Consider the following 72089-nt stretch of genomic DNA (forward strand, 5'->3'; position numbering starts at 1 on the left):
GGACTGTGGCCATTGAGAATAGAAAATGTCCCTGCGTCAATGGTAATAAACAATGCCTTTGGTTTGGTGGTCAATGGGAGCAATAAAATGACATAGCACCTGTGTTCAGTAGGAAAAAGAATAGCGCCCCAACATGGGTACGAGTTGGAGGAATTGTTGTCAGTGCAAAAAATTGGTATCAGTGGGAGGATGAATGCCCTATTGTTGGTGTCAGTGGGAGGAATGGTATCCCATCTCTGATTTCAGTAGATGTAAGATTGCTCCATTGTTGGTGTCAGTGGGAGGAATAGTGCCTCACCATTGATGTCTGTGGTAGGAATAGTAGTGCCTCCTATCAGTGGAAGGAATAGTTCCCCATTGTTGGTGTCAGTGGAAGGAATGGTACCCTATTGTTGATGTCAGTAGAAGGAACGGTGCCCATCGTTGGTGTCTGTGGGAGGAATGGTGCACCATCTCGGGTATCCGTGGAAAGAATCGTACCCCGTCATTGGTGTCAGTGGAAAGCCTAGTACCCCATTGTTGGTGTCAGTGGAAAGAATATTGCCCCAATGCTCCATTGTTGGTGTCAGCAGAAGGAATGGTGCCCCATCTCTGGTGTCAATGGAAGGAATAATGCTCCATCGTTGGTGTCAGTGGGAAGGATAGTGCCACACCATTGGTGTCAGTGGTAAGAATAGTAGTGCTTCTTATCAGTGGGAGGAAAAGTATTGTGTCCCATCAGTGCGAGGAATAATGCCCCATTGTTGGTGTTAGTGAAAGGAATGGTGCCGCATCGTTGGTGTCAGTGGGAGGAATAATGCCTCATCATTGTCTCAGTGGAAGGAATAGTGACCCATTCTCAGTGTTAGTGGAAGGAATAGCGCCCCATCATTGGTGTCAGTGGAAAGAATCGTGTCCCTTTGTTGGTGTCATTGGGAGGAATAATGCCCCATCATTGTCTCAGTGGAAGAAATAGTGCCCCGTTGTCAGTGGAAGGAATAGCGCCCCATCATTGGTGTCAGTGGAAAGAATCGTGCCCCCTTGTTGGTGTCAGTGGGAGGAATAATGCCCCATCATTGTCTCAGTGGAAGAATTAGTGCCCCGTTGTCAGTGGAAGGAATAGCGCCCCATCATTGGTGTCAGTGGAAAGAATCGTGCCCCCTTGTTGGTGTCAGTGGGATGAATAATGCCCCATCGTTGGTGTCGGTGGAAGGAATGGTACCTCATCCTTGGTGTCAGTGGGAGGAATAGTAGTGACTCCTATCAGTGAGAGGAATTGTCCCCTAAGGCCAGATGAAAGAAAAGGCAAAGGGCCTTATTTGGCCTGCTGGCTGTAGTTTGGAGACCACTGTACTGGACTAACAATGTTACAAAAAGGACATACACTGATCAGCCATAACATTATGACCACTCACTAAAACCCAAGCTGTCAGCAGCAGATCCTTTAAGTCCTGTAAGTTGCAAGGTGGGGCCTCCATGGATTGGACTTGTTTTTCCAGCATATTCCACAGATGCTCGATTGAAATTAGATCTGGAGAATTTGTCAACACCTCAAACACATTGTTGTGTTCCTTAAGCATTCTTGAATTTATCAGGCCAGGCTACCTTCTTCCATTGCTCCCTGGTCCAGTTCTGATGTTCAGGTGCCCATTGTAGACTCTATTGGCTGTGGACATGGGTCAACATGGGTGTCCAGCTACACAGCCCCATGTGCAACAAACTGCTATTCACTGTGTGTTCCGATACCTTTCTATGGGAATCAGCATTAACTCTTTCACCAATTTGAGCTACAATAGCTCTTCTGTTGGATCAGACTACAGGGGCCAGCCTTTGCTATCCACTTGTGTCAGTAAACCTTGACACTGGCGCAAGTTCCCCCGGGATTGCTTTTTTTGGTAGGTCCTGATCACTGCAGATAGGGAACATCCCACAAGAGCGGCAGTTTTGGAGTTGCTCTGGGCCAGTCATGTAGCCATTACAATTTGGTCCTTTTCAAAGTCTCTCAAACCCTTAAAGTGTTACTAAACCCAGGACCCTGCATTTACTATATCTGGTCTCCCACAGTACACAGAACATTGAAATTAATTTATTTTAGTAAATTTAAACTGCTAGATACCTTTTCTCATCAGCAGTATATAACAGTCTTGTGACTTCTATCAGTGCCTGGTTAACCAATTAAAGTGGAGTTCCACCCATTTATTCAAGTTCCTTGAAAGACAATGCCCACCAGTAGAACAGTCTGTGATGGGAATTATATTTGTTTTCTAAATACCTTTTTTTTCTTTATATAGTCTGCACTTCCGGGCCCGGCTGCCTAGGCGGTTTCGTCATTAGGCGATTTGCTAGGACTCCTGGGATGTCTGCGTCATCTATCCCAGGAGACTTTGAACCGCACCTGACTTTCTTCCAGGTTCTGTCTTGATTGACAGGTTGCCATAGCACCAGGGTGGGAACTTCCGCCGCCGCCGCTATTGTTATGGCAACCTGTAAACAACACAGTGTGCCAAGGTACATCCTTACTGCACAGGCGCGAGTTCTGGAGGTGCATGCTGGGTAGCCAGCTACACGGAGTCCCGGAAGCAAGTGGGAGTGGGATTCAGATGCCCATACTTATAATGACCGCTGGCTGTCTGCCGGGATCCTGTGATAAACATCATAATTGTAAGTAAGAAGAAGAAATACATTTATACCAGTATCCTGTTTATATTGTGAAAATAAAGAGAATCACAGGGGTGCTTTTTGGAGAAAACTGACAAGAGAGAGAGACTGGAGCTCGTTTTTAAGGACCGGAAGGTTTTACCCCCTTAATGACCAGACCATTTTTTGGGATATGTCACTGCATTACTTTACCTGACAATTGCACGGTGGTGCGACGCTGTACCCAAATAAAATTGATGTTCTTTTTTTCCCACTAATAGAGCTTTCTTTTGGTGGTATTTGATCACCTCTGCAGTTTTTATTTTTTGCGCTATAAACAAAAAGAGCGACAATTCTAAAAAAAAAAAACAATATTTTTTACATTCTGCTCTAAAACATTCCCAATAAAAAAAAATTAAAAAATCTAATTTAGGCCAATATGTATTCTACTTATTTTTGGTAAAAAAAATCCCAATAAGTGTATATTGATTGGTTTGCACAAAAGTGATTGCATATACAAAGTAGGGGATAGATTTACATAATTTTTATTCATTTATTTTTTTACTAGTAATGGCGGCGATCAGTGATTTTTAGTGGGACTGCGACATTGCGGAGGACAGAACGGACACCTAACTGACACTTTTGAGGGGACCAGTGACATTACTACAGTAATCAGTGCTAAAAATATGCACTGTTACTGTACTAATGACACTGGCAGGGAAGGGGTTAACACCAGGGGCGATCAAAGGGTTAAATGTGTGCCTATGGGATGCTTTCTAACTGTGGGGGGGATTTGCTCACTGGATGAACACAGAAACCTGTGTTCCGAAATAGGAGGAACATAGGATCCCTGTGTTCATCACTGACAGAACAGAGTGATTGCAGGTGCCCTGCGGACATCGATTCCACCGGACCCACTGATTGGCTCCCCCTCTAGCCAATCGGCGCATGTGCGCGCCTCTGGCAGCGCGCCCCCGCTATCTGCTACACGAAGCTACGTATAGGTACTTTGCTTCGCGTAACAGAGCCAACCTGCCGCAGTAAAACTATGGCGACCGGTCAGCAAGTGGTTAAAACTTGTAGGAGGAGTTTTCATTCTCCCCTGATTGTTCTATGAGGCTGCAGGACCGCTGACCCACTGTCTGGACAGTACTGATTGGTCCTGTGCCCATCACATGATCTCTCACAAGAAAAAAAAAAACTCTCTAGCAATACACACCAAACTGACAGTGTGCAGAGTGACTCTTAAGGCTCTGTCTTATCAGGAGATGGATTGGGGACAGTGGAAGAAGGGGAGGATCAGAGAAGACAGGATCAAACAGCCTTTTTACATGATACAGAGGATTACCCCTTAGGTTCCGCAGTAAGTATAACAAGCATGCTTTACATTTTTTGATCCCCTGAAGATTTTGTAAGTTTGCCCACTTACAAGGAAATGAAGGGTCTATAATTTTTTATCATAGGTGTATTTTAACTGATAGAGACAGAATATCAACCAAAAAAAGGATTTGATCCCCTACCAACCAACAAGTATTTTGGCTACCACGGACTGGCTACAGTATGTGCTCATGTGGTACACAGATTAGTCCTGTCAATTTAAGAAGGTGCTCCTAACGACACCTCCTTATGTGTATAAAAGACAACTGTCCACATAATTTCTTTCTTGCATTCAAACCCCACTATCATGGGCAAGACCAAAGAGCTGTCCAAGGTCATCAAGGACAATATTGTAGACCTGTGCAAGACTGGAAAAGACTACAAGACCATCAGCAAGAAGCTTGATGAGAAGGAGACAACTGTTGAATGAAAGAAATATAAAATAAGCATCAATCGCCCTCAGTCTGGAGCTCCATGCAAGGTTTGGCCTCATGGGGTAAGGATGATCATAAGAAAAGTGATCAGCCCAGAACTACACAGGAGTAGTGATGGACGAACATTGGTCGGGGTGGTTCGTGAACGTCAGCCGCAAATTTTCTCAAATGTCCGCAAACCGCAATTTTTCGGCGGGCCCCATTGACTTTAATGGGAGGCAAACTTTAAAAACCTTTAGGTCATATTTGCAGCCACAAAAGATTTACTAGCTGTGCACAAATAGTTCCACCACATGGACAATTTCATAACAGACGTATTGCAATTGGAAAAGTTGCCCTAAAAATGTTTTTTTTTTTTACAGCAAAAAATTTTTATTTTTTTCTCTAAATCAGCCAGAACAGACAGCAGCCAGAAAATACATGTCAAATACATATAGGGTCCATTCACACGTCTGTAAAATGGGTCCGCGTCCATTCCACAATTTGGCGGAACGTTTACAGACCCATTGATTTTCAATTCCAGTCTGAAAAATTAGGCATTTACAGGATAAAGAAGTAAGTGTCGGCCATTCCAGGCCCCAAAAATTAGTCCACATGGGTTTACCTGACAGCTAAGAACGTTGTATTCTGTGGCTGAAGGTACATTCGGCATTCACAGGATAAAGAAGTAAGTGTCGGCCATAAAAGGCCCAAAAAATTAGCCCACATGGGTTTACCTGACAGCTAAGAACGTTGTATTCTGTGGCTGAAGGTACATTAGGCATTCACAGGATAAAGAAGTAAGTGTCGGCCATAAAAGGCCCCAAAAATTAGCCCACATGGGTTTACCTGACAGCTAAGATTGTTGTATTCTGTAGCTGAAGATACATTAGGCATTCACAGGATACAGAAGTAAGTGTCGGCCAGTACAGGCCCCAAAAATTAGTCCACATGGGTTTACCTGACAGTTAAGAACGTTGTATTCTGTGGCTGAAAGGTACATTAGGCATTGACAGGATACAGAAGTAAGTGTCGGCCAGTATAGGCATCAAAAATTTGCCCACATGGGTTTACCTGACAGCTAAGAACGTTGTATTCTGTGGCTGAAGGTACATTAGGCATTCACAGGATAAAGAAGTAAGTGTCGGCCACAAAAGGCCCCACAAATTAGCCCACATGGGTTTACCTGACAGCTAAGAATGTTGTATTCTGTGGCTGAAGGTACATTAGGCATTCACAGGATAAAGAAGTAAGTGTCGGCCATAAAAGGCCCCAAAAATTAGCCCACATGGGTTTACCTGACAGCTAAGAACGTTGTATTCTGTGGCTGAAGGTACATTAGGCATTCACAGGATACAGAAGTAAGTGTCAGACTGTATAGGCCCCAAAAATTAGCCCACATGGGTTTACCTGACAGCTAAGAACATTGTATTCTGTGGCTGAAGGTATATTATGCATTCACAGGATAAAGAAGTAAGCGTCGGCCACTATAGGCCCCAAAAATTAGCCGACATGGGTTTACCTGACAGCTAAGAACGTTGTATTCTGTGGCTGAAGGTACATTAGGCATTCACAGGATAAAGAAGTGTCGGCCATAAAAGGCCCAAAAAATTAGCCCACATGGGTTTACCTGACAGCTAAGAATGTTGTATTCTGTGGCTGAAGGTACATTAGGCATTCACAGGATAAAGAAGTAAGTGTCGGCCATAAAAGGCCCCAAAAATTAGACCACATGGGTATACCTGACAGCTAAGAACGTTGTATTCTGTTGCTGAAGGTACATTAGGCATCACAGGATAAAGAAGTAAGTGTCGGCCATTCCAGGCCCCAAAAATTAGCCTACATGCGTTTACCTGACAGCTAAGATTGTTGTATTCTGTGGCTGAAGGTACATTAGGCATTCACAGGATACAGAAGTAAGTTTCGGCCAGTACAGGCCCCAAAAATTAGTCCACATGGGTTTACCTGACAGCTAAGAACGTAGTATTTTGTGCCTGAAGGTACATTGGCCATTCACATGATAAATAAGTGTCAGCCAGTATGGGCCCCAAAAATCAGCCCACATGGGTTTACCTGACAGCTAAGAACGTTGTATTCTGTGGCTGAAGGTACATTAGGCATTCACAGGATAAAAAAGTAAGTGTCGGCCATAAAAGGCCCCAAAAATTAGCCCACATGGGTTTACCTGACAGCTAAGAACGTTGTATTCTGTGGCTGGAGGTACAATAGGCATTGACAGGATACAGAAGTAAGTGTCAGACTGTATAGGCCCCAAAAATTAGCCCACATGGGTTTACCTGACAGCTAAGAACGTTGTATTCTGTGGCTGAAGGTATATTAGGCATTCACAGGATAAAGAAGTAAGTGTCGGGCACTATAGGCCCCAAAAATTAGCCCAAATGCGTTTACCTGACAGCTAAGAACGTAGTATTCTGTGGCTGAAGGTACATTAGGCATTGACGGGATAAAGAAAGAAGTGGCGGCCAGTATAGGCCCCATAAATTAGCCCACATGGGTTTACCTGACAGCTAAGAACGTAGTATTCTGTGGCTGAAGGTACATTAGGCATTCACAGGATACAGAAGTAAGTGTCGGCCAGTATAGGCCCCAAAAATTAACCCACATGGGTTTACCTGACAGCTAAGAATGTAGTATTCTGTGGCTGAAGGTACATTAGGCATTGACAGAAAAAATAATTGTCGGCCCTGAAAGGCCCCAAAAATTAGGATTTCAATGGACATGAAATGCCTTTTATGCCGCTGTATTTAGCGAAGACAAGGACCATGAATTGTTGTGGGTGGATGGCGGTCTGGCGGATATTTGTGGCCTGTCATGAGGAATTTAAATAAAACATGGTCTACTGGTCACATGCGTTGAATTCCTCAGAGATCCATGCCTCATTCATTTTTATAAATGTGAGGTAGTCTACACTGTCATGAGCTAGGCGAGTGCGCTTATTGGTCACGATCCCCCTTGCTGCGCTGAATGTCCTTTTCGGACAGGACACTGGACAGGGGGGCAAGCCAACAGTTCCATTGCAAATTGTGCAAGCTCTGGCCAGAGGTCAAGCCTGCCCACCCAGTAGTCCAGGGGTTCATCGCTCCTCAGAGCATCCACAACGGCCGTTAACCCGATGTAGTCGGACACCTGTCAGTCTAGGCGTTCCCTGATGCTGGATCCGGAGTACAGCTGTCGATGGGTCGGCTGAAAGAAGGATCTCATATCTGAAGTGACCCACATATCTTAAAACCGCCCTCTTCTTTCAGGCGCTGTTGGATTGCTACCCATAACTGTCTCTCTGTGACTGGAAATTCCTCTGCCAATGCACGCAAAAGCAGAATGCAGCATTTCTCGCAGTAAGGCCTGGGAGTGCTGCATTCTGACCTCCCTCTGTGATTGTGGTAACATTTCCGCCATTTTGTGTTTGTACCGGAGGTCTAAGTACGTTGCCACCCAGTACTGGTCCTTACCCTTTATGCTTTTTATACGGGGGTCCCCCTTAAAACACTGGAGCATGAAGGCCCCCATTCGCACTAAACTGGAAGCGGTGTAGTGGCCTGGCTCCAGCTCATCATCCAGGATAATGTCGTCCTTGTTCTCCTCCCCCCATCCATGGATAACACCAGGGATCCCAGAAAAGTTGAAAGCATGCTCTTCTTGCTCCTCCTCATCCTCCCCAGCACCATCCTCCTTTGACTCCTCTTCAGACTCCTTTTGTTGACTTGTCTCAGATGGAATAGCACCCCCTGGGAATTCATCCAACATTGCGACCTTCTCATTTTACTGTACAATTGGTGTGCTCATGGGAGATCACTCCAAACAGTGCCACATCCCAAATGTATACATCAAAATGGAAATTCCCCTTGGGGTGGGACTTTTAAGGCACGAAAATGGATACAAAGAAATATAATAATGATAGTTTTATTGAAAAATAATGATGAACGTATACAAATACAAATATAAATGGTTAAAAACAATTGGCAAGCTTGGTATAATTCATACAGTCAAATGGACAGAAGGGTACCGCTCTATTGAGGTATGTGCCCAACGCGTTTCAAAGATATAAGTCACAACTCCTTCTTCAGGGGCAACCTTAAAGCAGAGGTCTGTAAATGATCAACCATATGGGTAATTAATATATTTGAAAAATATTTGCAAATATGTGGTTTATACAGAAAATCATGTAATACTGTATTGGACATTAAATGCAGATTAAGGTCATCCAGATGAAATGTCCATATATCAAAAAAGATACAAAGGCCAAAGAACACTTACAGAGTCTGCCGTGTAACTGTTTAGAATATATGCCTGCCAATGAAGTTAAAAACAGATGGCTGGGTGGGTCTCATCGCTGCATTTGAGTGCTTCTTTAGGGAGAGTCGATAATTTGAGAAATAGAAGTATTTATAAAAGCATCCTCCAGTTAAGTGCGCCCATCAGCTGTAAGGCTGACTGGGGGCAGCTGAAATCCACAAAGCAAGGGAAATCTGCCAGGTGAGGAGAAAGAGAATGAGTTTTGTGGGGTTTTATAGGTAGAGTTGTTTTTATAGAACATCAGCTGATTGCCCTGCTAAAAATCAACTCTGCCGCAATCTGCTGCACATGCCTTTTCAACTGTGAAAGAGATCATATAAAGGATAGCTGGTCCTTAATCATAATTATCTCTAGTGTTAATGATGTTAGATAACGATAAAAAGAAAAAGAAAAAAGTAGATTCACGTAAAAAAATCCTAATTTTGAAAAAGATTAGAGCGGTACTGGTGCACACAGCAGACCGCTCCCTACACTGACAAAAGAGACTGGACATCTATACCAAATACCAGCCCTTAAAATGACTTTTGTGGACCTTAACAGTGCGATTTGTGTCACTAACAATCTGTCCCTGGTGCACAGCAAACCTCTCCCTACACTGACAAAAGAGACTGTAGACCTATACCAAATACCAGCCCTTAAAAGGACTTTTTTGGATCTTAACAGAGCGATTTGTGTCACTGACGATCTGACCCTGGTGCACACAGCAAACCTCTCCCCACACTGACAAAAGAGACTGTAGACCTATACCAAATACCAGCCCTTAAAAGGACTTTTTTGGATCTTAACAAAGCCATTTTTGTCACTGACAGTCTGTCCCTGGTGCACACAGCAGACCTCTCCCTACGCTGACAAAAATCAGAATGTGAAATGGCCGCCAGCTCAGGTCTATTTATAGGGTAGGGGGTATGTCCATGTTCTGCAATGTTTCTATTGGCTGTACCGTTCCACCTGATGGCTGTGTCATGGGTCAAAGTTCTCCCCAATGTAAACTAACATGGCCGCTGCGAACAACGCCATGTGTTCGCTAAATCGGCGGGCTGCAAACAAGCAAAGTTCGCTGCGAACCAACCCCTGGGAGAACCGCAAGGTCATCCCTACACGGGAGGAGCTTGTGAATGATCTCAAGGCAGTTGGGACCACAGTCACCAAGCAAACCATTGGTAACACAATATGCCACCATGTATTGAAATCCTGCAGCATCCACAAAGTCCCTCTCCTCAAGGAAGAATTGGTAAGTATCAGCGCTGCTCAATATATATGTGCTAAATACAGTGCTATAAATAAATACTCCAATTATAATATGTAACAAATAAAGTGCTATATTGTGCTACAAAATAAAGTGTTATCACATCGAATAAATGCAAGTACATATACAATGTAAATTTATATCATCTCCTAAATATAATTATGCATATTGTAATGTGTCCAGTGTTCTTTGTGATAAATGAATGATTAATCCTTTTGATACAAAGTGCTCAGTGCTTGTCTTGTAAAAATAAATAAATCAATCTTCTTCACATATAAGTGCTCAATGCTTGTACATAAACACAAAAAATCCAAAGTGCTGGTGCTTAATAGTGCGTCCGGGTGCTCCCCTCTTGGTCCCCTACTCACCAGACAATCAATGGAAAAGTGCCTTAACCACTTTACCACCGGAGGATTTTGCTGTCTTCCGTCCAGGCCACTTTTTGCGATTCGGCGCTGTGCGACTTCAACTGACAATTGCGCGGTCGTGCGACGCCGTACCCAAACGAAATTTACGTCCTTTTTTTCCCACAAACAGAGCTTTCTTTTGGTGGTATTTGATCACCTTTGCGATTTTTACTTTTTGCGCTATAAACAAAAAAAGAGCGTTTATTTTGAAAAAATAACAATATTTTTAACATTTTTTTATATGAAATTCCCCCCAAAAAAGATGTAAAAACCAATTTTTTTAAAAATTTTTGGCCAATTTGTTTTATGCTACATATGTTTGGTAAAAAAAATCGCAATAAGCGTATTTTGATTGGTTTGCGCAAAAGTTATTGCGTTTACTAACAAAGGGAAAGATTTCTGTCATTTTTGGTGTTTTTTTTTTAATGCGTAATGGCGGCGATCTGCGATTTTTTTGCGGGACTGCGACATTGCGGCGGACAGATCGGACCCTTGACTGACATTTTTGACACTTTTGGGGGTACCAGTGACATTACTGCAGTAATCAGTGCTATAAATATGCACTGTTACTGTAAAAATGACACTGGCAGGGAAGGGGTTAATTTTATTGGAGAGGGAGGGGTTAATGTATGCCTGGTGCTTACTGACGTGTAGGGGGGGAGGTGACTGTGTGAGTCATGGACAGATCGGATGTCCAGCTATGCTGAACAGTCCGATCTGTCACTCCCTGTCACTATGGAGATCCGCCCGCTGTGTTTACACACAGCGGGCGGATCTCCAGACTCGATCCCCGACGATCGTGTAAGAGCAGCGGCGATCGCCGCTGCTCCTCCCCTGGCCCGACTCCCGCTGTGAATGAAAACAGCGGGAGCGAGCCTCCGGCGGCGCGCAAGCGCCGCCCAGAAGGGGGAGTGTCCAACGACGTTAATACTACGTCGCTGGACGATAACGAACCACTCTGCCGCAGTAGTATTACTGTGAGCGGTTGTAGAGTGGTTAATGTTATCCCCACTGATCTGGATAATAGGTATACACCAGGTCGCAGCACCATACACCACTGTTTCCTCCTAATCACTGCGCGTTACAGCAGTCTCCAGCTACGAGCATCCAAGAGCGATCTCCACATGCGGGATTAATAGACAGAGAGAATCCTCATCGTGCAGTATATAAAGACTTTATTTCAAATCTATTAAAATTGCACTTACAGTATTCACATGAAATCAAGCGGTAAAATTTCCTGGACCGGGACAGCAAACATTCCTGTGCGTTCCACCCGTGTAATCTGGAAATGACCTGGTGCGTAAGGTAGACGGCTGTTCTAAAAGGTCATCTGCTGTTCCCGGTATTAGCTCAATCACTATATAAACCAGACTTCTTATCAGAGAAGTGTGAGTGTGTGTATTCAGAGAGCAGGGTGACATATCGCCGCAAACGACGGAGTGAGAACCATTCTAGCAAAAGAGCTCCTAGTTAAAGTACAACTAAAGGCAAAACTTTTTTTTCATTTTGGATAGAGTTAAGAGGGATTAGGATACCTGTCAGGCTTTTATTGCCCCCCCCCCCCCCCCCCGTTAGGAAGATTCCCCCTCTTTATTTGTCCTGTTCACCATTATCATTAAAAATAAAAGAAAATCCCAAATTTTGGGTTGTCCCCAGAAAAGTAATAGAGGGGAAATCTTCCAATGATGACACAGATTGCAAAAAATAAACTGACAGGGGTTTTGACCCTCCCTTACTCTACCCCAAAATTTTAAAATAAACGTTTTGCCTATAGTTCTACTTTAAATCTAAACTGATGAGCTGTAAAGGCTTTTAAAGCTATGGTGATTTTTGGGCACCATAGTGTTGGCGATATTGTGGGCGTATTAGAGCTGCACTATTAATCGTTAAAAAAATCACAATCTCGATTCAACCCCTCTCACAATCCTAATCTGGCATTTCCATTGATTCATGTTAAACAAGTGCAGAGCCGTTCTCTGCTCACAGCTGTCAAAAAAAAAAACCCAAAAAGGCAGCCGGCAAAGTTTATCACAACATTGCTCAGCACTGAGGTGAAAAGAAACAATGTATTATTTGGTTCTTTTGGATTAAAGTGATGAGCTTCAGTCTGTAAGCGCCGGTTCACATTACCGCGACGCTACTTCCAGGGGCGACCTCCGAGATCGCGGTGCGAGCAGCGCGCCGCGACCTCGGGGCGGCCGCCACGGACTTCATAACATTGAAGTCTATGGCGGTCGCCTCCTGGGCGCCCCAAAGAAGCTCCGGACCCTTTTTCTAGGTCGGAGCGACTTGTGTCGTTCCTATTAGAACGGGTCCGCAGCTTCCCTATGGGAGGCGACCTGCGGCGACCTGTGAGGCGACCAGGTCGCCTCACAGGTCGCCCTAGTGTGAACCGAGCCTCAATGAGGTCAGTTTACCCACTTAAAGGGATTGTAAAGTCTCAAGGTTTTTCACCTTAATGAATCCTATGCATTAAGGTTAAAAACCTTTGTTGCAGCTGCCCCTCTTTTTATTACCTGAGCCCATCTTTTCCAGTGATGTGCACAAACCCAGCGGCTCCAGCTGCTGTCTCTGTCCTTATTGGATAGAATGATAGGGGCAGGAGTCATTGGCTCCCGCTGCTGTCAATCAAATCCAGTGACACTGGAGCGAGGGGGCGGGGCCGAGTCCCACTGTCTGTGTTGATGGACGCAGCAGCAGGACTCGGGAGCAAGCCCCCATGGAAAGAGGCTCTCCATGGGGGCACTCTAAGAAGGGGAGGACCCAGGAGTGCCGACGGGGCACCCCAGAAGAGTAGGATCAGGGCTGCTCTGGACAAAAACCCTTACACAGAGCAGCTAAGTATAACATGTTTGTTATCTTTATGAAAAGAAAAAATCTGAACCTTTACAACCTCTTTAACAGGTTCCGGACCACCCAACACACATTTACTGTGGTACGCTGACCCTCCTGCGCGAACCGATGTAGCCCTACATCGGTTGCGCGCTTGGTGCTGGAGGGGGCGAGTGCGCTGACCATTGTTCTCTCTGAAAAGATCACAGAGCGCCTGTGATCCTTCTATATAGGATCACAGGTCTCTATGGTCATTTCACAAGTCCCTCCCCCCACTGTTAGTAAACACTCCCCTAGGCTCACATTTAACCCTTTGATCACCCCTAGGTTAACCCCTTCCCTGCCAGTGTCATTATTATAGTAACAGTGCATATTTTTAGCACTGATTACTGTAGTAATGTCACTGGCCCCCGAAAAGTGTCAAAAATGTCAGTTAGGGGTCCGATCTGTCCACCGCAATGTAACAGTTTGCTAAAAATCACAGATCACCGCCATTACTAGTAAAATGAAAAATATATATATTTTTTTTTTCAGAATTGTTGCTATTTTTTGGTTAGCAGCGCAAAAAATAAAAATTGCACAGGTGATCAAATACCTCCAAAAGAAAGCTCTATTTGTGGGGAAAAAAGGACATCAATTTTATTTAGGTACAGTGTTGCACGCCCGCACAATCTTGTGTTAAATTAACGCAATGCCGAATCGCAAAAAACGGCCTGTTAAAGGGGGCAAACCCTTCCAGTCCAGAACTAGTTAAAGAGGAAGTAAACCCTCCTCTGACACTTTTACCTATAGGTAAGCCTATGATAAGGCTTTCCTATAGGTACTGTAAATATCTCCTAAACATGTACCGTTTAGGAGATATTTACCTTACATGTAGCCATTGACGTCACTGGCGCATGCGCTCTGAAGGAACGGCCGTTGGCGCCGTTTCTTCAGAGCTCCGTGCCGTGACTGTCGGCTCCCGCGCGCGTGCGCGGGAGTGACGTCACCGCGGCTCCGGCCAATCAGATGGCCGGATGCCACGATCCCGGAAAACGGGCGACTGGATATGTCGCCCGTCATACAGCTGAGCGGGCGGCACGGGGGCTCGTTCTAAGGTAAGTATTTCATAATGAGCTAGTATGCGATGCATATATGCTCATTATGTGTTTCTCTTACAGGTTGCAAGAAAAAAAAAAAAAGGTTGTATGGGTTTACAACCTCTTTAAAGACCAGGCCTTTTTCTGACACTTGTTTCTTACAAGTTAAAATCAGTATTGTTTGCTGGAAAATTACTTAGAACCCCCAAAAAATATATATATTTTTTTTAGCCCCCAGAGAATAAAATGGAGATTGTTGCAATATTTTATGTCACAATGTCACACTGTATTTGCGCAACGTTCTTTCATGAACCTTTTATTTTGGAAAAATACACTTTAATGAATTAAAAAAAAACAAACTAAGCAGTAAAGTTAGCGCAATTTTTTTAGTATCGTGTGAAAGATGATGTTATGCCGAGAATCGTGATCTTTATTCTAAGCAAAAAAATCGTGATTCTAATTTTTGCTTTTTATCCAGAATTGTGCAGCTCTAGGGCGCACGCAATTTTTAAGACATGGAATGCTTGGTATCTATTTACTCGACGCAACCACATCTTTTATATTTTAACCAAAACATTTGGTATTGTATGGTGCGGTTTTGCACTAAAATAAATTTTACTATATTTTTCCCGGGAAACTCGCCTTTAACCTCCTTCTGCCCGTGCTATAGCCGATAGACAGCTACAGCGCAGGCTCTAATTTTCGGGAGGCCATCTTTAAACGGCCTCCCAGTGACAGGCTCCCCGCGCGCTCCCGCGAGCGCGCATCGGGGAAAATCTGTGTCGGCCGCGTCCCTTGGACACAGCCAATCACAGATCGTGGTGAATGGCCAATCACAGCGGCCGTTTACCACGTGATCGGACCATGCAATGAGAGATGATCTTATATGTAAACATATGAGATCATCTCTCAGCGCCAGCGCTCCTTCCTCACACAGAGACTGCAGTGTGAGGAAGAGGAGAGCCAATCAGCCGCCGGGGACACAGAAGAATGTGATCACCAGTGCCCTGATTAAACAAGAGGGGAAAAAAATGTGATAAGTGCCCACAGTGCCCGCCATCAGTGCCCACAATCAGTGCCCATAGTGCTGCCAGTCAGTGCCCATCAGTGCCTGCTCATCTAGGCATTGATGGGCACTGACTAGCAGCACTATGGTCACTGAGTGTGGGCACTGATGGTGCTGCCCATCAGTGCCACCCGTCAGTGTCCATCAGTGCCGCCTCTCAGTGCCCATCAGTGCTGCCTCTCAGTGCCCATCAGTGCCGCCTCTCAGTGCCCAGCAGTGCCACCTATCAGTGCTCATCAGTGCCGCCTATCAGTGCTCATCAGTGCCACCTCATCAGTGTCCATAAGTGCCACCTCATCAGTGCCCATCAGTGCAGCCTATCAGTGCCCATCAGTGCGCGCTCATCAGCGCACATCAGTGAAGGAGAAAAATTTATTTATTTTCAAAATTTACTCACAGAAAATAAGAAAAAACATTTTTTTTCAAAATTTTCTGTCTTTTTTTTTTTAAGAAATAAAAAACCCAGAGGTTATTTAATACCACCAAAAGAAAGCTCTATTTGTGTGAAAAAAAATGATAAAAATGTCATATGGGTGCAGTGTAGCATGACCGCGCAATTGTCATTCAAAGCGTGACAGCGCTGAAAGCTGAAAATTGGCCTGGATTGGAAGGGGGTGAAAGTGCCCGGTAGGCAAGTGGTTAATAAACAGTTGCGCAAATATCACGTGAAACAAAAATTTGCAACAATCACCTTTTTATCCTACAGGGCCTCTTCTTTCAGAAAATATATAATGTTCTGGGGGTTCAAGTCATTTTATTGGCAAAAGTTTAGATATTTATATGTTTGCGACAGATAAAAAAAAAAAAATTGCTCTGAAGCTGAACAGGACACAGAGTATCTTCTAGAAGCAGGGGTCTTAAAGCTAGCTGCCTTTCAGCTGTTGCGGAACTACAAGTCCCATCATGCCTCTGCCTATGGAAATATTGCTTGCTAACAGTCAGCTTTGCAATGCTTCATGGGAATTGTAGTTCTTCAAAAACTTAAGACCCCTGTTCTAAAGGGAAAAGATGAGAACAGACAGGGCTCGTTGGCACACCCTTTATTAAAGTATTTAGGTCAGTTTGGCCTCTGGCTGTTTGTATCGTGGGAGGGGAAGGGACAGGAAGCCTGTGGTCAGACACTAGGGATTTACAAACCGGTTTCACAAGTCTTTCCAACGCTGGACCCGGAGAGAACGACAGTCATTTCCCCTCATAGACACACCCACAAGCTATCATGCGATGCTAGTACTGGGCAGACAGCCCGGGTGGGCGGGGATGTGTGAGTGGCGTTCTAGGGATGGGTTGTCTCCGCCCACATACCTCATGTGTATATGTGGAGGGTAGGCCAGAGTCCGTTCATCAGTTGAACTCGTAGACTAGAAGTGGGCAATCATGGTGAAGCAAATAGAGAGCGCGGTAAGTACTATACAGGGCTATTTGTTCCAATATAGAGGAGAGGGGAGGGGGAGCTGGTGTACTGGTTCACATGTAGTGTGGGGAGGGGGGGCTGCTCACATTGCTTTATACTGTAACTTCCACATTTGTGCAAACCTGATTGGCTGGGACATTCCTGTGTTTGAGTGCATGCAATGCTTGTGTATGGTATAGTTGTGTTTTATGTGAATATAGAATTTGGATTTGAATAGAATATTGGGGGCAGAATTTTTCTCTGAACACGCCTCATGCTGTACTGCACAAAAAAGCTCACCGCAAAACATGGAGAACGCGTGTGCGCTGATGTGTTCCATATACGTCATTGCGGGACGCTTTCTGTGTGTACAGCAGACCATTCATTTTAATAGAACAAACTGCAGGTAAAGAAGTCCTGGGGTTTTTTTTTTTTTTTTTTAAATGTTGCCGCATGGAATCGCAGCGCCATGCGGTTTCATGAGCATGACAACACTGGTGTTTTCCTAATGTGTTAGGGTTGCCACCTCATCCCTTTAACCACTTGCCGACCGCCCATCGTAGATACACTAGGGCAGGCTGGCTAGATTGCGTGAACCGCCGTGCGCTCCTGGGGGCGCTCCCACCCCCATTAGGCAGCAGGGAAACCGATCCATGGGACCGGCGGCCGCAACTGCCACTGGCTTCCAGTTGTGTGTGTTGCGTTACACCGCAGACAGCTTTCATTTTAGCATTTTTCTACACAACATTGTGATGTGAATAAGACCTAGAGATCCATTACTTTCTATGTGACCTGCATTGATACAATGCAGGTCGCTGCATGTGGTGCAGTTCACACGGACACAGATGCATATCATTTTCTGCAGTAGTAAATACAGCTATAGGCCCATTCACATAGCTTTGTTCAGGACCATGATGTATCTAGGGCCACATATTTCAGCATTCTGTACATGTGTATACATTTTACAAAAATAGTGCGCAACATGAATGCAGCTTATTAGCTGACATGTAAAAATCAACAATGTGTAGTCAGCGGTACTAGGAACCAAAGATGCTAAGCAGCAGGGGCCACCTGTTTTCTTGCAACCCGGGGCAATAAGTGCATGTAAAATCTGACAGGCTGGTTGTACCCAAGTTGATGGATCATCTAACTTGGGTACCTTCAGCCTGCCCATACACAGTTCAAATCTCAGCCGGTTCCTGCATAACCAGCGGAGAGTCGAACCATCTATGGCCGGCTTAAGTGGCAAGGGCTGCCTGTTTCCCTGCATCCATTGACACCAGGTGACAGGGGCTGCCTGTTTCCTAGCAACCAAGGACGACAGGTGATGGGGGCTGCCTGTTTCCCTGCATCCATTGACACCAGGTGACAGGGGCTGTCTGTTTCCTAGCAACCAAGGAAGACGGGTGACAGGGGCTGCCTGTTTCCCTGCATCCATTGACACCAGGTGACAGGGGCTGTCTGTTTCCTAGCAACCAAGGAAGACAGGTGACGGGGGCTGCCTGTTTCCCTGCATCCATTGACACCAGGTGACAGGGGCTATCTGTTTCCTAGCAACCAAGGAAGACGGGTGACAGGGGCTGCCTGTTTCCCTGCATCCATTGACCCCAGGTGACAGGGGCTGTCTGTTTCCTAGCAACCAAGGAAGACAGGTGACGGGGGCTGCCTGTTTCCCTGCATCCATTGACACCAGGTGACAGGGGCTATCTGTTTCCTAGCAACCAAGGAAGACAGGTGACAGGGGCTGCCTGTTTCCCTGCATCCATTGACCCCAGGTGACAGGGGCTGTCTGTTTCCTAGCAACCAAGGACGACAGGTGACAGGGGCTGCCTGTTTCCCTGCATCCATTGACACCAGGTGAAGGGGCTGTCTGTTTCCTAGCAACCAAGGACGACAGGTGACAGGGGCTGCCTGTTTCCTAGCAGCCAAGGATGCCAGTTGGCTGGGCCTGCCTGTTTCCTAGCAGCCAAAGATGCTATACAACAGGGTCCACCTGTTTCCTTGCAAACAAGGACACTATGCAGCAAAGGCCTCTTAACAGTTTTTGGACAGTGGCAGCCAATTCGTCCCGTGTATACTGTACTGCGGGACGCATGTAAGCATTAAACAAGTGTTACATGCTTACAGACCGCTAAAAACGCAAGATTTTGGTGCCAGCTTCTGTCACACAGATTCTGTGTTTTACATTGTGGAATAGTTATGCTCATCTGAATGAGCCCTAATGGCTTTCTTTACATTAGCTTTAGCCCTCTGAAGATTGATCCACAGTGAACTGTCTTTCAGAGGGCTTTTGACAAGCAATGAGGAGGCATGTCATCACCTGTTTTAACCCCTAGAAGACTGCAATGCCTCTCTGCAACCATGTGCAGTTAATTCTTATCGCAAATCGTTGTGACTGCGGCATGTGTACACTCCAACCTGCTGCATTTAAAGCTTAAGGGGGGGGGGGGGGGAGACAGGTAAAAGTGTGACTTAACCACTAGCCACCCCCCCACCCCCCTGCATGTGTAAAGAAGTCCTTAAACACACACTTGATCTGGAAAGCAAAGTTTGGTTATACTTTCCAGATAATTTCTCCTTTATTTACATAAACCAAATGCAGGAAGCTAGTGTGAATGTAGCTTACAATGTAAATTACAACAGGAGATGTATAGGGAAAGGCTGTCTGGTAGCGAGCCGTATCTTTGCTCCATAGTAGGTGGGATAATAATAAACCACACTTATCTTTTGCACGGATCTTTTTATTGTTGTATATGCTATTGGTCATTTAAAATGAACCTTTCATCTCACTGGAATGCCTCCCATGTCTTGGCATTGCTTTTGGGGAATAGTGGTAATATGCACCTGCCATCTCCCTACGTGGCAGTGCTTTGTGCCTAGAGGGGTGAGAATCAGCCTAAGCTAATGAGTACTAGTATCTTGAAAACGTTAGTAGGTACACTTTGCCACCATGACTATCACCACCACCACATGACACCACCACTATCCATGACTGGGGACAGCCTAATAACTAAGCTCACTAACTTATTTCCCTTAAGGGTTTTCTGTTGGAGTAACCAAATGTATCTTCTTGCCAAATGCATAGCTTCAGCCAGGCCTTTTGAATGTTCTAGGACCCTGCAACATAAATGTAGTGTTGACTGATTGCTAACATGCAATCTGCTGCACAGATCAAATTCTTATCAGCAGATCCTTAGCTTTATGTGAACAGGTAATGGAGTCCTTTGAACTCCTTACTATGTCATGTTCTTACATCCTGTCCATTCCTACTGATGTGAAAGTGTAGATAAGATAAGCAAATGTGTCTTCTACAGATGACATTGCAGTAGCTTTATGGATGTGCTGTGTCATCATGATGCAGCTGGCCTTATTCTAGCCCTACTAAGTAAAGTCCAACTAAAGGTATTTATATTGTGACTATGCTGTGCACCCAGATTCCTATGTACTGTATTCTCATTACAAGAGAAGTTCACCGATTGACTAATAACTAATTCACACACTGACTACAGGTCAGAAAGGATGGACGGGTGAGCTCTGCAATAAGGGAGGGAACTGGAAAAGGCCACTTTACCAGTTTGAGTGGATTGGTTCACCCTGTGGGGCGAACATCCTAATATATATATTGTGTGTGTGTATGTATATATATATATGTGTGTGTGTGTGTGTATGTATGTATATATAGTATCTCACAAAAGTGAGTATATCCTTCAGATTTTTGTAAATTTATCTTAAGTGACAACACTGAAGAAATTACACTTTGCTACAATGTAAAGTAGTGAGTGTACAGCTTGTATAACAGTGTAAATTTGCTGTCCCCTCAAAATAAATTCAACACAGCCTTTAATATCTAAACCGCTGGCAGCAAAAGTGAGTACACCTCTTTGTTAAAATGTCCAAATTGGGCCCAAAGTGTCAATATTTTGTGCGGCCACCATTATTTTCCAGCACTGACTTAACCCTCTTGGGCATGGAGTTCACCAGAGCTTCACAGGTTGCCACTGGAGTCCTCTTCCACTCCTCCATGACATCACGGAGTTGGTGGATATTGGAGACCTTGTACTCCTCCACCTTCCATTTTAAGGATGCCCCACAGATTCTCAATGGGGTTTAGGCCTGGAGACCTGCTTGGCCAGTCAATCACCTTTACCCTAAGCTTCTTTAGCAAGGCAGTGGTCATCTTGGAGTCGTTATCATGTTTGAATACTGCCCGGTGGCCCAGTCCCTGAAGGGATCATGCCCTGCTTCAGTATGTCACAGTACATGTTGGCATTCATGGTTCCCTCAATGAACTGTGGCTCCCCAGTGCTGACAGTTGTCGCTGACATGCAGCCCCAGACCATGACACTCCTACCACCATGCTTGACTGTAGGCAAGACACACTTGTCTTTGTACTCCTCACCTGGTTGCCGCCACAGACACTGAACACCATCTGAACCAAATAAGTTTATCTTGGTCTCGTCAGACCACAGGACATGGTAACAGTAATCCATGTCCTTATGCCCCGTACACACGTACCGATTGTCGGCCGTAAATATTTGGCCAACGACCGATCGGCCGATTGTAGGCTTGTTAGTATGATGCTGCCGACAGCGCATTTTCGGCCGAACAGAATCTGTCGTGCAAGCATTAAAATTTTTGTTGGCCAACACCAGAACAGCCGATTGTTCGCCAGTCAGTACAGATTTCGGCCGACAGACAGCAGATTTGCAAGACTGGGCATGCTCAGAAAAGAAAAAAGACAAGGAAAGTTAACCATCACATGACATCACTTCTGCAGTCGGCTGTTGTTGGCCGACAAAATTCGTGTGCAGTCTTTTGCAGTTTTCAACAGACACGACAGCCCTGGACAAAAAACGGCTGATCGTTCGGCCGACGATCGGTACGTGTGTACGGGGCTTTAGTCTACGTATCTTCAGCAAACTGTTTGCGGGCTTTCTTGTGCATCATCTTTACAAGAGGCTTCTTTCTGGGACTACAACCTTGCTGACCAATTTGATGCAGTGTGTGGCATATTGTCTGAGCACTGACAGGCTGACCCCCCCCCCCCCCTTCAACCTCTGCAGCAATGCTGACAGCACTCATACGTCTATTTCCCAAAGACAACCTCTGGATTTGACGCTGAGCATGTGCACTCAACTTCTTTGGTCCACCATGGTGAGGCCTTTTCTGAGTGGAACCTGTCCTGTTATACCGCTGTATGGTCTTGGCCACCATGCTGCAGCTCCGTTTCAGGGCCTTGGCAATCTTAATTTAGCCTAGGCCATTTTTGTGTAGAGCAACAATTCTTTTTTTCAGATCCTCAGAGAGTTCTTTGCCATGAGGTGCCATGTTGAACTTCCAGTGACCAGTAGAAGAGCGTGAGAGCGATAACACCAAATTTAACACACCTGCTCCCCATTCACACCTAGACCTTGTAACACTAATGAGTCACATGACACTGGGGGGGGGGTGGCTAATTGGGCCCAATTTGGACCTTTTCACTTAGGGGTGTACTCACTTTTGTTGCCAGTGGTTTAGACCTTAATGGCTGTGTGAGTTATTTTGAGGGGACAGCAAACTTACACTCGCTACTTTACATTGTAGCAAAGTGTAATTTCTTCAGTGTTGTCAGATGAAAAGATATAATGAAATAATTACAAAAATGTAAGGGATGTACTTTTGTGAGATACTATATTCTTTATCATTAAAACTGTATATAGTGAGCAACTGTATAATGATGAATGTGGATGAAAGCGAATACAGGGGGACTTCGTAAGTGTGAAGACTATATACATGATGCCCTTAACCACTTGCCAACCGCTCACGTTGCTGCTACTGCAGCAGAGCGGCTTGGCTGGGTCTGGCGATGTAGACCTACGGCGCCAGATACCTCGCTCTCTCGCAGATCACCGCCATTACTAGTAAAAAATAAATAAATAAACAATAAAAATGACAAATCTTTCCCGTAGTTAGTAAACGTGATCACTTTTGTGCAAACCAATAAAAATAAGCTTATTGTGATATTTTTGGTGTAAAAAAAAAAAAAAAAAAATGTAGCAGAAAACAAATTGGCCTAAAATGTTAAATTTGATTTGTAAATTTTTTGGGGGGGAATGTTGTATATCAGAATGTGGAGGAAGAAAAAAAAAAAAAAAATATAGAATATAAATTTTTTTTTTTTTCAAAAATAAAAATCGCACAGGTGATCAAAAGAAAGCTCTATTTGTGGGGGGGGGGGGGAAGACATACATTTAATTTGGGTACAGCGTCGCACGACCGCACAATTGTCCATTTTTAAAGTAACGCAGTGCCGAATCGCAAAATATAGACTGGTCAGGAATGGGGTAAAATCTTCTTGTCTTAAAGTGGTTAAAAAACACGCTCATTGAGAATTTTTTTTTGTCAGACATGTAGCTAAATACATTTTGGCCTAAATATATGACAAAAATTTAATATATTGGATATTTTTTAACTGTCAAGTAGAAAATGTCAATTTTTTGCAAAATTTTCGCTCTTCTTTTATTAATATCGCAAAAAAATGAAAAGCGCAGAGGTGTTCAAATACCACCAAAAGAAAGCTCTGTTTGTGGGAAAAAAAGGACGTAAATTTCGTTTGGGTACAGCGTTGCATGACCGCGCAATTGTCAGTTAAAGTTGCACAGTGCCAAGTTAAAAAAAAGTGGCCTGGACGTTAAACAGGAAAATCCTCAGGTCTTAAAGTTAAAATACTCATGCTACATGGTCAGAAGGGGAAGGAAAAAGAGGAATGACACGCTCAAAATGATGGAGGGAGAGAGCGATTCCTTTGCCTAAAACCCATGTGAAACATGCGTTAAGGCTAAATGAATAATACAGTTAACAAAAAAAGGGGGGTGGGGTTGTCGTGTTAGTGCAGTAAGAAAATATGATCACTATGACGAGACAAAAAAGCGGAGGGGGTAATGGGGACCATTGGCAGCAGATAATTAAAATAAAAGCTTAACAGAGAAGTCCAGCTTTTGAACTACCAGTGCTGCCAGTCTGCTGCATGTGTGGTAAAATAGTATTTAGTTGCGGCTACATACAGTATACTGCACTGTTCCGAGTGCGAGCTTAGGCTTCCGGAACACAGATGAGTCTAGTCTACAGCAGCTGCCCTCAGCCAATCACAGCGAGTGATGTATTCTATTATTGAATACAAAGCCTGTTCTGATTGGGTCAGAGGAGATGGGACTGATGTCACAAGTCTGTGTTTCTGGAAGTCTGAGCTCATACCGGGAACAGCTACATACAGTTTTTTGTTTTGTTTTGTTTTTTTTTTTTTTAAGGGAGAGACCTAGTTAGTTTAGGCCAGCTTGTAAACTTTGTAAATGAGTTAAGCTAGACTTTTAAATTATTTTAAAAACCTTTTTAGAAAAAGGTATAAAAAAAAATGACAGAATGGCCCACACCTGGACTGTTTTTTATTTTTTGCCTAGGCCGGTATGAATAATAAGGTAATATACTTGCCTATGTACCTTACTACTTACTGCAGGCTTGTCTCTTTAATGCCTTGTCATGCAGGTTTTCTTTTTGAAGCTTCTTTTCTTCACTGCTCAACTGTCACCGCTCTAGGACCGTTATCCCTTACATTGCAAGACCAGTAGGCTTGCACTGTATATGAGGGCACTTGGTGCCCACCCAACACCTAGGAGTGTTGGACAGCAGAATTGATGGCTGGCTGCTGGAGGAACAAAGAAGGTATGTATATAACCTTGTTCATCATCCTCTAGGCAGAACAACCAATTCAAGTTCACATTGGGGAAGAGGGTAAAGGGTTTTTTCTTCTCAGTAATTCAGTTTAAAGCTACAGGGTCAGCATAAAAACCTGGCAGCTAGCAGTATCAGGACAGAAGCGGTGGCAATTTAAATATTTCTCATACAATTATTCTCATTAAGAAAATCCTTGTTTGGCCAAACATAAATCTAATATTGCCTACAGAGAGAGGGTGGTTCATGTAGAGATTACTCTTGTGTGATTGCATACATACGCCTAAAATGAAATTCTAAATCCTATAATTAGAGATTAAAACTTGCTGATGTAGCTAAACCCCAAGAAGAGTTTATATTATAAAGATAAATCCAATATATTGTAAATATAAATCCATTTAAATCAACTACTCTTTTGTAATTGTGCATGGTTGGGTTTGTGGCATCGGTGTCCCATTAGAGAAAGTTTCCTTCACTTCCTGTCCTGTACACTCAACAGGAGGTGTGTAACAAGCATCCCCATTGGAGCACTTCACCTTTTTTGTTCCTGTTCTGGTGGCAATTTAAAATTTTGGATTTACCCTCCCCTTTTATTCCCAGTGACTTTGGTGATCAGGACAGTGACAGAGAGTAAATAGGACACAGAGTAAATTGCATTTAGTTATACTTGATGGCCTTAGAAGGTCCAGTTTTTTAAAAAAAAAAAATTTCCATGATTTTATTATTGAACATAAATTGTAATTTATCATATTTTATTAAATGGGAAATTTGGGAGTGAAAAAAAAAAATGCACACCTCTGTCTTCAGCATAGCTGTGATGGTGTAGCTGTACCCTGTCAGCCATAAAACTGAGAACAAAACAATCGCCTGATTGCTGCATTCTCAGTCTGCTCTGAGCAAAGAGCGGTGACTGTTGTGGGGTACACACTAGTAGAAAATTGGCCGAAAAATCTTCGAGGAAAGATCGTATGATTTTCGGCTAGTGTTTACACAACTTTCAGCAGCTGATTCCGACATTCTCCACTTAAAAAAAAAAAAAAAAAAAAAATGGAGAGACAAACTCCAAAATTTTCATCGTTCGTCCTCAGCACTACCAATTTTCGTTTAATGTGTGTGCAATATGTCAGCGAAAAATCGGATACGAAAGACCGTGCATGAGCGGAAATTGCTGACGACCCGGAAGTTTATCAATAAAAAAACAAATGGATAATTCGTATCTATATTCGTGGCACTAATATGAACTGAGCTCTCCATCTAATCAATGTGGCCTCAGGGGTCACGCGTATACATACTTGCATCACACTCTACGATCAAACGTCTCAAGGGAAAAAAATCGGACGAAATTTTGTGTAACATTATGCACTGTCAAATTAAAAACTGTTCTGACCGCTGAGCAAGAGCTAGAAAATCGGACGATATTGCGTCCAGTGTGAACGAGCCTTTAGTCAACACCCTCTGCCCCTCCAGCGCTCCCTAGAGTGCTGAACTGGTAAGAGGGCGGGAGTGGCTGGCTCAGGCTCCCAGGTGCAAGCTGAGAGGCTGAGCCAGTTTCCAATTGGGCATCTGGGTGGATCCCAACATTAATGTTGGGGTCCTTACAAAGCCTGGTGTGGTTTTGTGACCTCAGCAGACAATGGGATTTATCCTGCTGTTGGCTGGTTCAGGGTCACAAGGGTGCAAAAGTGTGTGCGCTCCTGTGACCCAAAAGAGAAGTACATTAAGTCCCCTACTTACGTTTCGGATCTTGTTTGTAAGTCCATTGCTTGCATACATAGGCTGCACAAGCTCTGATCAGTGTGTGTGTGGGGGGGATGTGTGTTCTCCCTTGTCGGAACACATTAACATTGCTTGTGTTGGTACAGCGATCTGTCAGGTGTGGTGTGTTTTGTTTATTTGCCCTCTGGGTTTGCATTTCCTAGTGATGAAATGTGGGCGAATAAAGCCCTCTCGTACAGTGTCTTAAGAAGGCACAAGTCCATAGATATGTGATAAAGTCTTGGTGTTCACTTCTAAACTCCAACCACCAAAAAAGCATCAGGTTAATACCGCCGCTCCCATTTGACACCACACTTACCGGAGTTGATTGTCAAAACAGCAGATTGTCTCATTTACAATTGCTACTCCATCTATGGCTGCTAGTCCCCACCACAAGCTCCTCATTCACTAAAGCTCAAACGGGGAAAAAGCAAATCCACACAGCATAATCCTGTTCAAGTATTTTTATTAAATAATCCTTCCCTCAAAACTGCACTTGCAAAACTACATAAAATATTGAATTTACACTGCAAAAGTTAGGTTGTCACCAAGGTACAGTATCTCACAAAAATGCACAGTATCTCACGTTTTTGTAAATATTTTATTATATCTTTTCATGTGACAACACTGAAGAATCCGAATAGGCCTTACCATGGTCGACTAAAGAAGTTGGGTGCACGTGCTCAGTGTCCTATCCAGAGGTTGTCTTCTGGAAAATAGACATATGAGTGCTGCTAGCATTACTGCAGAGGTTGAAGGGGTGGGGGGTCAGCCTGTCAGTGCTCAGACCATACGCCGCACACTGCATCAAATTGGCCATCTCAGAAGGAAGCCTCTTCTAAAGATGTTGCACAAGGAAGTCTGCGAGCAGTTTGCTGAAGACAAGCAGGCTAAGGACATGGATTACTAGAACCATGCCCTGTGATCTGACAAGACCAAGATAAATTTGGTTCAGATGATGTCAAGCATGTGTGGCGGCAACCATGTGAGGAGTACAAAGACAAGTGTGTCTTGCCTACAGCCAAGCGTGGTGATGGGAGTGTCATGGTCTGGGGCAGCATGAGTGCTGCCGACACTGGGGAGTCGCAGTTCATTGAGGGAACCATGAATGCCAACATGTACTGTGACATACTGAAGCAGAGCATGATTCCCTCCCTCCCTCCGGAGACTGGGCTGAAGAGCTGTATTCCAACATGATAATGACCCCAAACACACCTCCAAGACTTCCACTGCCTTGCTAAAGAAGCTGAGGGTAAAGGTGATGGACTGGCCAAGCATGTCTCCAGACCTAAAGCCTATTGAGCATCTGTGGGGCATCAAACAGAAGGTGGAGGAGCGCAAGGTCTCTAACATCCACCAGCTCCTTGATGCCGTCACGGAGGAGTGGAAGAGGACTCCAGTGGCAACCTGTGATGCTCTGGTGAATTCCATGCCCAAGGCAGTACTGGAAAATGTGGCCACACAAAGGATTTACACTTTGGACCCAATTTGGACATTTCCACTTAGGGGTGTACTTCCTTTTTGTTGCCAGCGGTTTAGACATTAATGGCTGTGTGTTGAGTTTATTTTGAGGGGACAGCAAATTTACACAATCTGTACACTCACTACTTCACATTGTAGAAAAATGTCATTTCTTCAGTGTTCACTACACTCGTGGCCCACTGATGCGGCCGTGCACGTCACATCTGGTAGTATGCTTATGTCGCTTCTGGTCACTGTATGGTCCCGCACTGATATGTTTCATCATTACTACTTTGTCTGATGGTGTGGCCATATGGCGCAGCTGTCTGAAATTTGTAAGACACCATCGCTGGCGCTTAAAGCGGAAGTCCAGCCTTATGCCCTAAATTCTCCCCTGCAATCAATGTGAGTGGAGTTCAGCCTTCTGTGCCAAAATGGAAAAAATCCCAGTTTTTCTCCCTTATTTTACAGTTTTTAGTGCTGTCACATGACTTCAATTCCTCTTCCTGCTGAGTCCAAGAGCAGCAAGTGGGTGTGGTTACTGAAAGATAGTGACATCCCTTCCAGGGAGGGGCACTGTACCGGTGTAGCCAGTGGGCATATACAGAATGGGAGGAGCTGATCGTAGGTTCCCACCCAGTGTTCATCAGTAAGGATGCATTGTACATACTAATTCATGAGAAAATTAAGAAATAAAAAAAAAAGACCCATTCACACAGGACAGGGGACTGTCAGTGTAGCTGGAAGTGCTTGGGGGGGGGTCTCAGCTCAGTCTACAATGGTCATAGTACAGGCCATCTACAATGGTCATAGTACAGGCAACCACATTAAGTCTATGTTTCCACCAGTGTGACTTGTCATGCGACTTTGGACACACAAGGTCACAGCCCTTTGATGCGACTTTGATCCAGAGAGTGTAAAGTTGAATCAAAGTTGCATTCTAAATCAAAGATAAAGATATTTTAACATACTATAATTAGGAAAATGTTCATTTTTGACTGGAGTTTCCCTTTAACTCTTTTATGGACTAATACACTGAAGATTGCTCACCACAACCCACAAAGCTGTACCCTAGAGCCTTCTAGAGTGCATTTTGGGTATTACAACTTTATAGCGTAGTTTACACAACTTTCTTCACATAACTAGATAAAGGTTGCCAAGCAAAATGGCCACAAAGGACATGGGAGAGGCAAAGTTCCCCTTCCACGTGTTTCCTAACACAACACTATATCTCGTATTACGGCGACCGGAAGTGACGGCACGCTAGCGGATGTGACATGCACCTCCACATCAGCATGCCATGAGTGTGGGGAGATGCTAGCCAAATATACCTTGGTGGCAACCTGACTTTTGAAGTATGAATTGAATATAAGTAAGTATTTTATGTAGTTTTATAAGTGCAGTTTTAATGGGGGAATGGTTATTTTAATCAAATACTTGGAACAGGCTTACGCTATGTGGATTTGTGTTTTCCCTGTTTGAACATTAGTGAATGATGACCATTTCGGTGGGTACTAACAGCCATTGAAGGAGTAACAATTGTGATTGAACAGTCTGCTTTTTTTTTTTTTTTTTTTTTTTGACCATCCATTCTGGTGAGTGTGATGTCAAAGGGGAGCGATATTCACATGATGTTCTTTTGGTGGTTGGAGTCCTGGGTTTTGAAGTGAACAAAGTCTTCATTACATATATCTATGGACTTGTGCTTCCTGTACTCGCTTTGAGTGGACTTGGCCACGTTTTATCACTGGGTGGTTTAATGTGATGTGAATGAAAAGGGGTGGAATGCTACTAGAGTGGTTGAGATGTTTTAGAATTCACTTAGAGCCCATTCACATTGAGGCGACACGACTTCGGGGGGCGACCTGTGAAGTCGCGTGCACCGTGACTTGCAGAGACTTCACATAATGGAAGTCTATGCAAGTCGCTCCGAGGTCGCCCCAAAGTAATACAGGACCCTTTTTCTAAGTCGGAGCGACTTGTGTCGCTCCTATTAGAACGGGTCCTGTACTACTCAATGGACCGTGACTTGTCAGGCTGACAAGTTGCCTGACAAGCTGCGCTAATGTGAATGGGCTCTTATGGTTTGGTTGTTTATATGTAAAAGTAGCAGCCCACCAAAAGTGGGGACGTTTTTAGTTCACTTTATCCTCCATGAGCACGTAGTATTGCCGTTCAAATATTTTGGGCATAGATGTTTGTTATTACAAATAACATGCAGAGAGACCATAAAAAAAAAGTGGAACTGTACAAGGCCAACACTTTAGCAACTAATAAGCAGTTAAAGTGGAACTAAACTCCACAATACTTTAACCTTGCTTCAAGGGCCGGACTCCCCGGAGCTTCCTCACAGGCACTGGCAGGCATCTTTTCCCAACTTCTGGGTGCTGGGCTTCAGCCATCTTGATTAGGGCAGACTGACACTCCTGCACAGGCGTACAACCATTCCAGCACACAGGCACTGATCGGTGTATATTCTACAGGCAGGTAGGTTTATTTTATTGCAGAAGGGGTATTTCATTTCATGTCTCTTCTACAATAAAGTGCCAGCCTGCTCCAGGGTTTTGGGGGGTGTTTTTTTTTGTTTTAATAAACTTTAGTTCCGCTTTTAACATTAAACTAAGCAGAGCAACTTTTAACTTTAACCCCCGTGCACCTGGTGCACAGGGGAGCGGGGTACAAGACCAATGAAATTGGCCCAGTGCCAGGTAATGGACAGCAATCGGTTGTATGCTTTCCTTTCCCAGCCATTGGCTGTATGTGTTGGATGACTAAGAAATGGTCATTCAAAGTTGACAGTACTGAAAACAATGGCCTAGGTAGGGAAGGGGGTGAAATAATCCGAGCTTGAAGTGCCTAAAGCTGAAGTAAACCCCATCTATTTAAAAGTTTCAAAAAATGTTTTCTGGCATGTGCCAGGATTGTAACTGTCACAGTGGTTGTGCTCTTAACGAAACTGTCAAACCATCCAATAGCTGGCTGGTGACATAAATGATCACATGTGCAGCATAATGGCAGTTGAAGATTAAACAGAGGCCAAGATGGCCGCTCCTTCCCTGAAAATGATACAAGGGTTTACTTCCACTTTAATGATCTATCTGCTGTGTGTGTGTACAAGCAATACTACAGCTTGCTCTTGCTCCACAACTACCAAGTTTTGAGAAGTAACTAAATGGTGGTTTTCATGTAATAGCGTTTAGGTTCAGATTTTTTAGTAAAACATTTTTAGTCAAAATCTCATATGAAATGTTTCATTTATGATGTCTTAATTTGAACAGAAAGAGTTTGAGGAGTTCTTGGCATCTGCGGGTGATAAACTGGTCGTCGTCGATTTCACTGCAACATGGTGTGGACCGTGCAGAAGGATTGCTCCCATATATGAGGTAAGAGGTTATACACTGTAGAAAGGAATTTTTTGTTCTAGTGAGGTGTAAATTTTGTGAAAAGTAACCTTGTTTTATGGTAATTAAAAAGCGTATTGAGACTAGTATACTAGGAAAATTTTGTTTTTCTTCTTTGGCAGAGGGTTATATACAAGTTATATAAAGCTCATTCTCTTATGAACTGCCTATCATTTCCCATTCACTTATAGGTGTCTTGGATCGCTGGCAGAATCACAGATTCTGCCCGCAATCCCGAATCATTGCAAATCGCAGGATGCCTGTGCGATTCCTGTGACTTGCAATGGCACTCCAAATGCCAAAAACAAGTACACAAACTTCTTTAGGGCGACAGGCGTCCCGTGATTATTTTTGCGTTATTTTGGCGAACATTTGCGGCAAACAGAATTGCGGGACGCCTGTCGCCCTAAAGAAGTTCTTGTACTTTTTTGGGGCGATGGGGGGGGGGGGGGATGCAATTGTGGAAAAATCACACTGTTTGGGGTGCCATTGCAAATCATGGGAATCGCACAGGTGTCCCGCGATTTGCAATGATTCGGGATCGCAGCGATTCTGCCCGCGATCCAAGACGCCTATAAATGAATGGAGCCTACATCTTGGCTTGCTTTAGAAACTACAGTTGGAGACCTTGCTACTAAGATTAATGAAGAATTTGAACCAAGGTGGCTACTCGCATTCAAAATCTATAAAATATTTAAAAATGTGTTTTGCCTTTTTAGTTCTTAATTTGGCAAAATAAAACCTTAATATTGAGGTTTCATGGGGATACCAAATGACACTGTAGAATATATATTTTTTTTTTTTTCTTCATACCCTAAATTCAGCAATCTTCTAAATGGTCAGGGCCAGGGGTCCTCTTCTTCCTGCGGTGGGCGGTCTTCAACACTGCAATTATGATGTTAGTACGGCTCACTGCAGTATAGCATTATGATCCCAGGCCAGTTTAATTTTACGGTTGTGGGTTATATTTTTTTTTTCTTTTGGAATTCCACTCTCCAAACCTCAATCTACAGGTGGCATGAAATGTTATGCTTCCTACAGTATAGCTGCTGATTATTTTGAATCCCACCCTCTTTTTATTTCATTTGTAAACTTTTCTTTTTTTTTTTTTTTTTTGCTTTTGTAGCAAAAACCTATTTGTATCATTATCAGTGGCCTAACTTATAGAACAAAATTTTTCACTTTTTATCCACACTAGCTAGAGATGGAAAGACCTGTGGGAAAAAAATTGTTTGGGGGTTTTTTTTTTTTTTTTTTTTTTTTACAATGATCCATAATATAAATCTATATCCTGGTATTTAAATGTTATAACCTGAAGACCTTAATGAGACTTTATGTGAAGTCTAAAATTATTGAACGATCTGAAGACAAACAGATCCTGGAATACTGCAACACTGTACTTCTCACACGTTTTCCAACAAGAGAAATGTGCATTTCTGCCACTAGGAGACACTGCAGGAGAGGCTCCAGTTTAGTTTGCTTGTAGGCTCCATCTTGTACCTCCTGCAGTTGGGTGATTGATTGGGATACAGTAGGTCATGGTTTCTGTCGTCTCAGGCCTTAATTGACAGGTAAAATTCCTATTCAGGTTTTCCACCATCACAGCATAGTGTTTCCCTATTGTCTGGTCAGTAAATTGGTTTTGCTTTTCCTCCGATCAGTGAAGTTGTGAGACCAACATCTAGAGTGAAAATATTTTCATAGTGCAATTTCTGCTCAGAGTAAAGCTGCAATTTGCAAATATTGTTAGAGGAAATATTTCTCTCTTTCGTTTATTGATGGACACAGCTTATGGTATTCTTAACCATTGGGTTAAACTGCCCCTACAGGAGTAGGACACTAGGCAGAAAAAAAAATCTCGCTACACCCTTGGGCAGTCCCAGGGGGGTATACTCCCTCTCTCTGCTATAGCTGCTTTTTTTTTTTTTTTTTTTTTTTTTTTTTTTTCTACCTAGTCAGGAGTAGGGACCTAGTTACTTGCTGAGATCTGAGATAGAAAATGTTTTTTTCCTCCTGAATTTTTCCTGTGAGATCTACAATCAACAGCCGGACTGGGTGACGGGCTGAATAATCTAGATCCAGTGGTCACCCCAGTCTGGCCAGCGTGCGTGCAGGCCTCAGCTCCTAGCTAGGTCGGCTGCGACATAGCCCCACTGGACAAGGGCTGGCCCTGCGAGTTAAACGTCTCGCAAGGTTGCATATGACCTGGCCTCGGCCTGAGTTGCAGCGTTCCTCCTGGCCGACAGCCACCTCATTTCGATGGAGCGGAGGATCTGTCTAGGGGGGACCTGGGCCCCTTCTTTGGGAGTTTGGACCCCCAAGTTCTCCTTCCTGGCACCCCCCCTTAGCAGTCCTCATCCCCATCCTACCCCCCCTCCACTATTGCAGGGTTTGTATAGGTGGTCTGTACACCCATCTTGCCTTGTTCCTGTCCTGTGGCTAGGGATATCTCCTAGGTCCCTGAGAGCCTTGTGGTGCCGCCATTTTCTTGTAGCCTACAGGCTACAATGCCCAGGGGCCATTTTGCGGTGGTTTGCCATTGAAAACAGCGGCGGCCATGACAGTGGAGCCCAAGGGCGGCGTTTTCGGAAGTGGGAGCCCCCCCTCCTTCCCTAGTGAGACTCCTGGATACTTTTCACTTCCTGATCGCATACATGCAGTGCAGAATCTCCTGGTGGCTAGCGGTTCTTGGTTGTGCAGGTGGTGAGTCTGGTGGGGTCCTCTCCCTCTCCGCTGAGGGTCCATGGGTGCTTGTAGCTGGCGACAAGGTGGGGGTGTCCCTTAGCGTTTTTACACTTATTCTGTGGGTCCCCCTGGTGGCTAATGGTGTCTTTGGAGCTCATCTCCCCTCTCTGAGGCTGTGGTGCCTCCTGGGTCTCGACCATCCATTTACAGACGGCTGTCCTGGAGTCCCTTGTGTCCCGGATGGAGGTGGCTTTCATGGCGACGGGCTAGCAAAAAGCGCACCCCGCCTTCCCCCTGGCTCATTTGATCCTGAATCTTGATTCGGCCACTGCGGATGTGGGTCGCCCTGATGGGTCTGCAACCACGCGCCCTGAATACTCCTAGTGAGGCTGATTCCTCCACGGCTGCAACGGCGCATGAAAAGGCGCTGGTGGACGCACTGATTGTATTTATTTGTGAGTGAGCCCCTGAAAAGGAGGGACGCAGGTGCCCTTGGCACTCCCAAACCACCTAGAGCGTCAAAGTTGCCCCCCCTCCCCCCCCCCCCCTGGCTATTTTGACAGAATTGTCGTGAGTGAGAACGACCTATGAAGAGTCCCTTTTCAAAAAGTGGTCTGTTCCACCGGTGGTGGACCCTCCGGTTTCCAGGTTAAACAAAGCAACCATGATTCCGGTTGAAGAGCCTGTCGTTTAAGGACCTGGCTGACAAAGGCGGAGGCTGTGGCCCACAATATGTTCACCCTGGCTGGCTCTGCATTGAGGCTGGTGTTCACCATTGCCCTGGAGCTGCAAGCTCTGACTGAGTGGGCTAAGCTTTTGTGTCGTGACCTGGAGGAAGAAAAGCTCCCACCTGCCTTTGCTAAACTGGCAGACCAGCTGGTCCAGGGGCTGCAGTTTATCTGTTCTGCATCTTTGGATGCGGCTCCCCTAGTGGCTCAAGTCTGTTTCAGGAGTGATCCTTGGCTAAAATGCTGGTTTGCGGACCAGAATGCTAACAAAGCCCTGGCTGTTCCTCCTTTTCAAGGCGATCGCCTATTTGGAGCTACCCTGGATGACATCATTAAGGGTCTCACGGGGGGGATGAATACCTTTCTTCCACAGGCTACTAAGGGCAAGGGGGCAAGGACCCTCGTCGCAGATGTGGGCCTCCTTTTCGGATCATAAGAAGTCGTGTGTGTGGTTTTTTTCATCCCTCAGGATCGACTGGCAAGGGATCGAAGCCTTTTGGGGCCTCCTCTGATTGATCCAAGCGAACTTGGTCTGGCAAGTCGAGCGGGCTTCTCCAGACCCGCAGACAAGGCTCCTTCAGCAGAAAGGTGCGCCCTTACTTGTATTTGGGATAGGAGGATGTCTTCGCTGGTTCCCGGACCCGTGTATTTCCCTGGTACATGACGAGTGGGTCCACTAAGCCATACGATCCAGATACAAGATCGAGTTTTGTGGCTGGAGATCACCATACGAACTCTGAAGGAATTTGGCTGCATTCTGAATCTTCAGAAGTCAGCCTTGGTCCCTTCTATGAAATTAGACTATCTGGGGCTGACTCTGGACTCAGCCTTAGCCAGAGTAATTCTTCCTCCCGACAAACTTCAGACACTGCAGGTTGCCGTTCGTCTCTTGCTGACCAGCAGATGTTCTTCTTTCTGGACTTGTATGCGGGTACTGGGCCTGATGGTGTCAACCTTCGAGGCGGTCCGGTTTGCGTAGTTCCTTATGAAGTCACTGCAGCAGGAGATTCTTATCATGTGGGACAAGAATACGCAGTCTCTGGACAATGAAATCCAGCTGAGCTGGGGTACGGGAGTCCCTGATTTGGTGGCTTCATTCCCCGGCACTCCGGGAGAGCAAAATCCTTCTTACGCTTGTATTGGACAGTGGTCACCATGGATGCCAGCCTGTCCGGGTGGGGAGGCGTCCTCGGCCGCAGTTCTGCTCAGGGGGTGTGGACCGTGGAGGAATCCAGACTACCAATCAACATCCTTAGTTGCGTGCGATCAGGCTGTGCTTGGAACATTGGATGGATAGTCTACAAGGCTGTCCAGTGCACATTTAATCAGACAATGCCACGGCCGTGGCTTGGGTCAATCTCTAAGGGGGCACAAGAAGTGTCCTGGAAGCTTTGGAGGTAGCCAGTGTTCTCAGGTGGGCAGAACGTTTCGTTCCAGCCCTCCCCGCCGTTCACTTTATCGGAGTGGAACATTGGCAGGAGGCTTACCTCTCTTGGCAGGCATTTAGAACAGGGGGAATGGTCTCTTCCTTCGGAAGTGTTTCATCAGTTGTCTTTGGGGGGGGGGGGGGGCATCCCCGAGGTGGATCTGTTGGCGTCTCGGCTCAACAGAAAGGTACATAGGTTCATGGAATGATGAGGACCAGAATGAAAGTGCAAGTAGCTTTTCCCTCCAGAGCTCTCTTTTCAGAAACTTTCTGCTGCTTCTGGATCCCAAAGTGTTTTCTTCACCAGCAGCATCTTCAAGTACTGAAGTGCTACAAACCATGGCCTCCCAAAAATACACGATCCTTTTTGTTTTATAGATAAAATGATACCAATAAAATCAGGAGAACATTGATCGAACTCTTGCAAGAGCAACATATACTTTTGGATCAGCATGGTCAACAACTGAAAATGCATATTGGCAGGAAACTTTTCCCTTATGAGGGAAAAGGGGGGCGGTTACCTGTTCTCATGTATAGTTGAAATGTTCTTAACATATACGGTCCTTATTATTCCACTTGTAAGAAAAATACATTTTTTAAAAGCCTATTTATGCTTGAAATAAAGTATAGCTTAGTCAGTAAAACTATTTATGTATTTATTTATTTATTTTTTTTTTACTGTAGAATGAATAGAACATTTGAATATCCTTCAAAAACATCAAAGCAAAGCATGTCAGATGCATGCTAGACTTGGCTCCTCCCTGCTACATTTGATTGCCAGCAAAATGACTGCATACAACGTGTGTGTGTGTGGGGTTTAAGTGGGACCATAAAAAGGAAAAATGTAGTGACTACCCCCCTCTTTTGGATAACTCAATCCATGGGTTTTATTAGACGGACAAAGCAAACCAAAATAGGCAGTTAATACAATGGTGTCTTTAGATAACCCACATTTTTCTAAGTAAAATAAAATGTGTTTACTCCACAGCTGTGGTAGCACTCACCCCCCTGTGTGTTGTTGTGGTGTGTGTGTGTGTTGTGTTTTTTCTTTTTTATTCATTTTTTTTTTTTTTTTTTTTTTTTCTTTTAACCACTTCCCTAGGACGTACCCATACATCCTATGAAACAGGTTGTTATATCAGGAGAATGGCTGCACTGTTTTCCAGGGCCTCTGCTTTCACAAAATATTTGTGTGGGGGTTCCACGTAATTTTCTTGCTAATTTTAACATGTATGAGAGATGTCAAAATTGGCCCGAACTGGAATTAAGTCTATGGATTTGTATAGGAAACACTTTCTTGTTTAGGCATGGAAAATCAATTCTGTTTAAAAACTGTTTGTTTTTTTTTTTTTTTTTTGTTTTTTCAGCAACTTTCCAAAACACATTCTGATGTATGCTTTTGTAAAGTAGACGTGGATGATGTAGCGGTAAGTTACATTAATTTGAGCCTATATTTTGTGCGCGTGCGAGCGCACGTTTTTGCATTTAGTTTTCTGTACCAATGCTCAGGTTATTGGGGTTTTCTATGATCAATATAATCTATAGGCTGCAAAAGCTTGAACCAAAGCTGTTCCTGAAATCCCCTACCTTTTTGTTGCACCCACTCAATCTAGTTATCTCTTAAAGCAGAACTAAAGTATATTAAAAAAAAAAAAAAAAAGTTACGAGCAGGCAGGCTCTTTCTATTGCAGAAGAGACATGCAATGTCTTTTCTGCAATAAAATTTACCTTGCCTGCCTGTTTGTAATCCTCTGCGGAATAGACAGTGAACTGTGCACATGCAACACTGTTTATATTTACAGTATGGTGCCTGTATGTTGGGATGAATGATTGCACCAGCCAATCAAGATGGTTGAAAAGCAAAACCCAGAAGAAGCTATGTAAAAGATGCCGATCATGAACCTTTCAGGCATCAAATGCTTGGAGCAGCGTGAGAATTCATGCATTAAGCTTTACATTAAGGGCAGGCGCAACGAGCAACTTTTAGAGTAGCTCAATAATTGATCGCAATTGGATGAGAAGAGCAGGATTAAAAAAAACCCGTTCATAGTTGCCTAGATGGCTTAAGAATTGATTTAAGCTGCAGCTGTCCCCTGCTGGCTTTACATTGAGAACTGAGCAATCAAAGAAAGCTCAGTTCTCGGGTACGCTCTGAGCAACAGATTAGTGACTATCAGTCACTGCTCTATGCTCTGCCCCTCCGATGCTCTCTGGAGTACCAGACACTGGAGGGGGCGGGAGCTGATGGCTCAGGTTCTCATCAGTGCACTGGGAGGCTGAGCTAGCTCCCGGTCAGGCATCTTGGCCAATCCCAACAAAATATTGTTGGGATCCCTTAAGAGCCTGGACTGGCTTTGTGACATAAGCAGAAAGCGGGCTTTAGCCCACTGTCTGCTGAATCTGGAATAAAGGCGTGCAGAACTAAGGTCACTTCTGTGACCCACAGGAGAAGTATGGCCAGAATAGCTATACCTTATATATAGCTCTTAAATCACTTCTGAAATAAAACGCAAAACAACTTAACTTTAGCAATCTGCATACCTACAGAACGTTTTTAAGGATGTGGGTTTTTGTTTTTTTTTCTCTATTATTAACCGCTTCCATACAGAGCAGTTAGACACCCTCCCTGCCCAGACCAATTTTCAGCTTTCAGCACTCTCACACTTTGAATGACAATTGCTCAGTCATGCTACACTATAACCAAACAAAATTTTTATCATTTTTTTCACACAAATAGAGCTTTCTTTTGGTGGTATTTGATCACAACTGGGGTTTTTTTTTTTCGTGATATATGCAAAAAAAGAGCAAAAATTTTGAAAAAAAAACACTTTTTTTTAGTTTCAATTATGAAATTTTGCAAAAAATAAATTTTTCTTCATACATTTGGGCCAAAATGTATACTGCTACATGTCTCTGGTAAAATTAACCCAAATTAGTGTATATTATTTAGTCTGTGTGAAAGTTATTGAGTCTAGAAGCTATGGTACCAATTACTGAAAATTGATCACACCAGATGTACTGACTGCCTATCTCCTTTCTTGAGGCCCTGAAATGTCAGGACAGTACAAATACCGACCAAATGACCCCTTTTTGTAAAGTAGACAGTCCAAGGTATTTAGTAAGAGGCATGGTGAGTTTTTAGAAGTTGTAATTTTTTCCCACAATTCTTGGGAAAATGAAGAAAAAAATTTTTTTTTCTTTTTTTTTTTCCCACAAAGTTGTCAATTTATAAGCTATTTCTAACACATAGCATGTACACAGCAAAAATTACACCCAAAAATACATTCTGCTACTCCTTCCAAGTATGGCGATACCACATGTGAGAGACTTTTACACAGCCTGGCCACAAAAAGAGACTCCACGTCCAAGAAGCACCTTCAGGCGTTCTAGGAGCATAAATACACATAAAACTTTCTTATTACCTATCACACTTTTCAAGGCCCTAGAGCACCAATACAATGGAAAAGTCCACAAAATGACCCCATTTTGGAAAGCAAACACTCCAACGTATATTCTATGAGGCATTATGGGTCGTTTGAACATATCATTTTTTTCCACAGGTTTTTGGAAAATGTGGGAAAAAAATGAAAACTTTTTTTTTTTTACACAAAGTTGTCAATTTATAGGATATTCCTAACACATAGCATGTACACAGCAAAAATGACACCCCAAAATACATTCTGCCACTCCTCCTGAGTATGGCAATACCACATGTGTGAGACTTTTTCACAGCCTAGCCATATAGAGGGGCCGAACATCCAAGGAGCATCATCATGCATCCTAGCCACTTGCCTAGGCCTATTTTTGACATTTGGTGTTTACAAGCTAAAATCAGTTGTTTTGCTAGAAAACTGCTTAGAACCCCCAAACATTATATATTTTTTTTTAGCAGAGACCCTAGAGAATAAAATGGAGATTATTGCAATATTTTTTATCACACCGTATTTGCGTAGCGGTCTTCCAAACGCAATTTTTTTGGAAAAAATTCACTTTTTTTAATTAAAAAATAAGAAACCAGTAAAGTTAGCCCAATTTTTTTCCATTATGTGAAAGATAATAATACGCCGAGTAAATAGATACCCAACATGTCATGTTTCAAAATTGCGCACGCTCACGGAATGGTGACAAACTTTGGTACTTAAAAATCCCCATAGACGACAATTTAAAAATTTCTCCAGGTTGCCATCTTTGAGTTACAGAGGAGGTCTAGGGCTCAAATTATTCCCCTTGCTCTAACGATCGCGGCGATACCTCACATGTGTGGTTTGAACACCGTTTACATATGTGGGCGGGGTTTCTGTATGCATTCGCGAGCTAACGGGGACAGTGCGCTTTAATTTTTTTTTTTTTTTTTTTTTTTTTTTACTATTTATTTTATTTTTTATTTTTACACCGTTTAAAAAAAAAAAAAAAATTGATCATTTTTATTTCTATTAAAAGAAATGTAAATATTCCTCGTAATAGAAATAGGCACGACAGGACCTCTTTTTTTTGTGAGATCTGGGGTCAAAAAGTCCTCAGATCTCACAAGTACACTAAAAGATAGAGAAAAAAAAATAAAAATAATTATAATATAAAATGAAAAAAAAAAAAAAAAGGACCTTTAAACCGGTTGCTAGGCAACAACATTTTCCGTAGCTCCGGTCCTCCAAGACCATAGAGTCAAGTGAGGACAAGCTTGCCCTCACTCGACATCCTGTCTGTGAGGATTCGGGACCGGATCGTTTTCCCCGCTGCCGGCGGGTCCGGTAAGCGGGGAAAAGGACCGGAACGCGTCGGGAGGGGGGGGGGGCGCCTCTTCCGCCATCCCGGAAGGGTGATCCCACGGCGAATCCGCCGCTGGGACCACCCTTATCGGAAAGCCAACCGTCCACCGTTTAAAAAAATACCAGGGTTATGGCAGCTATCTGCTGCCATAACACCGGTATTTAGGTTTAAACGGACGACGTATATAAACCTTTTTGGACTTGGACATGGTGGCTGTATGAAGGGTGACAGGTACTCGGGTACTTTGTTGGGCAGGTGACAGGTACTCTGGTACTGATGAGCAGGTGGCAGGTACTCGGGTACTCCGATAGGCAGGTGACAGGTACTCGGGTACTCTGATGGGCAGGTGACAGGCAGGTGATAGGTACTGATGAGTAGTACTCACTGACTGATAGGTGATACTGTACTGATGGGTACTGATGATCAGTACTGATACGTGATAGGTACTGATGAGTACTGATGAGTAGTGATGGGTACTGATGAGCAGGCGGCAAGTACTTGGGTACTTCAGGCGTCAGGTACTCTGATGAGCAGGTGGAAGGTACTCGGGTACTCTGATGGGTAGGTGACAGGTACTCAGGTACTCTGATGACGGGTACTCCGTTGACAGGTACTCAGAGTACCCGAGTACCTGTCATCAGAGTACCTGTCATCAGAGTACCCGAGTACCTGTCATCAGAGTACCTGTCATCAGAGTACCCGAGTACCTGTCATCAGAGTACCCGAGTACCTGTCATCAGAGTACCCGAGTACCTGTCATCAGAGTACCCGAGTACCTGTCATCAGAGTACCCGAGTACCTGTCATCAGAGTACCCGAGTACCTGTCATCTGAGTACCAGGTACTCGGGTACTTTGATGGGCTAGTGACAGGTGCTCTTTATTGGGGGGGGGGGGGCAATCAGTGTGTTTAGGGTGCACTGTAGTTGGTAACTAGCTGTTACCACAATCTCCTCCTCACACAGGATCAGTGTGTGAGGAGGAGAACACGGTGACAGCTAGTTACCGTGTTCTCTGTTGACATTTGTGACCGGCTGTGATTGGACACAGCCGGTCACGTGGTAAAGAGCCAATTTCATTGGCTCTTTACCTAGATGGGGATCGACTCTGTCCGAGGGACGAGCCTCGTCCCCGATCGCTGCTCTGGATCGTGCTGGAGCCGCTCATGTGATCGGCTGTGATTGACACAGCCGATCACGTGGTAAACAGCCAATTTCTATTGGCTGTTTACCTTGATCAGTGATGGGCTATGTCCGAGGGACGAGCCTCATCCCTGATCGCGCCGCCGGGGGCGCGCAGTAGCAGCTAGAACGGGCCGACGTCATATGACGGCGGCCCGGATCTAGACAACCACTTTGCCGACGTCATTTTACATGACTCGGTATGGAAGTGGTTAAAGAGTAACAAATGCACAAAAACTAAATATCTTTCTTTTTTTTTTTTTTTTTTTTTTCTTTCTGACGTTTTACAGTTTTAAACACTGGCTAACCTGGGAGCTACAGTGATTCTTGAACACTTTAAAACGTCTTCATTCACAAAAAGAAAAAAAAGCTTTTTAGCTTGGATTTAATTAAAATTTGATAATTACCCTAGTGAGCATATGGTCAAGAACCACTCTTGATTTTTCAGGTAGAATAGTTTTTTGGCTGCTATCTGTCATAAGACACCTAGATTAACATAACCCTCAGCATGGGACATCCTGTAGGGCATGGGTGTCCAAACTTTTTTTTTTTTTTTTTTTTTTTTTTTAAGAGGTCCAGATTTGATGAAGTGAACTTGCGTGAGCGCCAACCATTTTGCCTGACATTCTTTGGAGCATTAAAACTAAATGCAAGTTAACTATTTTATGCAAAGTTTATTGCAAACGGCATACTTTCATTTCGTCACATGGATGACAAATCTAAACAGGTGTTAAATCACGCTGCCTTATCTGAAGACCAGATGATAAAAAAAAAAAAAAATATACAGGAAGCTGAAATAATGTCAGGAACATTGTAATGTACATTACATATTATTGGTAAGAAAAGGTTGTCAGTCAACTTTAAGTTTAAAAAAAAATATGAATAGGAACAGAACACCAAGTATACATGTTGTGTCCAAATAAATTGATTTAGACCAACTGACATTAACTGAGATTTTACAATGTATTTATCTCAATTCAGATGCTCCCTAATCAGTCACACAAGGTTAACCACATATAAGTGCTATATGAACCGACCGATGATGATTAATGATGGTAGCAATAATAGTCATGAATGATGCCAATGTAGTAAATGGAACATTGAAAAGTTTTATTCAAAATCGGTTCCATGTATGTATAAAACAGCAGTACACCTTGTACAATGACCCCTGCTGGATCTGCAATGGTGAAGCCAAAATAAGGGGTTAAAAACTCACAGCTTGGTGACCATCGTGTGTGTGTGTGTGTGTGTGTGTGAAGGCATAAAACTAGCCAGGAACAATGTAGCAGCGTGGACAGTTGTGCCTTGCTCGGTCTGTGGGAAGATAGCGGAATGCCTCAATCCTGGACAGGGAAGGGTGAAAAAGGGGTGACACGATGCCCAGTATAGGAGGCAAGGAGGATTGCCGTCTGGCCGCTCCGATCACCCATGAGGAGTTCCAACAGAGAAGGGGACCCGGACGTGACGTCAGACTCTGGGGAAAGGAGGACCGAAACAAGGCTTGAACCTCTATAGTGTCGCTGGTGGCCAGCAGCATGTGCGGTGACCCAATGCAGGGTTGCGTGAGGCCTGCCTGCTTCTCCTATGGTTGTCCTGACAACTTTTTAATGTTCTATTTACTACATTGGCATCATTCATGACTATTATTGCTGCCTACATTGGCATCATTCATGACTATTATTGCTGCCATCAGTAATCCTCATCAGTGGGTTCATATAGTGCTTATGTGTGGTTAACCCTTGTGTGACTGACAGTTTTGAACATTCCTCCTGGGGTGTTTTGTTCCCACAAAGCTGCTACTTGACCCCCAGGTGTTATGCCAATTATCATGGAGAGTGCGCTGGTCCTGTCATACTAAAGCCGGATTTATTTGTGTTTTTTTAGTGCTCCCTAATCAGGCTAAGTCCAAGGCCATATTGAGCAAGGGATATAAAGCTGGCGTGGACGGGCGGTGGGTGTTACCAATAGTGTATTCACAAGTAACAGGAAAAAAACGGAAATGTATGCAGCGGGCTGGGATGGACCATCATTTTGAGTAGAAGTCATTCAAAACGGTAGCATATACAAGAGGATGTATAAAATTAATGATAAAAGAACTAAAATGGCGTAAGTGCAGTCCCGCGGCGTTGAAAGATCCAGAGATCCCAGGGGTCCTGAGCAGCGCTCAGGGATTCACAGGGGCCACAATAGACTTTTTTCCAAATTACCTGTGGGGCCGCAATTGGCCTGCGGGCCGGACTTTGGACATGCCTGCTGTGGGGGAAATCTAAAGACTAGGGACCGGAAAGTGTTCAGAATGCAATATATTTTTTTTTTTTTTTTTTTTTTTTACTTAAGCCTTATCTATAAACTATTATAACACGCTTTTTTCCTTGGTATCTTCAACAATATCAAGGAAAACTATTTTCAAATATGGGTCTTAATATTCTTCTTCTTTTTGCAGGATTTATCAGAATCATGTGGCGTTAAAGCCATGCCTACTTTTCAGTTTTATAAAAAACAAAAAAAGGTAAGTTTCAAAACCTGCTGCCAATTTTGTATAATTTTATTTGGTGTTGTATGTACAACAGTAATGACAGCTATTCATGTATGGAGGTTAAGTACTGTACAGCTTTTTGCTAGGGTGGGGTACTCCTGTACGATGCATCTATTTAAGCACCCTATAATTTACAGTATGTTTCAAGGGTCAATATACTTTTTCAATATGTGTTATGCCTAGTTCTAGGTCATGGATGCTTTCCATAGTAAGATCTCCCCTTTTTAAAATTCCTGACCTGCATTCATTAAGGCAAAGAATAAAACCTCCCAACAGAGAGCTCATGAACTTCTTAATAACCAAGTGTGTGTATATATGTATGTGTGTGTATGTGTGTGTGTGTGTGTGTATATATATATATATATATATATATATATATATATAATTTAGAGATTTTCAAGTCAAACTGGGACTTTTAAGTTTATATAATAGAGGACGCAATAAATACTCCTTGAAATTTGTTCTGACAGTCGCAGCCTGCTCAGTATTCCTTCACCATTGGGTAATGCGCTCTCTCTCTGCAGGAGCAGGCTAGGTAGTAAAAAGGTTAACAACAAAAACTTACACACCTCTAGGGAGCTGTTCCTGGGACCTAGGTTTACCTGCTGTGACCTGTCTTAGTTTTTTTGTCTTTTGAGAAGTTTTTTTTCCCTCACTCACTATTGCAGTTAGTCAGGGGGATCCCTGGAGGAATACAAGCGACAGCAGAGCTGGGCATCACACTGGATCATATAGATCCTTACGGTGTCACAGCCTGCCAACAAGCGTCGCAGGTCATTGTACGCCTAGGCCTTGCCCCTGGGGACGAGCCTGCGGAGAACCCATCTTCGCCAGGATGCCTCTACTCCGGAACGCCCATGTGTTGCTAGCATCCCTTCCTGGCTGACGGCACCCCTACTCAGGGTGGGAGTTGTTTTCCGTATCGGAGAGGAGCCCGCGGTCCATGGTATGGTGAGTGAGTGCTAACACCCCCTCCCTGTCCCTGGGACTGTCGACATGTGGGTCTACTCCTAAGGGAAGGCCGACTGTGGCGGTCTCTGTAGTGTCCCCCTGGCCGATATGGAGGCCCCTGCCCCTTTGGGGACGCTCTGTGGTGCTCAATGCCTGGTGGTGGGTGTGGGGGTTTTGTTACCTTATCCTGGGGATGTCTGAGGGCTCCCCGCGGTGGCCAGCTCCTGGGTGTCCTGACTTTTGGCGCTGTTTCGATCGGCCGCCATTTTGGGTGACGGCGGCTTCACTGGCTTTCCTGTGGGCAGCAGCCATTTTCTAAGCCTTGTCGCCGGTTTAGGCGCCATCTTAACTGTGGGCGGTGGCCGCCTACTGAGGGCGGCGGCCATTTTGAGAGTGCTTCTGTGTATATTGCATACCATAGGGAACCATTAAATTGTGGCCCATTGTTCGATCGGCCTCTAGTGGCTGAGGACACTGATTGTTTTGCTGCAGCAGTTAGTGAGAATGTCTGCTTTTACATTGTGGGGCTGATCTCTCTCTGTTTTTTAGGGTTGTTGCCATAAAACTGCGCCTTTTGCTGTTTTTGCATCATTTTGTAAGGGGACTTTGGAGGCGGTGCAGAATTGCGGTGTGGAACGCAGAAACTGCCCATTTTAAAGGGCCAGTGTCCTAATTTATTTATTTCAAAACTGGAGTCCTAAGATGGCAATTTTTCCCCACAGCCCTGGTACTTGCTTCAGGAACTCCTGAATCAATGGATATGACCTCCTTACCGCGCTGTTCATAAACGGCTGATTCCTTCTCAGTTTTTTTTTTTTCTGCCTCAGAGCCTGATTCTGGTTGCCAGGGACAATGTCCCGGTCCTCACATTCGGAGGGGGAGGAGGAGTACTCCCATGCCCCCCCCTACTGCACCGCAGGAACTCGCTATAGTAGATGTGCTTGTTGGCGCTTAGATTTGTCGGGGAGACTTTAAATATTGCAGTTGAACTCACCCAGTCAGGTATGCGGGTTTCTTTCAGGTCCCTCAAAGCCCAGAAGTCAGGTCAGGTTTTCTCCTGTCCCAAGGAGTTTTATGAAACCGTGAACTAATAATGGCGTCGCATCACGCATATGGCAGTGCCTAAACGGTTTTCCATACCGTTATCCCTTTGCGGATACTGTCAATCGGTGGACTGTGTCACCAATGGTGGACCACACTGTTTTCAGGTTAAATAAATCCACGTTGATTCCCGTGGAGGACTCCCCAGTGTTCAGACCTGGCGGATAGGCGCATGGGGACACTTTCCTGCCATAGATATTTGGTGGTGGGCTCCCTGCAAAAACCTGTGTTCGCTTCTGTGGTGGTTTCTCCAGCAGTCACGGAATGGTTCAAGGTGCATAGGCGCACCTTAGTGGCGGAGTCGGTCCCTCCGTCTGCCCTTGTCCTCGCATGGCCCAGGCCGTGATGTACCTATGTGATGCGGCTTTAGACGAGGCTCCTTTTGGTTGCAAGGTTATCTGCGGTTGGGATTGCGATCTGCCGCATTATTTGACTGAAAAGTTGGGTCGGCTGACCACGCATCCAAGACGACACTGTCTGATGTCCCTTTATATGGGTTATCAACTTTTTGGGGATCCCTTAGATGAGTTGATCGAAGGTCTTACGGGTGGTAAGAGTACCCTTTTTGCCCCAAACCTCTAAGGGCATATCGCTCAGTGCTTGGCGGGGTCCCTCCTTCAAGGCTTATGGTGGGTCCTTTCGTGCCTCAGGGGAACGAGAAACCGGTACCTCCTTCAGGAACTCGGGCGGTCACAAGAAGCCAAGGCTGGGCAGCCCGGTCCTCCTTCCGCCTGACGGGCCACCCTCACCCTTTTCAGGGGTTGGGGGCCGTCTGTGTTACTTTCAGGAACCCTGGTTGTCCCAGATTCGGGACAGTTGGGTTCACAAATGTTTCGTTCAGGGTGCAAGATCGAGTTTCGATCTCACCCCGCAGACAGGTTCTTTCCAGCAAATCTCGGTTTGACTCCCGATAGTTTACTGATCTTAAGGGGGTGTGCAAGATCTTCTTGCCAAAGGAGTTATTGCGCCAGTGACCTCTAAATTGTCACTGCTGCAGGAGGCCATTGTTCCTGCCTACAGGTGTCCCTTAATTAACCCTTGTGGTGCGGGTTCCAGTGCTTCCACATTCCCTGTCTGTTCTGTGTAAGTGCACACATTTGCTGGGCCATCTTTATAACGTGGACTCCAAGTTTATCTGCGACCCCCTGATGTATCTCTGGGGCCTGCATCTGATGCTTATGTGTCTTTTATTATCTGTAATGCAAGAAATGTCCAAGAAAATGGACAAAGGTTATTGCAGCAGCATTTTCAAAGAAACGCCCCCGCCCCTTGCATGTCTCCTCTTAGGCCTTGGATTCTGAGGATGACATGGTCGCTGGTGACGCAGACCCTCTTCTGGAGGAAGCGTCCCCGAATTCGGATGCTTCTGATGCGGAAGAGGATGTTTCTTCACCTGCCTTCACACAAGAAAAGGCTCTGGTGGATGCTCTAATATCTTCAGTGAGAGACGCCTTTAAAATCACGGATGCAATTTCTAAGTCCCAAGGGGACTCAGTCTCCTTTGGATCTCTCAAAGCAAAAAAGTCGGCCAGGGTTTTTCTCTGTCCTGAAGTTTTATCCACCCTGGTGGAAGAACAATGGTGGAGACCTAAATCGCACACCTGCGATTCCCAAACGATTAGCTAGACGCTACCCGTTTAAAGGAAGGGATCTTGCACACATGGATGGTTCCTCCTCAGGTAGACCCCCAGATATGTGTTATTCATAAGGCCACGGTTTTACCAGTGGCAGAATCCTCATTTTTGTCTGATCCAACTGATAGACGTATTAATGTCTTAGCTCGCCACCTGTATACGGTGGTGGGCTCTGTTCTCAGGCCTGCCATGGCTACAATCTTAGTTTCCCAGACTATGTTTGAATGGGTGAAGGCTCTGAGAGGCACTGGCAGTTACTCAGTTGCTGTCAGCTACACTGGAACTCGCTGACTAATTATCACAGACTCTGCAATATGTATGTGATACTAACCTGGATGTTCTCCCGCTTGCGGCCAGGGCATTGGTGGTTAGCATGCTTATCAGATTTGTGATATGGTTAAAGTCTTGGTCGGCTGACCAAGCTTCAAAAAAGTTGACAGCTCTCCCATTCCAGGCTGATCGCCTTTTTGGTTCCTCTTTGGATGATTTGATCAAGATGGTCACGGGGGGGTAAGAGCACGGTCCTTCCTTTACTGCATTTTTTGTGCGACCGGGTCCCAGCAATCCAAACAGACTTCAGGTGGTAAGGAAACTGGAAAACGGTGGGCTGGGAAGCCGAAAACTTCAGGGCCCAGCTCCCCCAAGCAGACATCCTCTGCCTTAAGGGATGCCCACACCCGTTCTAGGGGTGGGTGGACGTATTCCCTACTTTCCGGATCACTGGATTTCCCTGTTGCATGACAGGTGGGTTCACAAGGTGATTCAGTCCGGATACAAGATATTTTCGTTCCCGTCCTCCGGACAGATTTTTTTTCCTTCCAATCCTTTGGCTGTCCTCAGACCGTCTGGCCGGGTTGCAGGAAGCAATTCGGGACTTGTTGTCACAAGGCGTGATTGCCCCAGTTCCTCATCCGGAATGCTTTCAAGGTTTCTATTCGAACCAGTTTACCGTTCCAAGGAAGGAGGGAAAATTGCGTCCAATCCTGGACCTCAAGCGGTTGAACAGATTTGTGTGTGTCCAGAAGTTCCGCATTGAATCCCTGCGATCTGTGGTGCCATTCCTGCATCAAGGGGACCTGTTGGCCTTGATTGATGCCTTGATTGATATCAAGGATGCCTATTTCATGTCCCCATTTGTGAGGCCCATCAACGGTTTCTCCGCTTCGCGGTGGGCCAGGACCATTTTCAATTTGTGGCATTGCCGTTTGGGCTTGCCTCTGCTCCCAGGATCTTCACCAACCTTCCGAAGTCTACACTGGTTCAAACGACCAGATTGGAGTACCTAGGAATGATCCTGGAATCGGCTACGGCGAAGGTATTTCTTCCTCCTGTGAAGTTGAGGGAGACTATTCTGTCCCTAATGGCTTGCGACCGAGTGTCTCTCCAGTCATCTATGCAAGTCCTGGGCCATATGGTGTCCTCTTTCGAGGCCGTACCATATGCTCAGGCCCATACGAGAATTCTTCAACAGGAGATCCTTGTCAATTTGGACAAGGACCCCACATTCCTGGACAGTCAAATTCGTTTGAGTCAGAGCTCCATGTACTCCCTGCATTGGTGGCTCAGCTCTCCGAACCTTATCCACGGGAAGTCCTTTCTTCCAGTATTGTGGATGGTGCTGATAACGGACGTCTGTCTGACCGGTTGGGGGGGGGGGGGGTGCTGGGCACTCTGACTGTCCAAGGTACTTGGACGATGGAGGAATCCAAACTTCGATCAACGTTTTGGAGCGGAGAGCAATCAAGTTGAGCTTGCTCCATTGGACAGACACTCTCGGGGTGTCCTGTCCGAGTCCAGTCGGACAATGTCACGACCGTGGCATATGTCAATCAAGGAGTGCCCTGGCTACTCTGGAGGCAGCCGAGATTCTGAGCTGGGCAAAGGCTTATGTTCCAGCCCTATCCACCGTATACATTCCCGGCATAGACAACTGGCAGGCGGACTACCTGAGACGACAAACCCTGGATCAGGGAGAGTGGTCTCTGCATCTGCAAGTGTTTCACCAGTTGTGTCTCCGGTGGGGAACCCCGGATGTGGATCTGTTCGCCTCCAGGCAAAACAGAAAAGTTCCAAAGTTTGTGGCTCAGTCCAGAGATCCTCTGGCTGAGGCCGTGGACGCCCTGGTGGCTCCTTGGAGTCAGTACAGGCTCCTTTTTATGCGTTTCCTCCGCTAAAACTCTTACCTCCGGCTGCTTCGCAGGATGGCGCTGGAGGGGATCTTGGTACGCCGCGGTGATTCAGGTAAAGGTGGCAGGTCTGTGAGCCCTTCCTCTGCGGGAAGATCTTCTGTCGCAGGTACTCCTCTTCCATCCTGCTTTATGGCCGCTGGCTTTAACGGCATGGCTGTTGAGAGTTCGGTGTTGAAGTACAGGGGTCTGTCTGACTCAGTGATTCCTACCTTGCTCAAGGCCAGGAAGTCCACTTCTCGGAAGATCTATCACCGTACTTGGAAAGCGTACATTGCTTGGTGTGAGTCGCTACACCTACATCCCAGATCCTTTGCTGTTGGCAGGTTTCTGGCCTTTTTGCAGAAAGGGGTTGACCAACGCTTGGCCTTGGGCACTCTTAAGGGTCAGATCTCAGCTTTGCTGTGTATTTCCAACGTCTGTTGACTTATCATTCTTTGATTCATACTTTTCTTCAGGGGGTTCACCATTTAGCTCCCCCCCAGGAGGCCCCCGGTTCTGTCAGTCCTTCAGCATCCTCTTTTTCAGAACATTAGACGCATTTCCTTGCTTGACTTGTCGCAGAAGGTTGCCTTTTTGGTGGCTATCACCTCTGCTTGTAGGGTGTCTGAACTAGCGGCGTTGTCTTACCGTTCCCTTTATCTGGTGTTCCATAGGGATAAGTGGGTGTTACGACCTAATCGGTCGTTCCTACCTAAGGTAGTTTCTGCCTTTTCATCTGAATGAAGACATAGTGCTCCCTTCGCTCTGTCCGAAACCTTCCCATCCGAAGGAAATTGCCTTGCATTACTTGGATGTGATACGGGTGTATCTTGAGATTACTGAGTCCTTTCGTAAGTCAGACTCTCTTCTTTGTGAATATGGATGGACCCCGGAAAGGTCAAGCAGCGTCTACGTCGACTATTTCCAGATGGGTATTCTCCTAAGGACGAGGTCCCACCTTTCCCTGTCACTGCTCACTCGCTGGCGTTGAGTGCCTCCTGGGCCTTCAGCCATCAAGCGTCAGTGCTGCACATTTGTAAGGCGGCCACCTGGTCGTCGGTACACACATTCATCAAATTTTATAGAGTGGATGTGCTGGCATCTGCAGATGCGTCTTTTGGCCGCAAGGTTTTGCAGGCCGCCGTGTGAGGAGTTCTTTTGATTTTGCTAGTTTGGCCGCAGTTGTTTCTTGTTGGGCTCCATGTTTTATTGTTGGCTATGTTAGCTGTGGGAATTGCATTCCTTTTCAGTTTGTCCTTTTCCCACCCCTCAGTGGTTACTGCTTTTGGACGTCCCAACCATCTAAGATTTAAAGCAGCAGCTACATCCGTCGGACGATAGAGAAAATTGGATTTTTGTACTTACCGTAAAATCCATTTCTCTGAGTCCACCGACGGCTGTAGCTCCCACCCCTCCTGTTTTTCTGAGGGTTTTTTGGTTATTTTCCACTGCTTGTAACTGAACTGACAATGCAGCCGTGAGGCCAGGGGTAATAGCCTAGGGGTATGCCCCCTGGGCGTGTCAAAGCCTTTGGCTCTGCCTGGTCACTCATGGTGGGAGGGGCTTATTACCCAACCGTCTAAGATTTAAAGCAGCAGCTACGTCCGTCTGAGTCAGAGAAATGGATTTTACGGGAAGTACAAAAATCCAATTTTTTTTTTTTTTTTTTAACATACTCTCCTGCTACATTTATACACTTATCCCAGTGTTTATCGAATGCCTAGAAAGATTTGTTTGTACGTCTGAACCATCCTAGAACAGCCTGCTTCACTTCGTCATCAGTACCCACAGAAAGATTTGTCTTTTGTGCAATATCAGGTTAGGCATCAATTATCCAGAATCAGACATTCAATGTTAACAGGAATGACTGCTGTGTGCTGGGAATCTCCATAGCCGCGATTGTCACTGATGGACGTACGGCCATCTTTGAAACGTTTAAAAAATGTAAATGTCTTACTGCGGCTGAGTGTCTCATCACTGTACTGTTTTGAAGTCTTCTGTAGATATCGGCAGGTTTTACATCTTTGTTTACAAGAAACTTCATTGCCACACGCTGTTCCATGCACGCACTAACACTGCTGTCTGTTATCTTGATTAACAAGTCTCTGGCCTGGCCCCCGACATGTGTGCCACCTATGTGTGCCGCCTATCAGTAATAGGACACACTTGCCACTTCTGCGTGTAGTACCACCACGCTAGCATCCCTTTATTTTTTTTATTTATTTTTTATTTTTGTATTAGACCTGTAAAATTAAAAGTCCTGGTTTGACTTGGAACAGCTCTGTCTGCAGTACTCCTCTCCTCTGGCATTATATGCTGAAGTAACTCTACTCTGCCACAAGATGTCCTCAGTCAGACTGAGAAAATACTGCAATTGCAGTATGTCAGCATTGTAATGATGCAGAGCGCAATGTTCACAAAAAATGGCACGAATACTTTAGGTTGGGGCATAGTCTGTGTCTGGCTATGACCCATTTTAATTTTAATTTCCTTAACAGATCAATGCTTAATGTGTTTCTGTATCCAGCAGGTTTGTTAGACATTCTTTAGAATACAGAACTGTGTGATTATTATAAAGCACTGTAAAGATAAAATAAACATGGCAAGATTTAAAGTTTCTTTTTAAATACTGTTATAGGTTGCAGAATTTTCTGGTGCAGATGAAGAGAAGCTTAAGGAAACCATTGCCAAGCTGAAATGAAAGAAGCGTGTGAAGTTACTGAATAATGCCCACATGTGAGAAGTCATCTTTTAAGATGGGTTTTATTGTTTTTTTGATATGCAAATCCAGAGTACAATAAAAGCAAATGTACAATAAACCTTGTCATATTATTTTTTTTTTTTTTTTTTTTTCTGTAATGTGGTTTTGGAAAGTAAAAGTATGCATTGTTTTAGGAACATGAATGTACAATCCAATTTCCATAAAATAGAATGCAATGATCTGCAAACCTCCTAAACCAATATTGTATTCACAATAGAAAACATATCAAATGTTTCAGCTGAAAACTTTACCATTTGAAGAAAAAAAATAAGGTAATTTTGAAATTGTTTGCAGCAACACGTCTCCAAGTTGGGAGAGGGCCATATTTACCACGGTGTACCATTTCCTCTTCGAACAACATTCTGTAAAAGTCGTGAAACTTTGTTTGATCTAGGATTCTATCTGCTCAACAGTCCTGGGTCATCTTTTGTCATATTTTTCAGGATGCGCAAAATATTTTCAATTGGTGAAAGGTCTGGACTGTAGTCAGGCCAGTTAAAGTAGAAGTCCACCCCAATGCTAAAATCTCTAAATCTACAGACATCCACTATCTGAGACTAACCTATCTAACCCTGTAAAGAAGAAATCACTATACATACACATTTTTAGGCCAATCCCGTCCCACGCTCCGGCTACTCTGTGAAGAGGGGAGCAGAAGAGGCAGCCAACAACGGATGTCACTTCCCATTCATTTCGCAGCCATTGTCAGCTGTCTCCTCTGCAGAGCTTTCGCCGCTGGAGACTGGACCGGATCAGCTTTAAAAAATGTATGTATAGCTATTTCTTCTTCACAGGGCTAGTTATGTTGGTCTTAAATCACGGATGCCTGTAGATTTGAAGATTTTAGTGTTAGAGTGGACATCTACTTTAAGCACCCGGACTCTTCTACTACGGTACAAAGCCATGCTATTGTTCTAGATAAAGTATGTGGTTTAGCATTGCCCTGCTGAAATTTACAAGGCCTTCAATGAAGGACATCGTCTGGACGGGAGCATATGCTGCTCTAAAACCTGGATATATCTTTTAGCACTGATGGTGCCTTTCCAGATGTGCAAGCTGCCCATTTCATACACGCTAATGCATCCTCATCAATTAGAGATGCTGCAAGGCCCGTCTCCTCTTTAGTCTGGAGGTCGCGGTGCCCGTGATTGCTAAAAAAATTTTGATTTTGTCTGACCACAGAACAGTTTTTACCACTTCACTGCAGACCATTTTAAATGAGCTTTGTTTCAAAGAAGATGTTGGTGTTTCTGGATCGTGTTCAGATATGGCTTGTTCTTTGCATGATGGAAATGTAACTTTTTGGATGGCACGGCAGACTGTTAGTGATTTTTGGAAGTGTTCCTAAGCTCACGCAGTTATGTCTGTCACAGAATCATGACTGTTTGTTTTTAATGCAGTGTCACCTGAGGGCCAGTATCTAATATTGCATTTTGGCCCTGTCCCTTATATACAGATTTCTCCAGATTCTCTGAATCGCTGATATTTATATACTGTAGATGATACAGTATATTTAAAATCTTCGCAGTTTTACATTGAACATTATTCTGAAAATCAGATGTGTGCAATCAGCACCACCTATAAATATATACTTTTTTTTTCTATTTTATATTGTAACTCCTACACTAAGTGATCAAACAAAATAACTATGTCAAACTCTGTGTTCCGTAGCTGCTGGACACCTATTTGTGATTTCATCACCCTAAACATTATTCAAAATATTCATTCATGCTGGAGTGCCCCTGTAAAATTCAGTATGTAGGTCGAACCGCTGTACCCTTACAGGTGAGGATATGGGGTATAGAGCAAGTTAAACATTGGAGGGGAGGTAATTTTTATACCGTACCAAGTCAACGTAAATCTTTTCTAGATTTATGAGACCCAGGTTCCTAGAGGTCACAATGTCGATTTTGACTTAAATAGTTTTCTTAGTAATTAATGTGTATTTGTAGTAAAGATTTCTGTTCATGGGAATGGATATTCGAGATATTGTGATCCTAGTAGAGGTTTAATGTTATATGAATTTGCATATTTATAGGGGCATATTATTGAACATATGTGTAGGAATATGTGTGGATTATATCCATGAGAAGGTATTCATTTATTTTTATATATTTCAATTCTAGTTATGTTTTATTTTATGTTTAACAAATGTATCCTCCTAGACTTTGATCCCTATGTACTTTAGTATATGGGCATATGAGGAGGGTTTAAAATATTTCTATTATGTTTTATTTATTGTCTCCATTGTATATTTGAATGTATGGTTGCCATATGATTTTATTATGATAGTGCATTTCAGGTTTCCAGGTGGTCAGATGGGAGTGCTGCATATATCTTTTGCAGGGGTGTTTGTTTTTTTTGTTTATCTGTTTATTGAGGCTTTTTGAACAAAACAGATTAACCATAACAAACAAACTATGAAAAGCCCAAAAGGAAACCTACGAGCTTGATGAATGGCTCATATATAAAAACCTAAAATGGGCTAGAAATCTTCCATAAATGAGTCCACGGGTTTGTTTCAGATCCTTGTTCAGACTTGGGAGACGCCATTTGGATAGTAAAGGTCCACATGGATAACCTAAACCTACACATGAGATGCATATGATACATTCTATAGAAGTGGTTACAATGCAGGCATATACAACATTTCACGGTGCAGCTAAGGATGCAGCTGGTGCAGTAGTGTTTTCGGCTATCCAACTGTGCTATCTCTTGTCAAATTTTGGGCACCCCCTATGATAATAAGTATCCTTATATAAAGGGAGATTATCATGTACAAGACGCTTTCATTGGGAAATGGATGGGGGGATGGCTTTTTCCATTGCATTGCCATTTGCTTTCTGGCGTAGAATAGGAGTAAACTGATCAGGGTTCATTTCGCTATAGTCGGAGCCAGGGTGTCTACCAGGCCTAATAAACACATGCTTATCAAGGGTTGAATGGAAAGTGAGTGACTAAGTTGATGAGACAGTATATCTTCCCAGTAATTCACTATTTTGGGGCAGGACCAGAAAATGTGAGTAAAGTTGCAGGGAGAGTGGTCCCCATCGCCAGCAATCCGGAGGACTTGTGGTGTTAATTTTGTTGATCCTATAAGGAGTAAAGTAAGCACTATGAACTATCTTTAAATTGTACAAGGCAATCCTTGTAAGGAGACCAGGGTCGGGAATGTCCCACACGCCATTGTCTAGTTCTGGAATATTCTGTTTCCATTGCAACCAAAGCCCCTCTAAAGGACGCAGAGAAGTCAATGTTAAGTGAGAGTATAAACGGTAGGTGGGCTTTTTGTGGCATTCTGTGCGGAGGATCTCCTCTAGGGCCGACTGTATGATTGTGCAAGAGGAGTGTGGAAATGGAGATGTGCAAGAGTAAGGGAGCTGGAGGTAGTGTGATGGAACATTGTATGAGGTGGAGAGTTGTGCCAGCTGAAGTAAGGATTGTTGTGGAGCTACTTGGGAGATAGTTTAAATGCCTTCTCTGGTCCATGCTTGTGGCTCTGGAGGTGTGTAAAAGTGTGATAAGGAGGGGTTTAGCCACAGTTGGGTATTAAGGGAGATGGCTTATTTTTGGTAGTTTTTCATATATCAAGCTGGATTTCCATGCTCGGATAGTGGTGAGCGTGGAAAAGAGTAAGTTCATAGGGAGCTTGTGGGCTTCTAAAAACAAGACACTTAGGAGCTTCCAGCGAGCGGACTATTGTCACTTCCAGAAGTGTGGAAGGATTTGAAAGGCCTGGATTGAACCACCATGCAACTGTAATCAGCTGGGCAGCCAGGAAGTATTTGACAGTCAGGGAATGCAAGACCCCCTGAGAGTATGGTCGCATGAAAGTATTTAGTTTGTATTGTGGTGGGCGAGGTCCCCAAAGGAATGATGTGAACAGCTGGTTAACTTCTTAAAAAAAAAAAAAAAAAAAAAAAATTGGGTATCCAGTGTGAGGAGTGACATAGTAGATATGTAAATTTGGGGATTATTTTCATTTTTATTTAGGTTTATACTGCCCAATAGTGATACTGGTAGATTTTCCCAGTATTTCAATTTGGTCTTCACTTGTAGAACTGGAGTCAAATTTAGTGGAAGGAAGCCACCCCCAAATATTTGAAAGCATCTACCCATTGTAATGGAGTGTTCAGAGGGGTTGCTAGTTTGGCCGACGGGTCTATTGGGAATAGTAAGGATTTTGACCAGTTTATTCTGAACCCGGTGGTCCTGGAGAAGTCGTTCAGAACTCGTAGGGAACCCTGTAAAGATGGCCCTGCATCATTCAAGAAAAGGAGCATATCCGCGTACAGGGCGACCCTCTCCTCCAGCAGGCCGATGCGCAGCCTTTTAATATCTGGCAAGGTGCGTAGAGCCTCAGCTACCGGTTTGATAGCAATGGCAAACTGCGCCGGAGAGAGAGGGCAGCCCTGCCTAGTGCCCTTGTGTATCTACAAAGGGGGAGATGGCGCCCCCCCTCCCAGTTGAGGAAATGGGGTTCTGGTACAACACCTTGAGTCAATTTATAAAAAAAACAAAGGAAACCCCATCATATGAAGCATCTCCCACAGAAAAGCCACTCGACAGTGTCAAAGGCCTTCTCTATATCAAGAGAGGCCACCACACATGAACCAATATTGAGATGCGAAGCATGTATGTTTGTGTACAGTCTGCGGAGATTAACATCTGTGGGACATGAAGCCTGTTTGATTGGGGGCTATGATGGGTGGAAGTATGGGACGAAGTCTAAGGGCCAGGAGTTTTGTCAGAATTTTGAGATCATTATTTAGCAGGGCTATGGGCCTGTAGGAGGCACAGGATGCTTGTATATCAGTGTTGAATGAGCGTGACGCATGCAGGCCGGTAGCACTCCACCTGTCAGTTATTGGGTGAACAAGGAGCTCAGCAGCGGGGCCAATAGCTCGCCATGAGCCTTATTAAAGTCCATAGGGAGATGGTCAGGACCCGGCGCTTTCCCCAAAGGGAATTAATTACGCCTAAGATTTCGGTGGTGGTGAAAGGGCCTTTCCTCATCCGACAACCAGCCAAGGGATCGAGCAGAGCATGTAGGTCATCTGCACTGCCCTCCGGGCTTCGGCTCAGAGGCATAAAGTGATTCATAGAAACCCCTGAAGGTCTCCAAGACCTCCGGGGGGAAGGAAACTGTCTCCCCCGCACTGTTGACAACCTCCGAGATTAATGTGAGAAGCTGGTCGTGCTGGGCCAACATGGCCAACAACCGCCCGTTTCTGTCCCCCAGAAGTGCTGTTTTTAGTATGAAAGGTTTCGAACCTGGTGACCTCATGTAAGTTTAGTTCCCTCTGGGAGGCGGATAACCAAATTGAAATTTTAGTGGGGTAGCGTCAGCATTGTAATTTAGTCTGTTGTGCGGCTTACTGCTGTAGGGAGAGTGTGGTGTCCAAAAGGTTTCTCTTGACTGCTGGAATAAATGTATTGACCCCTAGTGTAAGCCTTAAAGGCATCCCATAACCTTTCTGGGGAGGAGGAACCCGCATTGTGTTCCCAGTACTCAGATAGCCAAGAAGGGATTTTCTTTGTTAAATCAGGGTGATTGACCCATTGGGGACTAAGGCGCAACAATGATGCATTCCGGGTGGTGGGAGAACTAAGCTTAAACTCCAGGGGGCTGTGGTCTGATTGTCCGCAGGGTAGGTAAGTGGCCTCTAGAACATCAGCGAGAAGCATGGGGTTGGCAAAGGCAAGGTCGATGCGGGAAGCTGTCTTATGAGGTGGAGTAACAAGAGTAGGCTCTGGTAGATGGATGCCTCCATCTCCATATTTTGGTCAGTCCCACCGATTGAGGCCCAGTCGCATAGGTCAGGAGAGTGATATTGGAGAGGGGCTGGTCTATCTAGTTCGGTTGAATAGGTGGCATTGAAATCTCCAGTAAATAGTAACTTTGCTGAGCAATAAGGGGTAACCTTCTCCAAAATCTAATACAGTAGCGAGGGGGAGAAGGGTAAGGGCATATATAAGGCTACAATAACCTACTTCAAGGAACCAGTATAATGTATTTACCTAGGGGGTCTGTGTGGATCTCGCCAACTGTACAAGGGAGCGTCTTGTGGATCAACACAGAGACCCCTATTGCATATGTGGAGTAGAAGGCATGAAAAGCTTTTTGTATCTTTTTTTTTTTTTTTTTTTTTTTTGTGCCATGAGTTTGCTCCCCGCGAGGTGCATTTCCTGGAGGATAATTGAATGGGGGGGGGGGGGTCCGTTTTTTAAATATTGGAAAAGTAGTGCCCTTTTTACATTTTTAGGGTTTAACCCATGAACATTATATGAGATGATCGTGAGGGGAGGAGCATCGAGATTAGCCATAACTTGTAACCAATGAGGGTAAGCAAGGATGGATGATTGGGAGGTTGGAGCGGCATCTCGTAAGAAACAAACCCTGTAAAATATAACATCAACAAATAGAGGCATGCATCAAAACAAAAAACAAGACCAATAAAAACATCAACCCATTTAGCACCGAAGTGCACACCCTGCCCTTGAGCCCAGCCACCCCAAAAACTAGGAGCGGCAAGACCCAGGGCCTAATACCATAACTGGGGATAGTGAAAAAAACGATGTCCCGGTAAACACTGGTGAAGTCAGTGTGTCTCGGGGGGGGGGGGGGCTTAGAGTTGGTGGCCGAGGTAACTACAAGGTAACCTAAAGAAGAGGGAAGCCTTAGCTGTGTACATCTGCCTGGTCTCTTATCAGTTCCAGGTGAGGGGTATAATCTTGGAGCGGCTGGAGCCTTGCCGCACAGATCACAACAAGCATGAGGTATTGATAAGTAGTGGACCACGGTGTAGAGAGACGAAAAAAGGGATGATGGCCAAAGTCCAAGTATAGGAACATAGGTGAAAAAACGCAACCAAGGCAGGGGTAGGGGGCTGAAGGAGTGGAAACCCAGCAAGGGGAGAAAGAGAGAGGGGGGGGGGATAACCCCCAGGACTGTCACTTAGCTGGTAAGAAGGCATCATAACGGTGTCCGGACCATGGGTAAGGTGAGCCGATGATCACGTCAATGCGTGTCTAGCCATGTGGAGGCTGCCTCAGGTGTATCGAAGAAGCGGGTACGTTCTCCATCAGTAGCCTGCTCGGATATAGCAGGCTGAACCTGATGCCTTTTCCCCTTAGTCTCCTTTCGGATGTCCGTGTAGAATCTCCGCCGCTGCTGGACCTCCTGCGAGTAGTCTGGGAATAATAGGAGTTTTGTGTTTTTCTACATCACTTCTGGAGTCGCCCGAGCTGCTGCAAGAATATGGTCTCTGTATCTGTAATTTAGGAGACACAGTAGGAAGGATCGCAGAGGGGCACCCAGAACAGGAGGTGTACGAGGGACCCTGTGTGCCCGCTCAACCACGAAAGTAGAGGGGACATTGCCAAGATTGAATCTGCTCAGCAAATTCAGCGGGTTTGTTATCCTCTGAGCGCTTGGACAACCCCAAGAACCTGATATTGTTTCTGCGGAGGGTTTTCGGTATCAGTTTGTCTCACCTGTAGGGCCTTGACCTGCAGCTGGAGGGCGCACAGCTCCCTGGAGTCAGAATGTATGGTTTCCTCCATCACTGCAGCGCAATCCTCTGCCTCTGTCACCCTGGCCCTGAATCTGTCTAGATCATTTCGTATGAGACTGATGTCAGTGGCCAAAAAGTAAATTTTAGCTGTTAATGTTTCTGTGCTGGCCGTGATAGCTGCTAAAATGTCCACACTGGATGGGGAGGGGGTCACCTCCCCTCCAGAGGTGGTCTGTGTGCCTGCCGACATGGTGGAGGCCCGATAACTCGTGGGCAAGATAGCGCCTGCAGAGAGGGAGTGAGCTGCTCGGATCTGGCCGGGTATCACGCGACTTGGTCTGGGCCATCAGAGACGCAAAAGACAGGAGAAGTGGCGGAGGGGTTCCCGTACCTCAGGCAGACGATCGTGGTTCGGTAGCGTGGCTGGAAATGCTGGCTGAGAAACTGTCGGATCGGAAATCCTGTGCTGTGCGTCTGCTCGCTCTCACATCCTGGGCACCCCCCTCCCCTATCTTTTTGCGGGTTTAGTTGGTGGGCTTTGATGCGGTCCACGAGAGTAGTATTTGCATGAACTGCATGCCCTGAAGAGATGGGTGGGGTCTCAAAGTTTCTGGACTGTCGAGGAGACACTTGCATAGTTACTATGGTGATACAGGCTGAGTAGAGCTGCTCCATCCTACTGAAGATGCCAATCCAATGGCGATACACGTATAGGAGGGAGGAGTTCAGTCCAGGACATCACGCAGCTGCAGAAAACCGAATGGTGTGGTATGCAGTCTGACGATTGTTTGGTGATTTATATATGCTTTTTTAATCTGATTTCTTGTAAATGTATTTTAATTGGGGCATCTAATAAATAATTTAAATGGAGAGCACTGTAGAATTGGTGGTGGCACAAATTCATTTAACCACTTGCTGACCAGCCGTCATAGTTATACTGCAGCAGGTTGGCTCTGTTACGCGAAATGACGTACGTGTGGGCGCGTAGAGGGATAGCTAATCAGCAGGTCCGGCAGCCGCGATGTCCGCGGGGTAACCGCGATCGCTCCCAATGAAGACAGAAAGGCAGTCTGCCGCTGTAAACAAGGCAGACCGCTGTTCTGTCAGTGATGAACACCGAAATCCTGTGTTCCTCCTATTTAGGACCCATCCCCCACACAGCATCTCCCTAGGCGCACACATTTAACCCTTTGATCACCCCTGGAGTTGACCCCTGCCAGTGTCATTAGTACAGTAACGGTGCGTATTTTTAGCACTTATTAGTGTCACTGATCCCCCTAAATTGTTGGGTGTCCGAACTGTCCGCCGCAATGTCGCAATCCCGCTAAAAATCGCTGATCACTGCCATTACTAGTAAAAATAAATAAAAATTACAAATCTTTCCCCTAATTTGTAGACGCAATAACTTTTGCACAAACCAATCAGTATACACTTATTGAGATGTTTTTACCAAAAATGATGTAGCAGAATACATATTGGCCTAAAATGATGAAAGAAATTCGATTTTTTTTTTTACATTTTTTGGGGGGGAATGTTTTATTAATGTTTTAGTATAAAGTAAAAAATATTTTTTTTTCGTTTTTTGTTTTTTTCGTTTTTTTTATTTTTTTAGAATTGTCAATTTTTGTTTTACAGCACAAAAAATAAAAATCGCAGAGGTGATCAAATACCACCAAAAGAAAGCTCTATTCGTGGGAATAAAAAGACATCAATTTTATTTGGGTACAGCGTTGCACGAATTGTCAGTTAAAATAACGCAGTGCCGTATCGCAAAAAATGGCCTGGTCATTAAGGGGGGTAAAACCTTCCAGTCATTAAGTGGTTAAGAAGACTTGAGCACAGCGGTGGAATATAAATGTACTATATTATAAAGGACTATAATATAAAAAGGACTCTTAATTTACACATTTACATGTTTATTTTACTCAGTATTATTGTCTTTTGTGATTTAATAGGAGTTGTTCACAGTATTGAAGATCCAGCAGCTCTGCACCATATGTTAATATATTGATTATTCTTAAATTGTTCAATTTTAGATACATCTTTTCACAGATTGGTGAACCTCTACTCAACAAGCTCCCTTTTTGGACATGTGACGCCCAGGTATTACATCCTAAGTATATAATGCAGAAAAAAAAAAAACTTCTAAAACCTAAATAAAGGATTTTAACGGTACCTTAAAAAAAAAAAAAGCACACAAGGTGCAATATTTATTATACAAAAATCAATTAAAAACCATCATCCTAGTATGACAAACGGTATAGACTAAGGCCCCTTTCACACGGGCTATCCAATCCGCCGTCAGTTTTTCAGGCGAACCGGATCAGAAGCTCCATGCTCTCCGCTGACAACCGCTGCTATCTTATCCGATCCTGTCTGTGAAATCCAGACAGATGGAAACCCTATTTTCTATCTGTCTGGAGGATCGGATGGGATAGAATGAGAACAGAGAGGCGGTCCATTCTCATCCGATCTCCCCATAGAGGAGAGCGGGGATCTGACAGCTCTGTCTCCGCTCAATGTTCAAATAACACCTACTGAGATCCTGCCAGACATCCAGGGTTGTCCTGTATCCTGAGCACTCTGCAACCTTTATCTTAAAGCGGAGTTCCGGGCACAAAATCGATCTTTTTTTTTTTTGTGCCCGTCCGCTTGTTCTCCTTCACCTGAAACAGAATTGGATAGTTAGGTTTTTTTTTTGTACTCACCTTGTAATTGTAGATCGAATATACTCGCCTATTCTTCACTTCCTCCCTCTGCGCCGCGACTCCGCCGTCACTTCCTGGCTTGCACTGATTCCTGGGAGCTGAACGTCATCGCTCCCAGGAATCAATGCGACGGCACCGGCCCCGCTTGTCACTTCCGGGGCGACGCCGCATTCCCTGCTAAACAGCTTCTGGGCATGCCCAGAAGCTGTGGAGGAATGCGGCGCCGCACCGGAAGTGACGAGAGGGGCCGGTGCAGAGCATTCTGGGAGAAGAGGACGCGGAAGAGGATCGCGCCGGCTTCAGCTGCCCACAAGAGAGATGGCAACGCTGTGGAAGAAATTTTATAAGTGAGCATTTCTTCTTGCAGGTAAGTACGAACCGGGACAGATCAGAGGCTAGCCATTGTGGAATGTACTAGCCCTGACTGTCCCAGGGGTATGTTTACTGAAAAATGTTTTCTGTGCCCGGAACTCAGCTTTAAATAATAATAACATTTAATAAAATATAGAATTTTCAGTGTCTAGCTCACCTCTGAGAACTACTGAACACATCATTAAAAAGAGGAGGAATTTTTCTATAGGACACGAGTTATTAGACGTGCGATTTATCTGAATACCCGAATTACAGTATAAACAAAGTTGACTGAATGCTCCAAATAAGTAAATAAAATTTGTCCGAACTTAGGAAATTCGAATTGAAATTAAAATCAAATTTTACATCGAATTCTGGTCGAATTCGAACTGTAAACATTACAGGAACCACCGAGCCGCGCTTAGGAGGAAAGCTGTTTATTTTAATGTAAGTGGATATTATTTAATAAAGAATCTCTTTAAACGTACTTCACTATGGAGAATCCTCTTTTCTCTTACGTCCTCCGACAGTCGCCGCCATCTTCATATTCGTCACAATGGGGTATTAGACTTTGCTCCGTAGGAGTAGCTAGGCAACAGAATATGTTAATATTAAAGCTTTTAACATATCCCACCCCCAGGGGGTGGTCCCCTCAGTCAATACCCTCCTACTTCCTGTATCCATACCTCAGTTTCAATGTCTAGCTTGTCAGGAGTAGCTGGATGTCTCTATGCTGGGGCATTTTGTCTCAGCCTTTCTCTTCTTTTTTTGATTTTATTTGAGTTTTTTTCTCTTTTTTTACTTAGCTGTTACTTTTGTCAGCATTAGTTAGTTCTTCTGATGAAGAGGATCCTGCGGGCTGGGTCTCGGGCTGATCCCCCTGGTCGCAGGTTGTGGGTCAGTGGCTTCCCAGCCTGCCATAGAGCGTTCAGTCAGGTACTTCTCCTGGCATTCTGAACGACCCATCCCTGTTCGGTGCAGGGATGCTGTGGTGAGGTGGCTACCTCACTGGACGCTGTGCGGTTTCTCAACCCCAGTTCTTCTGCGTCCTGGATGCGACTCTCCCTGTCATATGTGCAGTGGCTTGTTCGCCTGTGCGGGTTCCCCACGCCATTTAGGAGGTAAGTGTATCTGTGTGGGGACCTGTCTGTTTGGGGGGTGTCAGTCTGGGACTGTGTAACCCTGCCTCTGGTCACACTGTTGGACTCCCTGTCTGCTGGCTGCATTCTGTGGGCTGCAAGGAGGGGGGCTATGCTGCACTGTTCTGTGTCAGTTTTATGTGCTGTCGCGAGTTCTACGCAGGTGCTTAGACGCGTCCTGGTGGCTGATTCTGCCTCACCGGCGACATTGGATATGGTGGATCAAATCCATCAGGGTGTCATGTATTTGTGTGATGCGGACTTGGATATAGTACCGTTGGCTGCACGTGTACACAGTGTGGCGGTATTGTCTCGCCGCCTGGTTTGGTTAAAGTGTTGGTCTGTGGACCAATCTTCGCGCAAGACCTTAGCCAATCTGCCCTATGATGGATCTCGCCTTTTTGGCGACTCCTTGGATACACTGATAAAGGGGATCACGGGTGGTAAGAGCACGCTCTTGCCCCAATCCCACAAGGCTAAGGCGGCTCCTGGTAAGAAGCATGCTTCCTTTCGGCCCTCTCAGGGGTCCTTTCGTGCCTTTCGGTCGCACTATAAGGGCAAGCCATTTAAGGGTCAAGGCTCCCAAAAGAAGCCGTGGTCAGGTAAGCAGAAGTCCGGCCAGTCCGGACCCACTGCCCATAACAATGCGGCCTGAAGGGGCGCCCTTACCCAGTTCTGGGGTGGGGGGACGCTTGCTCGGTTTTCTTCAACCCTGGCTGGCCCGTGTTCGGGACAGGTGGGTTCAGGAAATCGTTCGGTCTGGCTACAAGATCGAGTTTCTCTCTCGGCCGGAGAGCAGATTTTTTCCCTCAAATCTTCAACTGTCTCCGGAGCGTTTGCGGGATCTGCACCTAGCGGTGCGGGACCTGCGGGCTCAGGGAGTGGTGGTTCCGGTGCCTCATCGGGACAGATTTCGGGGGTTCTATTCCAATCTGTTCACCGTGCCCAGGAAGGAGGGCAAGGTACGTCCAATTCTGGACTTGAAGGCTCTGAACCGATTTGTGCGGGTTCACAAGTTCCGCATGGAATCTCTGCGGTCAGTGGTGGCTGCCCTGGTTCCAGGGGAATTCATGGCCTCCATCGACTTGAAGGATGCGTACCTTCACATCCCGATTTTCGAGGGTCACCAGAGGTACCTTCGATTCGCCATTGCGGAGGATCACTACCAATTTGTGGCGTTACCTTTTCAGGGTTCGTACGGTCCTTGAAAACCTGGAAAAGTTATGGAATTTTGAGATGACACTTTCCAGGCCTGGAAAGGTCATGGAAAAGTACGATTTTAGAAATGTTTTGGAAAAGTCATGGAAATCTGGGGAGGAGCGGCGGGCAGCGGCGGGGGGAGCGGATGCTTAAAACTTTATTATTGCAAATGTATTATTTTATTTTATGTGTTTGTGCACATTGATTTCCGGGTCTGCAGCAGCCGAGGAGTAGATCATGCACTAAGCACCAATCGCTGGCAGCGAGGAGGGCCGGGCCGCGGTTTGCCTGGATGTGACTGGCCAGCAGCAGCAAACCAATCACAGGCGGCGGAAGAGTCACTGGAGGGCGGGCCGCATGAACGTGATGATGATGCGGAAGGGGGCGGTAACCGTTTCAGTTACCACACCCCCGCGTCATCACGTTCATGCGGCCGGCCCGCTCTCCAGTGATTGCCTGTCATTGGTGCACAATCATTTCCTCGGCTGCTGCTGGCCAGTGACCGACCGTAGGGCAAACTGCGGGCACCTACTGTACCAGTCCTACGGGAATGTTAAAAATAAATGTAAATAAATAATTAAGCATCCAATCCTGAGTCGCCTTTCTGTGAGAACTCTTTTCTGCCTCATGGGACTGTTAGGTTTGGCCTAAGAATAGTAAGCGCTGCATTTTGTCCAGCTGCACCTTCATGTCTGCCACCTGAACAGCTTTATTTGGGCAAGCAGGAGCACCACTGTTCTTTCTCCCAAAAGTAAGTGCCGCATTTGTGCACCATCAGATCTGTGCCATCCATACCAGTCTGCCTGCACCTCATGACTGTCGCTTGGGCCTAAAAGATTACTGTGCTGCATTTTGTGCATCTGACTGTCTGTGCCATCCATACCAGTCCGCCTGCACCTTATAATGACTGTCGCTTGGGCCTAAAAAGATTACTGTGCTGCATTTTGTGCATCTGACTGTCTGTGCTATCCATACCAGTCCGCCTGCACATTATAATGACTGTCGCTTGGGCCTAAAAAGATTACTGTGCTGCATTTTGTGCATCTGACTGTCTGTGCCATCCATACCAGTCCGCCTGCACCTTATGACTGTGGCTTGGGCCTAAAAAGATTAAGTGCTGCATTTTGTGCCATCCATACCAGTCCGTTCACAGTTACAGCAATGCCAGGGAAATGCAGCTTTAAAAATTGATGGCTTCATGACGAAAAGTATGAGAGGTGGCTGGAGAAAGATCAGGACCCGGGACGTGCTAAATGTACAGTGTGTCGTAAAACATTTGACATTTCGAACATGGGAGAGGCAGCGCTGTCTAGCCACGCTAAAGGTGCAAAGCACCAGTCTGCAGCTGCGTGCTCGACCGCTTCCAATCCGATCGCTGGCTTTTTCACCCGTGTGCCTGAAGTGACACCTGCTCACAGCTGCGGCAGCGGTGCTTCCACCCCATCCTCTGTAAAACAAGGGACCATTTTGAGTCACGCTGTATCCAGAAACGAAACTCTAACAGCAGAGGTACTGTGGGCTCTAAAGGTGGTTAATTCACACTATTCATACAAGTCTTGTGAAGACACAGGTCAGACTATGTTCCCAGACAGCAAGATAGCGGCCAGCTTTGCATGCCGCGAACGTAAGTGCTCATATTTATGCACTTTTGGACTGGCTCCTTTTTTTAAGAAACTGACTTTGACAGATGTATCGAAGCAAAGTGTCTATGTTATGCTCTTTGATTAAAGTCTCAATCACTATTTACAGTCTAAACAGTTAGACATGCATGTCAGGCTGTGGAACGGTTCCGAGGTGAAAACTAAATACATCGGCTCAGAGTTCATGGGCCATTCATCAGCTCAAGACATTGCTGAAAAAATGAATAACTTGCTCTCAGAGATCGGAATCAAGAATCTTGTCCAGATCTCAATGGATGGACCGCACGTCAACTGGAAAGTATTCGAAATACTCCAGAAGCAAGTGCAGGAAGATGCTGGAAAGTCCCTAATTAACATTGGTTCGTGCGGGTTGCACATACTGCACAATGCGTTCAGAGATGGATGTAAAGCCACCGGATGGGAAGTTGAACACGGGCTCTCGAGCTTGTATTGGCTGTTCCATGATTGCCCTGCACGTCACGAGGATTTTATGACAGCAACCGGTTGTAAAACTCCCATGCTTAAATTTTGTAAGCACCGGTGGATTGAGAATGTCAATGTTTCAGAAAGAGGATTACAACTCTGGCCACACGTCAAACAATACATTGAGATGGTAGAGAGAGGGAAATTACCCAATCCAAAAATAAAGTAATTTGAAGAGGTGAAGATGCGCTGTGCTGATCTCTCTTCCCAGTGAAAGTGGGAATATTCAACAGCATTGCAAGAGAAGTCGACCCATTCCTCACCATGTATCAGTCTGACCAACCAATGCTGCCGTTTCTCTCCGGTGATATGTACAAACTGATTAAAGGTAAGGATAAACATAAATTCTGTTTTTGCTAATAATGTTTATTAATATGATATACACTGCAGTGCATTACAATTTGGCTTGTAAATTAGCAAAAAACACTTAATTTTACTTTTTCATAGGCATCATGGGACGATTTCTAAAGGAAAAGCATCTGGAAGAGGCCACATCCACTCTAAAGCTCCTCCATGTCCCTTATCAAGACAGCAGTCTGCACAAGGACTGTTCAAAGATTGACATTGGGTTTGCAGCAGAAACCACCCTGACCCAACTCAAGTCTTCCAAAAAAATTTCAGATAGGCAAAACCTAGAGATTAAGATGGACTGCAAGAAATTTTTGGTCACACTCCTGGACAAGTTGCTGAAAAAGGCTCCAGTGCATCACATGTTGGTGAGAAGCATGCAGTGCCTTGACCCGAGACGCATGGCTGGAAGTAGTAAGGAACTCTGCGTAACGCAAATGAGAAGGATGTTGCACATACTTGTTGAGGCTAAACATGTAAATGAGGCAGTGTGCGACAATATCCTTAGGGAGTTTCGAGAGTTTTGTGATTTGGCTGCTCTTTAGGTGAAGTTCAGGGAATTTGAACCCAAAACTGATCGAGTGGACACCCTGCTGTATGAGACAATGGGAACAAAACCATCACTTTCCAGAGTGTGGAATGTGGTGAAGCTTCTTCTTGTGTTATCACATGGTCAGGCAAGCGTCGAAAGAGTTTTTCAATCAACAAAGAATTGATAGTTGAGAATCAGAGGGAAAGATCTCTGGTGGCTCAGAGGCTCATTGATGACCATGTCAGATCTGTAGGGGGCATAACCAAGGTAAAAATCACAAAGGAGCTGCTCCTTTCAGCTGCAGGAGCCAGGCAGAAGTACCATGGGTACCTGGATGAAGAAAAAAGAAAGAAAGAACAACAAGCTGTTGACTTAAAGAGGAAGGCTTTCACAGATGAGCTGGAAGATTGGAAAAAAAAGAGGGCTAGGATGGAGGCGGACATTTGTGCTCTCGAGAAATCAGCGGATGAATTTGCTGAAAAGGCTGAATCTTCAGGCAATCTGACCTTTATCAGCAAATCCAACAGTTTCCGTCGTACTGCAAAAGAAAAGAAAGATTCTCTGCTGAAAATTGAAAAACAGATTGATGAGAAGCTTTCAGAAATGAAAAATTAAATGGTGTTGATTTGTTTTTTGGCAATGTTTAAGTTAACTTGTCACTGTTATCGGGTCAATTTATGGCACTTTATGTTCAGAATAGTGTTGCTGGACACTTTTTTTTATTTTTTAGTTGCTTCCCCTTGATTTATGTTATATCTCCTGTGGATTACGTTAATCCATTTCTAAGCGGTTCTCAGGGTTTATGTTATGAAACGTTGTTACTGTGCAAGCGTTATTTAAATAAATATTTCATATTCCACTGTACACTACAAAGCTTGTCATTTATATTAGTAAAAATATGCTGGGTGTGACATAGATTTTCTTCTTATTTAACACGTATACATAGACATTTCATGAAACATTAGTTCATGAATATTTACGTGAAGTCATGGAAAAGTCATGGAATTTCATTGGTGAAAATGTGTATGAACCCTGCTTTTGGTCTCGCTTCGGCTCCACGGGTTTTCACCAAGGTGCTTGCACTGGTTCTGGCTTTGTTGAGAGCCCAGGGCATCTCTGTCCTGGGGTATCTGGACGACATTCTGGTTCGGTCTGCGACCAGCCAGGGTCTGGTGGAGGCCCTGTCCGTCACGATGCAGACTCTGCAGGAGTTTGGTTGGACGATAAATTTTCCAAAGTCGACGCTGTGTCCGTCGATTCGTCTTCCCTACCTGGGAATGATCCTGGACTCGGTCCAGGCAAAGGTCTTCCTTTCCCGACGACAAACTCAGGACTCTTCAGGAAGAAGTCAGGTCCCTCAGGGATGCTCCGTGTTCGTCCCTCCGGACGTGCATGCGGTGTCTGGGATTGATGGTCTCGGCTTTCGAGTCGATTCCTTTCGCCCAGTTTCACACGCGGGGTCTCCAAGCGGAGATCCTGTCCAGCTGGGACGGGCGGCCGCAATCTCTGGATCTCCAAATTTCGTTGAGTCATCGCACCAGAAGGGATCTTCTGTGGTGGCTCAAGTCCCCGTCGGTGTCGGGGGGCAAGTCTTTTCGTCCTCTTTCATGGACGGTGATCACCACGGATGCCAGCCTGTCAGGCTGGGGTGGTGTTCTGGGCGTTCTGTCCGCCCAGGGTACTTGGTCGGAGGAGGAATCCTCCCTTCCGATCAACATTCTGGAATTGCGAGCGATAAATCTCTGCCTTCGACGTTGGACGGACAGGCTGCAGGGCTGTCCGGTTCGGGTGCAGACGGACAATGCCACGGCGGTGGCTTACATCAATCACCAAGGGGGCACCAGGAGTGCCCGAGCGGCTCGGGAAGTGGCCGAAATTCTGTCTTGGGCCTAGACACACGTCCCGGCAATATCGGCGGTTCACATTCCGGGGGTGGAGAACTGGCAGGGGGATTATCTGAGCCGCCAGACCCTGGACCAGGGGGAATGGTCCCTCCACCCGGATGTCTTCCAGATGTTGTGCGCGAAGTGGGGTCTTCCAGAGGTGGACCTGTTCGCGTCTCGTCTGAACAACAAGGTGAAACGGTTCGTGGCAAGGAGGCGCGATCCTCGGGCAGACGCGTCAGACGCGTTGGTAGCTCCGTGGCATCAGTACCGACTGATGTATGCGTTCCCACCGATTCAATTGCTGTCCAGGTTCCTTCGCAGGTTGACCTCAGAACCAAACGCGGTGATTCTTGTGGCACCGGACTGGCCTCGCCGGTCCTGGTACGCAGACCTCGTGAATCTGGCGGTCGACGCCCCGTGGCGTCTACCCCTTCGAGAAGATCTTCTGTCTCAAGGGCCGATATTCCATCCTGCTTTACAGTCGCTGGCTTTAACGGCCTGGCTGTTGAAACCGAGGTCCTGAAGAACAGGGGTCTCTCCCCTGAGGTCATTCACACTTTGATCAACGCGAGGAAGTCTTCCTCGGGGAAGGTCTTTTGCCATAATTGGAAGGCCTATTTTGCCAGGTGCGAGTCCAGGGGGTTTTCACCTCACACATACTCGGTGTCTAGGGTGTTGTCCTTCCTTCAAACGGGTGTTGACCAGCGTTTGGCGCTGGCTACGATCAAGGGTCAGGTGTCTGCGCTGGCCGTTCTTTTTTAACTCCTTGGTTAGCACTTTTGTTCAAGGGGTGCGACATCTGGTCCCTCCTAGGAGGGAACCTCTGCCCCCTTGGGACTTGAATCTTGTTCTGTCCGTGTTACAACATGCTCCTTTTGAACAGATCAGGAAGATCTCGTTGTCTATGTTGTCCAAGAAGGTCGCCTTTTTGGTGGCGATCACTTTGGCTCGCAGAGTGTCGGAGCTGGCAGCTTTGTCCTGCAAGTCTCCGTATCTGATCATTCACTTGGACAAGGTGGTCTTGCGACCTAACCCTTCTTTTCTTCCGAAGAGGGTTTCGGAATTTCATCTCAATGAGGACATTGTCTTGCCTTCGCTCTGCGTGAAGCCTAAACATCCGAAGGAGGTGGAGTTGCACTCCTTGGATGTTGTTCGGGCGATTAGGGTTTACCTGAAATCGACTGAATCCTTTCACAAGTCGGATTCCTTGTTTGTCCTTCCGGAGGGTCCTCGGAAGGGCATGGCGGCGTCGGCTTCTACCATCGCCAAATGGATCAGACAGACC

At 45.1% G+C, this 72089-nt stretch overlaps 1 protein-coding gene across 1 annotated transcript; it reads left to right on the forward strand.

Annotated features, from left to right (window-relative positions):
* The first annotated feature begins 16690 nt into the window (after window positions 1–16690).
* On the forward strand, window positions 16691–52953 carry LOC309544683 (thioredoxin-like). Its single transcript, XM_082243595.1, has 5 exons — window positions 16691–16748; window positions 30942–31046; window positions 37271–37330; window positions 44293–44358; window positions 52878–52953. The coding sequence occupies exons 1-5, from the start codon at window positions 16725–16727 to the stop codon at window positions 52938–52940; spliced, it is 318 nt and encodes a 105-aa protein (XP_082099721.1). The 5' UTR covers window positions 16691–16724; the 3' UTR covers window positions 52941–52953.
* Window positions 52954–72089: the final 19136 nt, after the last annotated feature.

The sequence above is a fragment of the Pelophylax lessonae genome (assembly GCF_965119305.1).
Source record: "Pelophylax lessonae genome assembly, chromosome: 1".
NCBI lineage: Eukaryota > Metazoa > Chordata > Amphibia > Anura > Ranidae > Pelophylax > Pelophylax lessonae.

Coding starts and splice junctions, on each gene's coding strand:
- LOC309544683 (XM_082243595.1), top strand. CDS start 16,725: ATGGTGAAGCAAATAGAGAGCGCG. Junction 31,047..37,270: donor GGATTGCTCCCATATATGAG/GTAAGAGGTTAT, acceptor TTGTTTTTTCAG/CAACTTTCCAAAACACATTC. Junction 37,331..44,292: donor TAGACGTGGATGATGTAGCG/GTAAGTTACATT, acceptor TTCTTTTTGCAG/GATTTATCAGAATCATGTGG.